The 56,050-nt window shown below is 39.3% G+C and overlaps 4 protein-coding genes across 4 annotated transcripts; all 4 read left to right on the forward strand.

Annotated features, from left to right (window-relative positions):
- Window positions 1-2,922: 2,922 nt before the first annotated feature.
- Window positions 2,923-17,470, forward strand: LOC306655677 (uncharacterized protein; the record flags this gene model as incomplete). Its single annotated transcript, XM_079130333.1, is given in 4 exon segments — window positions 2,923-3,380; window positions 9,940-10,228; window positions 10,231-10,232; window positions 16,731-17,470. Coding segments are annotated over 4 exon segments (1,200 nt in total). The 3' UTR covers window positions 17,182-17,470.
- Window positions 17,471-19,399: 1,929 nt separating this feature from the next.
- Window positions 19,400-20,271, forward strand: LOC306657150 (keratin-associated protein 9-3-like; the record flags this gene model as incomplete). Its single annotated transcript, XM_079132896.1, has 1 exon — window positions 19,400-20,271. The coding sequence occupies one exon, from the start codon at window positions 19,400-19,402 to the stop codon at window positions 19,769-19,771; it is 372 nt and encodes a 123-aa protein (XP_078989022.1). The 3' UTR covers window positions 19,772-20,271.
- Window positions 20,272-42,901: 22,630 nt separating this feature from the next.
- On the forward strand, window positions 42,902-43,324 carry KRTAP3-1 (keratin associated protein 3-1). The gene has a single exon (XM_079132900.1). It carries the CDS (start codon window positions 42,918-42,920, stop codon window positions 43,209-43,211), a length of 294 nt encoding a protein of 97 aa, XP_078989026.1. The 5' UTR covers window positions 42,902-42,917; the 3' UTR covers window positions 43,212-43,324.
- An 8,187-nt stretch (window positions 43,325-51,511) lies between these two features.
- LOC306657155 (keratin-associated protein 3-2) lies at window positions 51,512-52,059 on the forward strand (the record flags this gene model as incomplete). The annotated part of the gene is made up of 1 exon (XM_079132899.1): window positions 51,512-52,059. One exon carries the CDS (start codon window positions 51,512-51,514, stop codon window positions 51,806-51,808), a length of 297 nt encoding a protein of 98 aa, XP_078989025.1. The 3' UTR covers window positions 51,809-52,059.
- Between the last annotated feature and the right edge of the window lie 3,991 nt (window positions 52,060-56,050).

Raw genomic sequence — 56,050 nt, forward strand, 5'->3', positions numbered from 1 at the left:
GGAGGTAACACAGAGTTGTGCAGAGGAAAGTCGGGCTGGAAGCATTGCTATATAGAGAGTGATAGTGTAAGAAAAATTTGGAAAATTTGTATGCTTTGCACATTAGTCAAAAGAGTAGTAAGTAAGCACTAAGGGGCTTTTGAAAAGCTTTGGGGCAGGAAATGGCCTGACAGTACGATGGCAATAGAAGCTCCTTAAAAAGACACAGGCCAAGTTCACAGATTTTAAAACCATACAGAAACTAATCAGGAGGCCATTTCCCTGGTCCAAGTGACATAAGAGCTGAACTAAGATGAGATGGCCATAGATTAGGAACACATGATGAGTGTGATAGATGTAGAAGCCCAGAAAGCGTATTAAATAAGTTGGATATAGAAAGCATGAAACAACTAGGGAAGCAAATGTGATGTGTTGCATTTCCGAAACTCTTCTTGTCTGCAGACAAAGGAATTTTAACATATTACACGTATTCACTGTGAGTTTAAAATCACTGCTCCATAATATAATCCGCTCACCATCCCATATTTCTCTTCCTGAGCTATTCTAAAATATTTAAAATAAAAGCAGGAGACAAACAGTTTTCTTAACACTACTTAATCTTGGAAATTAGCATGACGTAAAATAAAAAGAAGTGATCTGAGAAAAAAAGGATAGGAATTTTATACCCAACTCTTCTGGCTATGTGGGACTGCAGAAAGTCACTTAACTTCTCCAAAATGTATTCATTCCCAGACTTAATATTGTTCTAACATAAACTTAATGCAAGGGTAAATTAGAAGTGGTCCATACCACAACGCCAGTGTTCCAATTTAGAACTTCGAGGTTGAATGGTTCTATTTTTGACACAGTTTCTTGATTAATGCTTCCTATTGATACCACACTGACTTGTGCACTAGAACAAGATATGAGACAAATAGGATCTTGTTTTATTTGCAACACTTTAGTGCTCTGTGCATAGTAAAATTAAATAAACATGCTATTTATATTGAGCACAATGTTAGTTTCTGTATCTACAATATTAAGGGATTGAAAAAGATAATTTAGTCATCTTTTACCTCCACTATTCAATGATTACATATAATCATTTTCAACTTAATACCTGCTATCATGGTTGCCATGACATGAACATGAACATCTTTATTAAAACTGGTATGAATCATATTCCACTATAATTCTATTACTCTACAAACTAATATCTTGTAAAAAGTTGTGTGCTTCTATTTATTATTGGAAGGAAACAATAAACATACCACAGGTAGCAATATGATTTTTTGGTCACCACTTCTTTGGCAAGAGGTACCAGGATTGAACTCAGGGGCACTCAGTCACTGAACCACATCTGCAGCCATTTTTTGTATTTTATTTAGGGGCAGGGTCTCACTGAGTTGCTTAGCGCCTCATTTTTGCTGAGGCTGGCTTTGAACTTTCAATTCTCCTGCCTCAGATTCCCAAGCCACGGGGATTATAGGTGTGCACCACCACACCTAGCTGGTCACCACGTCTTTGCGTGTAACTCTAAACACTCAGTGAAGAACTTTGTCTTTTCTTTAGGCAATTACCAGGAATTGTTTAAACTTTTGCTGAAATTTTTTTAACAGTTACCAATAATAAAGTATACCATAAGAAACTCTAAAACAGCTGAAATTTATTTTAATACTGTTGAATTTATACCTACTTAACTGCAATGGATCATTGATTTCCTAATCTGTCTTGTGCTGTGATTAAAAAAATAACTATTTTCTTTAAGTTTTTTTTAAATTTTATTTATTCTAATTAGTTGTACATGACTGTAGAATGCATTTATACATTTTGATAGATCACACATAAATAGTGTAATCTCTCATTTTACTGATTATACACATTGCAAGATCACATCAGTCTTGCAGTCATACATGCACATGAGATAATAATGTCTGTTTCACTCTACTGTCATTCCTTCCCCTGTACCGGTTCCCCTTCCTTCACTGCCCTCTACCTAATATAAAGTAACTCTATTTTATTTTCTAATTCTTGCTTTTTCTTTCGCTGGTTCCTTTTCATAAGTTCAATAGTCATGCTCTTTGATCCAATATCATTTTATAAAATACATGGTGTAGCAACACAAAGTGACCTAAACGGAAAGTAAATCTTGCCTTTGAGAAATCAATGCATCTAAATAAGCCGTATAGCAGTGATGTTTATCTCTCTTAAAGCTGTAAAAATTTTCACTTCAAATATTTCGTGTTTTTTTCCCATCACTGAATATGAATTTTATCCTACTTTTCATTAAATTGGAATGGAACAAATTTGTTCCATTTGCCTTCCTGTGTTATAGTTGTTTTCTCAAGTACGACTGCATGAAGTTGAGGAGAGATCACAGAAATTGAAAGGATGCAGTATCTGGAGGGATCTATGAACTTCTATGTATGTGGAGTTTATCAGAGTTTCTACCTAGCTTGTAGTAGAGGCTATAATCTTATCAATCTAAAAACATAAATATAGTCTTACATGAAGGACACTTCAAGATGAATAGCTCTTTTCTAGATTTTAGTTTTGGTGAATATGATCTCAAAATCACATCATCTTATGGGTCAGAGTCACCTTGTCAGGTGCCACAACCACAAGCACAAAACTGAGTCTGAGGCTTGAGTGGAAATTACAGCATTGTTTGGAATGAAACATCAACACTGCTACCCAGGATGAGCCCATTTAGTGAGCATTAGCTGAGCAATAAGGAAAAACCAGTTTGGAGATATGTTTAAAGTAACTCTGCATTTGAATAATCAGAGCGCCCTTAAAACACTGGTTTAAAGAGTAACAAGATAAAAATGCTGTCACAAACGGAGGAACTGGCCAAGGGTTATAAAAAGCCCCAGGTGGAATAAGAAGCCAGAACTCAGAAACATCTTTTGCAACACAACTCTCAACCTGACTCCTGACACCATGGCCTGCTGCTCCACCAGCTTCTGCGGATTCCCCAGCTGCTCCACCAGTGGAAACTGTGGCGCCAGCTGCTGCCGGCCCAACTGCTGCCAGACAGGCTGCTGCCAGCCCAGCTGTGGCCAGGATAGCTGCTGCCAGCCCAGCTGCTGCCAGTCCAGCTGCTGCCAACCCAGCTGCTGCCAACCCAGCTGCTGTGGAACCGGCTGTGGCTCTGGGAGTGGAATCGGGGGTGGCCAGGAGGGTGGCTGCGGAGCCGTGAGCTGCCGCATCAGGTGGTGCCGCCCTGACTGCCGCGTGGAGGGCACCTGTCTGCCCCCCTGCTGCGTGGTGAGCAGCACACCCCCGACCTGCTGCCAGCTGCACCATGCCCAGGCCTCCTGCTGCCGCCCATCCTACTGTGGACAGTCCTGCTGCCGCCCAGCCTGCTGCTGCTACTGCTGCCCACCCACCTGCTGTGAGCCCACCTGTTAAAACTTCCTCCTTATAAGAACACCAAGAAGATGGCACTTCAAACTAACCAATGTAGAGTTCCACCAAATTTCTGAACTCTAATACCCATAACCCAGCTTGCAACTTCTCGTCACACAGGTACATGATTTCCCTAGGAGGTAAAATCATTTTCAATGGAAGACCAAAACTCTTTCAGAGACCTGAGTGTCAACTGAAGCCTTACACTCCGAGAAGAGATGTGTGATATTCTACTATGAATGTCATGTGAATTGTTTCAATAGCTTGTTGGGACTGGGATTTAATAAAAGTCATCTTTTCAATGACGAAGTCATTGTTAGAACTTTATTTTCTTTGGAATTTGTTAATGATACTGGGATACTGGGGTTTTTCAAGCTCTCTATACATAACTCTATTTGTATTCTTTTAATAATGGTCTTTGAAAGGGGTTTTTGTTTGGTTTAGTTTTGCCAGGAAATGGCCTAATATTCTTCAGCCAAAGTATCCAGTTAAAAGAACGCAATAGTAGTCAGCAACTCTTTCCCAAGGTCCTCACATGTGCAAAGGGGGTGGGCTCAGTGTTGCAGAAGATCAGTTTTTGCAAAAAGGAAGTTTCTGTCATTCAGCTTCTTGAGGTGCTGCCAAACCCTTCCATGCATTCATGTATGAGTTTGTGTATAGCTCTTTCAATATCAAAGGTATACGAAAGCATAAAGCAAAATGGGAAAGACTATAAACACGAGTTTGTAAAACAACACCACAGGATGTAAAGGCATCCTGATTTCTAGTCCCAGCTTTGTAACTAACAATCCATGGTCTCCTTTTTATTGGCTGTTCATTTGTTTTGGTACTAGGGATTAGACCCAGGAACACTACCACTGAGTTACCACCCCATCCCCTTGTAAGCTTTATTTTGAGAAAGGGTCTTGCAAGAGTGCCAGGCTGGCCTGGACTCTTTACCATCCTGCCTCCTGAGTAACAGGATTACAGGTGTGTTGTCCCCGCAACCAGTTCAATTCATGACTTCTTGAAAAAGTCACTTCACTTACCAGGACAAGCACTTCTTTCTTTATTTTTTATCTTTTATGGGTGTATATTAATTATACACACTAATGTGGCATATTTGTACACTGTACATGCATATAGCATAATTCGATCAGTCATACTTCCCATTATGTCCATTTGTTCTCCCCTCCTCTCTCCCTCTTATCCCCTTTCTCTACCCCAGTGGTCTCCCTTCTGCTTCTGCTTCCATGTCATCTCTCTTCTTTCTTTCTTTCTTTTTTTTGCTTATAGAGTCCACATACAAGAGAAAATACATGACACTTGTTTTTCTTTTTCTTTCTTTTTAATTTTTTACAGACTGCATTTTGATTCATTATACACAAATGGGATACATCATTTTGTTTCCATGGTTATACACAATGTAGATTCATACCATTCATGTAATCATACATGTACTTAGGGTAATAATATCTGTCTCAACCACTTCATACCCCCCTCATTTCCTTCTACATAATCTAAAGTTCCCCCATTCTTCTCTCACTCCCCACACACCCACCTCCATAATATATCATTCTCCACTTATCAGAGAAAACATTTGGCCTTTGGTTTTTTGGGATTGGCTTGTTTCTCTTAGCAACATATCTGCACTTAGTTACTTCAAAGCATGGTCAACATCCTATTTCTCACATACACAGATCTCTATGCAAGATGCATAGGCAAACAGATAAGTTCCTAAACAGGTGGCACACTGATAAGCCTTTCAGATGTCCAAAGGGGAAAAACCGTTCAATGGTCAAATAATATTACATGCTTCATCACCACCTTGAAGGTTTATAAAACACATCAGATTATACATTATATATATTTAGTATATAAAAAGCACATTAGAATATACTATATAATATATACAATGTTATAATGCTTTCATACATATTTAATACATATATTCATATATATATATATATACACACACACACACACACACACACACACACACACACACACATATATGTAGCGCTTCAGAAAACCAAGTGTCACTAAAGGGGCTGAGGTGCCCTGCAATAAAGAAACCTCTGTAACCATCACTCTCAAACTGATTTAGCCAAGAAATCCTCTGTTCATATTTTACCTGTTAATATCCTGTAACAAGAATGCTTCTCGAAACACACTTTGGAAAATGATGAAAGGGAGTGCCAACTGATATTTTCACAATATGTATATAATCCTCTCATGTACTATGAAACAGAAAACAAATTGCTCATTACAAGGATTAAATGAGCATGATATTGGCCATGCACTGTCAATATTATTCTTATTATAATCTCCAGAAAGCATTCTGAAATAAAGCAAGGATGAAATGATGAAATAAAAGACACATAACAGGGTTTCCATTCCATGGGATACCACCTTTGCTCACAAAGTCAACATGGAAGCCACCACTGGGAGTCAAAAGACATGGAAGGCAATTACTTTAAAGGTTATGGGATATTCTTCTGGGGCGATGAAAACGTTTTAAAACTGGAGAGGTGGTGGTTGCAGATTAATGCCCTAAATGTCACTCAATTATAAACGTCAACATGATTAATTGATGTTATATGAATTTAACCTCAATTTATAATAACTGAAGGAATGAGACCTCCACTAGCACAATTTTACTAGAACTAGAAAAAGGTACCAGCTTGAGATGGACACATACCAGGGGCATGCAGCCTGTGGAGCCTACAGCATCTTGGTATGAAGAACAGTGTGCTCCTTCCTCAGAGTGGACAGAGCCCCACACCAGGACACAGCCTGCACATCTGCACTTAGTGACTTCAAAGCATGGTCAACATCCTATTTCTCACATACACAGATCTCTTGTTTCTCATCAGGATAAGAAGGTTTAACATTAACGCACTTTGACTTAGAAGGACTTCAGCTCAGAAGCACCAAGAAGAGCTAGGTTGGCATTCAGGTAAACTGGAAAGATCTTAATACTTGGTTTGGAATAGAAAGTTGTAGGTGAGAGGACATCCTTAAAGTTTATTGGCTGTCCATTCCAGGTTACCAGAACAAGAGCAAGAATCCCCTGGGCAGGAATGGTGTGTCCCTTTAGCTGATACATTAACCAGATCTTATTCCTCGGAAGTCTAAGTGAGGCAGATGAAACTGGATTAGAGAACTAGTAAAATGGAAATGGAGGAATTGGGAGAACCCTCAAAATTTGGAACTACAATACATTATCCTGACTTCTTTTGTTTGTTTTGTTCTGTTTTGTTTTGGTATCAGGGACTGAACCAGGGGCACTAACCACTGAACTACATCCCCAGCCTTTTTTTATTTCTTATTTTGAAACAAGTTCTCAGTAAGTTGCTAAGGGCTTCACTACATTGCTGAGACTGGCTTTGAACTGGCAGTCCTGCCTCCGACTCCCAATCTTATCCTGGCATCTTTAAGGAAAAACAACTCAAAACATCAGTATCTCTCCTAAATAGAGGTCAAATGGTCAAAAATAACAGACAAACATGTTCTTTGTTCTTATGGCACTGGAATGGCCTGTCTCCCTAACTTGGAAGAAGTAATGGAAACCAAAGGGAATAAACCCAGTAATTTTTGAAAACCTTTAGATATCAAGGTACTGGCATTTTCCCCAAAAGGACAATAGAGGTGCAACATCGTGAATGTTTGTGACTTGTTACACTATTTCCATGGACCAGATCAAGAAGAAATGAGTTCAAGTGGTAGAAGAAAAAATTCTTATTTTTTTGGTTGATTGAGAGGAAGTAAGGGAATGTTCAGATTAGTCTTCATTCTGTTGCAGAGGAATAGAATTCTCAATTTTTAAGTGTCATATTTTATTCTTAAGAATTCCCTTCACCAGGCACGGTGGCACACACCTGTTATCCCAGCAGCTCAGGAGGCTGAGGCAGGAGGATCATTCCAAGCCAGCCTCAGCAAGTCGGCAAGGCCCTAGGTAACTTAGCAAGAACATGTCCTTAAATAAAAAATTTTAAATGGTTGGTAGCTGGGTGGGGTGGCACACACCTGTAATCCCAGTGGCTCAGGAGGCTGAGGCAGGAGGATCGGTAGTTCAAAGCCAGCCTCAGCAAAAGCAAGGCACTAAGCAACTCAGTGAGACCCTGTCTCTAAATAAAACAAAATAGGGTTGGAATGTGGCTCAGTGGTCAAGTGCCCATGTGTTCAATCCCTGTACAAAAGAGAGAGAGAGAGAGAATTCCCTGAGGGCAAGTTGAGACCAGAACATGGAAATTGAGTTAAATTGAGGAAGATGTTGAAAACATCACCATGGTGGAAAAGCCCAGAAATGGAAATCCAAGATGTAACACTACTACCTCCAGAGCTGGTATCCATCAAGTATTTCAACTCCTCAAATATCTACACTTTTTGCAAGAGAAGATATTTCTTTTTCTTTTTTTATTGGTGTATTATAACTATACTTAATAGTGGGGTTCGTTTTGACATAATCATATACACATGGAATATAATTTGTTCCATTTCAGCCCCCAGTACCTTCTCCCTCCCTCCCCTCCCCTACCCTCCCCATTCCCCCTCCTCTACTCTCTTGACTCTCTTGGCCTTCCCCCTATAATTTATTGTCCTTATAAATTGGTACTTTCTAGGGATACATAAAGGTGGAATTTGCTGTGGTACATGCACACAGTATAATTTGGTCAACCTCATTCCACTGATCCTTCCCTTTCCTGTCCCCCTCCACTCCCCTTCAAGCCCCCTTCTCTATTCCTCTAGTTTCTCTTTCATTTTCATGGAGGTGATGAATCTTTTTTAGTCTCAAAGATTCTGCCAAGTATAGATATGAAGTCAATAGCTCCTACAATTGTAACAATGACAAATGCCCAGTTCAAGCATCCAAGGAAAAATTAGAAACTTAAGAAGCAGCCCAAAATGCACCAAGAACCTTATTCTCTTCTATTTCAAATAGGATGCGGGATTTTCAAACATGTCCTTTTAAATTTTTTTTATTTTTTTAATTTTTACAGACTGCATTTTGATTCATTGTACACAAATGGGGTACATCATTTCGTTTCTTTGGTTGTGCACAATGTAGATTCACACCATTCGTGTAATCACACATGTACATAGGGTAATGATGTCTGTCTCATTCCACCATCTTTCATACCCACCTCCCTCTCATTTCCATCTAATTCTATCTTGGGAATAGTTATGACCTCTACTCAAAACTTACATTTCTGGAAAAAAAGCACAGCTCTTGGTATTTTGTTCAAACCCAAGGGGTGACATATTAACTTCCATTTTTCTTCAATATAGCCCAAACTCCACAGAAACCAGGTCACCTTTCACTTTACCCAAACAAAAATCTTCATTTTCACCTTCATCTGTCAAAGTACAGAATCTTTCCAGTCAATTAGACTAGTCTCTGACATCTACAACAATGCGCATACTGTAAATCTAACAAACTACTGTCACATATTCCATCCGAAATATATTGAGTATAACTTTATGCAGTTGAGAACATTTAAATCTACAGAATATCCTGAGATTAGGCAAAGTCATAATTAAGTTGACTCTTTGGCTACATGATCTTGAAGCGCACTTACTATACTGTTAAAAAAAAAATTTAAAAATCTTCAGCAAAGTCTGTAATAAACATTGTTATTTACTCTAATCTCTACCTTTTCTTCTCAGAAAACGTCTGTAAGAAAGAAGGCAAATTTTCACATCTGGTTTTCCCCTGTTGATTTTCCTTAGGACTGTTTACATGAGAAAAAAAGAAAAAGAGAACTAGCTTTTGCAGTTCAAAGTTTAGTCTGGAATCAGACAGTGAAGGGTTAGAGTGCAGCTTCACACTAGTTGGTGTGACCTTGGACCAGTTACTTAAATCTGTTTGTGGTTCAGTCTCCTCACCTGAATTATGAAAGCAGCAAGGATACCCACCCCATAGGATTGCTGTGAAAATTAAATGAATCGATACATATAAGGTATTTGGAACTCTTTAGGTATATAACAAGTACTCCCAAAATGTTATGAATGACAGACGACCCATTCACATTCACATTCAGAGACAGCCCAGGATAAAGCAAGCATCCCTTTTCTGACCAGTGAAACCTAGTCTTGCTTCACAGATAAAGGGGACATGAGAAAGGTAGAAAAGGAGCAGTCAACCATATAGGGGGCCATATTGCTAGGAATTAAACTCCCATGGGAGAGCTGAGTACCCAATTATAAGGGTCAAATTTGGAGTTATATCAACACTCCTTAAAGATGAGCAGCATTAGTCAATTATTCTTTGGGCAATGAAAAAACTTCAGCAAATGTGAGGGATTAGGGGTTATGTTCCCAATGAACGCTAGTGACTACTGCACCATGATACAGAACCCTAATTGAAGGCCAAATAAAATCAAGTTTTAAAGGCTTTAAGAAGGTTGACCAAATAACTCAGGAACAGGCCAATTAGCATTCAGAGGCAAATTATTTAAACACAAACAAGGAAAAGGCTTTGGGAATAAGGAACATAGAAGCTGGCCAAGGATTATAAAAGGCCTGATCTGGCAGTCACTGCTAAAACCCAAAAACATCTCTAAGCAGCACAATCCTCGAACCAACTCCTGACACCATGGCCTGCTGCTCCACCAGCTTCTGCGGATTCCCCAGCTGCTCCACCAGTGGAAACTGTGGCGCCAGCTGCTGCCGGCCCAACTGCTGCCAGACAGGCTGCTGCCAGCCCAGCTGTGGCCAGGATAGCTGCTGCCAGCCCAGCTGCTGCCAGCCCAGCTGCTGCCAGCCCAGCTGCTGCCAGTCCAGCTGCTGCCAGCCCAGCTGCTGCCAACCCAGCTGCTGCCAGTCCAGCTGCTGCCAGCCCAGCTGCTGTGGAACCGGCTGTGGCTCTGGGAGTGGAATCGGGGGTGGCCAGGAGGGTGGCTGCGGAGCCGTGAGCTGCCGCATCAGGTGGTGCCGCCCTGACTGCCGCGTGGAGGGCACCTGTCTGCCCCCCTGCTGCGTGGTGAGCAGCACACCCCCGACCTGCTGCCAGCTGCACCATGCCCAGGCCTCCTGCTGCCGCCCATCCTACTGTGGACAGTCCTGCTGCCGCCCAGCCTGCTGCTGCTACTGCTGCCCACCCACCTGCTGTGAGCCCACCTGCTAAGAGCCAGGCTGCTGATTCTCAACCTGAAATTTCAAGTGTCATCTGAGGCCATGACCTAGTTATCTCTTCAACCACTCCTGGACCACTAACAAATTCTTGACCTTTAATTTGGCTTTTGTTGTGGAGGTTATCAAACAGTTGGGGCTCACAGAACTGTGTTTCCATTCAGCATTGGAAAGACTGATCTCTCCTCTGAGGATGCAAAAACAGAAATTTGACTGAAGAAATGAGAAAACCATTTGTGATCCTCCACAGTTCTTTGACCCCACTCTCCACGGTTCATTGAGGAGGAGGCCATGGAAGAAATGTCTCTCCTTCTCAAATACTTTCCCCTCTGCTACTTTACTATCTGGTAAATCACACCTCTTATGGAAGAAGAATAATATACCAAGATTTAATAAATTATGTCTATTGGTGTGGCAAAAGCTCTTTATTCTATTTGTTCTAATTGGTTATACATGACAGTAGAATGCATTTTGACACATTGCACACAAATGGAGCATAACTTCTCATTCCTCTGGCTGTACATGGTGCTGAGACACACCAGCAGCGTAGTCATACATGTATATGCAGTAATAATGTCTGTCATATTCTACTGTCCTTCCGATCCTCACCACCCCACCTCTTTCCTCACTCTAGTCTGAACAATCCAAAGTTCCTTTATTCTTCCTTATCTCCTCCCCCCACTATGGATCAGCATCTGCTTATCAGAGAAAACATTCAACCTTTGGTTTTTTGGGATTGGCTTATTTCACTTAGCATGATATTCTTTAGTTACATTCATTTATCTGCAAATGCCATAATTTCATTCTTCTGTAAGACTGAGTAATATTACATTCTGTATATCTACCACATTTTCTTTATCCATTCATCTGTTGAAGGCCATCTGGGTTGGTTCCATAGTTTAGTTATTGTGAATTGAGCTGTGCTAAATATTGATGTGATTGTGTCACTGTAGTATGCTGAAAATCTTCTTTATTGAGTGTGTTTGTGATAGATATTGCACACAAAGTCACATGAAAGATTTCAATCTATTTTTCATCCCACATGGTTCTTCTCATACCTTGTTAGGAAATGTGATGAGGTAGGGTGGATGTTAAGCCCCATAAAAATATACAGTAAAGTCAATTACCTAAGGTCTCAAAAATGTCCCAGGCTTGAAAACTGGAAATCCATATGCAGCAAAATGAAATTAAACCTATATCTCTCACCCTGCACAAAACTCAACTCAAAATGGATCAAGGATGTAGGAATTAGACCAGAGACCCTGCACCAAATAGAAGAAAAAGTAGGCTCAAATCTTCATCATGTCGGCTTAGGACCGACTTAGGACTGGCTTAGACTTCCTTAACAAGACTCCCAAAGCACAAGAAATAAAAGCAAGAATCAATAAATGGGATGGATTCAAACTAAAAAGCTTTTTCTCAGCAAAGGAAACAATCAATAATGTGAAGAAAGCACCTACAGAGTGGGAGAATATCTTTACCACACACACTTCAGATAGAGCACTAATCTCCAGAATGTATAAAGAACTCAAAAAACTTAACACCAAAAATACAAATAACCCAATCAATAAATGGGCTAAGGAACTGAGCAGACACTTCACAGAAGAAGATATACAATTGATCAACAAATATATGAAAAAATGTTCAACATCTTTAGCAATTAGAGAAATGCAAATCAAAACTACCCTAAGATTTCATCTCACTCCAATTGGAATGGCCATTATCAAGAATACAAGCAACAACAGGTGAGGATGTGGGGAAAAGGCACACTCATACATTGCTGATGGTTTGCAAATTGGTGTAGCCACTCTGGAAAGCAGTGTGGAGATTCCTCAGAAAACCTGGAATGGACCCACCTTTTGACCCAGTTATCCCACTCCTCAGTTTATATCCAAAGGACTTAAAAACAGCATAGTACAGTGTTGCAGTCACATCATTGATTATAGCAGCTCAATAACTAGATTTTGGAATCAACCTAGATGACCTTCAATAGAGGAATGAATAAAGAAACCGTGGTATATATATATTCAATGTAATATTACTCAGCCATAAAGGAGAATAAAATCATGTAGGTAAATGGATAGAGTTGGAGAATATCATGGTAAGTGAAATAAGTCAATCCCAAAAAACCAAAGGCTGAAAGTTTTCTCTGATAAGTGGATGCTGATACATACCGGGGGGAGGGAGTAAGGAAAGCAACATTGGATTGTGTAGAGGGAAATAAAGGGAGGGGAGAGGGAGGGGGAAAGAAAGTTGGTGGAATGAGACAGACATCATTATCCTAAGTACATGTAAGATTACGTGAATGGTGTCACTATTTCGTGTACAACCAGAGAAATTAAAAGTTGTACCCCATTTGTGTACAATGAATCAAAATGCATTCTACTGTCATGAATAACTAAATACAGCAAACAATAAAACAATAAATTTTTTTTAAAAAAATAGAAATGTCACAGGCTCTATCACCATAGCTTAACTTCTCACGGTACTTTTACAAATAAAACAGGTAGAGACTCTAGAGCCGAAGGGATGAGATTTCAGACCATCTTCAAACAGTGGTCATAAGTGTTAAAAAAGTGACATTTTTCCATTTGCATGGAATCTTACAAGCTAGAGCAAGAAAAATATAAGGAGGGGAAAACTGAAAAAAATACAGTCCCAACGAGATGGAGTTTTTTACTTCAAAATTTTTTTTCCCATTTCCTAAACAGGAAGTGAGAATAATAAGGATTTTGTTCAATATTTAGAATTAACATATGATCTTTGGTTTAAAATGTTCACTTAATATAAATATGCATGTATTAATTATGTCTAAACACATTTATATGTCATACACATATACAACAAATTTATACACTTTAATCATAAGTGTCAGGAAATGCTTCAGGATTTGGATGGTTTTTCAGACAAGGATCAGGATTAATTTACTGAAAGAATTTTTTAATGTAAAGAAGAGTAGTTTGGTTAAATTCACAACACTTCATTCATCCTGATGTTAATGAGGACTAGAAAATGAGAAAGCATAAATAAAGGTAACAGATAGTCAAAGAATCAATTTCCCTGCATATCATCTGGAGACCTGATCCAATCCAAAGAAAAACCTTTGGATGACAGAACAGAAATGGAGACACAGTCTATCTTCTTGCCCCCTTGATTCAAACTACGAACCACTTTCAGGTATTACAACCTAAATAGCTCCTGCTAAGGGAAAAAATAAAATTACAAGTGACTTTGGTAAAATGCAAATGCAGTTATTCATCATCACCACGCACTGCTAATCATTCCTTCAGTCTGTTGTTCCACAAGCATTTATTGAGCATCTACAAGCAAGATAGTATGGAGGTACCACGTAGGCAACCAAGTTGAATCTGACATGGCCTTAGGGACCATGCCCTTAAGGAATGGATGACCTGGTCGAACAATTACACATTTTTAGCCCTGGAAGGCGTCTGAGAGATCATCTTATTTAATTGGTGAGTAAATCATTGTTCAGAGAGATTAAGTGACTTTTCTGGGTTCACACAGTCACATAGTTGCAGAACCAGTTTGAAAAGTTCACTTAGTTTAATTAAATGATTTCTCAGTCCCCTAGATCATGTGACTATCTATTCCTAATCATGTAAAGCTGGGTCCATTTATTTGATTTTAAATAATAGAATAAAATTCTATTATTATTTTAAAATTCAAACTCACCAAGTAAAAAATGATTGAGGTCTTATCAATTGGGGAATGATTCAATAAATTCTGGAGTATTGTATAGTTCTTAAAATAAGTTATAAATATAGGATATTCCAAGAATTTGAATAACACAGGCAAGTTTTACCAATGGGTCCACATATCTATGGATGCATTCCTAGAAAAACACAACCTACCAAAACCAAATCATGAAAAAGGAGGAAATCTGAACAGACCTATAACTAACAAGAGATTGAGTCAGTAATCAAAACCTTCCCAAGAAAGAAAATCCAAGGAACAGATGAATTCACTGATCAATTCTACCAAAGAAAAATTAACACCAATCCCCAAAGTCTTCCAAAAAATTGAGGAAGAAAGAACATTTCCAAACTCATTAAGTCAGCCTTGCTATACCAGACACACTCAAAGAAAAAAAATTTCCTGATGAATATTCATGGAAAATCACCAAACTAATATTAACAAAAAACATTCAATGGCACATCAGAAGGATTAAAATATCATAACCAAAAAGGACTTTATCCTAGAATGCAAAAATAGTTCAACATACACAAATCAATCAATGTAACACACCACATTAACAGAATTAAGGAGAGAACACACAATCATCTCAACTGATCCAGAGGAAGTATTTGAAAAAATTCAAAACCCTTTCATAATTTAAAAAACAATCAATCAACTAAGAATTGAAGCAAACTGACTCAATGTAATAAATGCCATATATGAAAATAATACACTTCCCTTAAACTCAACAGTAAAAGACTAAAACCCTTTCTCCTGAGATTAGGACATCATAAGAATACCAACCTTTATACATTTGATTTATCAGAGTCCAGGGTGTCCCAGACAAAGAAACTGGAAAGGAAAAAGCAAATTATCTTGTTCAGAGACAATGTGATCCTTTATGTAGAAACCCCTAAAGATTTCTCTCTCTCTCTCTCTCTCTCTCTCTCTCTCTCTCTCTCTCTCTCTCTCTCTCTCTCTCTCTCTCTCTCCCCCTCACACACCACCTTACAACCAATAAGTTAATTTAGCAATGTTACAAATACAAAATCAACACACAAAAATCATTTGAATTTCTATATATTAGCAATGAACAATCTGAAAAGGAATTTAAGAAAGCAATTCCAGTTACAATAGCATCAAAAAGAATAAGACATTTAGGAATAAATTTAACCCAAGGGAAATAATTGTACACCAGAAACTGCAAAATTTACTGAAACAAATTTTAAAAGGACAATATTGTTAAGATAAAACCACCAACAGAATCTACAGACTTAATGAAACCTCTATCAAAATCTCAATGGTGATTTGCACAAATAGAACACTCCCTCCAAAAACTCATATGTCATCGTGAGGAATCTCAAATATCAAAAAGTCTTGAAAAAGAAGAACAAGGTTAGTCTCATACTTCTTGATTTCAAAATTTATTATAAAGCTGCAGTAATCAAAACAGTGTGGTACTACATAAAGAAATACATGTGGACCAGTTCAATAGAGTACTCAGAAATAGACTCTCATGTATATGGTCAAAAGATTTTCACTATGGGTATTATACCACCATTTTTTAAAATTTTCTAATTTCAATGTATATTAGATCCAAACTTCACTGAAGCACAAGATGTATGTGTGCATATGCTTGTTTAGAATTGTATAAGTAGAAGTAAAGGTGTTAAAGAATATACACCAAGTGCTTATATTGATTATACTAGGAGTATGCATTTTGGAAAAGGTACGGTGTGTGTTAGGGGTAGGGGAGAGAATATTAATTTGTCTTCACTCTGTACGGTTTGACTTGTTACAAAATGTAGCCATCATTAGCATATAGTTTCAATTTAATAGCCAATAAATAATTCTCAGTCAAAAGTCATTAAAGGATTCAGCTGGTAATATGTGCATCGGTGACTGAAGGCAAGAATACCAAAGAAGTTCTAAGATCCTATCACTTGCAGCTGATCACAGAAAGGCAAACTTGGTTTGGAGGTGGATGAATCAAGTGCTAGCTCGTGTTTTGAAGGCACCAACATCATTAGTCTTTGCAAACCTGAACAAATTGTTGATGAAGTCATAATCGTGATTGAATGTCAACTTAGGAAGAAAATTTCAGTTCAGACAAATTGCCCAAAGGTTACTGCAGGACAGGTATGACAAAGTGGGCCGGGGCAGTGTTTGCCCCAAGTCTAGTCTGTCATGTGACTTATATAAAGAGGCGCTGCTGTGATTGGCTTCCATGAAGCACCTTCTCTTACTTAGTTCAGAGAGCAAAGAAGACACATAATGAGACTTAATTGAACATTGCCCAAAGCAGACAATTGAAATGCTATTTATAATTTTCTAAACAACTCAAGGATGAGCCAATCAAACACTGACTATTCAATTGGCATCAAGGAAAAATGCTAAATGTTAGGTAAACATGCAGCTCAAGGGACTATATAAAAGGCCAGGTTTAGAAGGTACAACCAAAACTCAGAAAAATCTCTTAGCAGCTTAGTTCTCAGACAGACTCCTGACACCATGGCCTGCTGCTCCACCAGCTTCTGCGGATTCCCCAGCTGCTCCACCAGTGGAAACTGTGGCGCCAGCTGCTGCCGGCCCAACTGCTGCCAGACAGGCTGCTGCCAGCCCAGCTGTGGCCAGGATAGCTGCTGCCAGCCCAGCTGCTGCCAACCCAGCTGCTGCCAGTCCAGCTGCTGCCAGCCCAGCTGCTGTGGAACCGGCTGTGGCTCTGGGAGTGGAATCGGGGGTGGCCAGGAGGGTGGCTGCGGAGCCGTGAGCTGCCGCATCAGGTGGTGCCGCCCTGACTGCCGCGTGGAGGGCACCTGTCTGCCCCCCTGCTGCGTGGTGAGCAGCACACCCCCGACCTGCTGCCAGCTGCACCATGCCCAGGCCTCCTGCTGCCGCCCATCCTACTGTGGACAGTCCTGCTGCCGCCCAGCCTGCTGCTGCTACTGCTGCCCACCTACCTGCTGTGAGCCCACCTGCTAAGAGTCAGTTGCTGATTAATTAAGAATGAAAGGGAAAATTGTGTTCTTCTCTGAAGAAGTATACCATTCGATGGATGCTAAGTATCAAGATGTTGCTAAAGTACTCATAAATAATGGAACTCTCAGTCAGAATCCCTAAGGATGTGCTGATTTAACTCACTGAAAACAAGTTTTGACCATCGTTCTTTGGAGACCCCGCCTGGCTTGAATAGGTCTCCAGGATGGAGAAGTTCTTCATCCAATGACAACTCAGCACCCCTCCCTCTCTCTTTATCCCCACACTTCTTCAGATTTGCTTTCTACTTCAATATCCCACTGACTTCAAATAAAATGTTGTAATGTGCAAAGCAAACAGGGTTATGTCCTTCTTCTACCTTTAAGCATGTCCACCTACAACTGGAATTCAAGGAGAGTGGATCTGCATATCGTAATAATCCTCAGGGATAAACATAAATAGAAATATTAAGTACAAATTAAGTTATGCTTTAATCCACCTGCTAATAAAATTTTCCATGCATTAATCTTCATAGTTATTCAAATATTTTCATGCTGTACTCTACTAAGATTAGATCTAGACCAAGAGAGCCACTTTAGCTAAAATTTGCAGGTTGATCAAAGCTTTTGAGTTCCTACCTAGAGGTCTTTCTCCAATATCTCCTATATAACACACCAGGTGTTTTCCTTCATTCATGCCCAACATAAAGAAATGGTATTTCCTGCTAAATAGGTTTGAAAATACCTATCAGATACTATTCATTTTCCAAGAGCATTTGGGTTTAATTCCTAAGCCTGAGCCTATCTCATTCATTCCTCAGACCCTGAAATTGCTCTCCAAATGTCAGTTCTCAAAGTTCACCTTCATTTGCTGTAAGTATAGGAGGTATCTCTGGTCTAAATGAAAGAAGAAGCAGCAGCTTAGCAGCATAACTAGTGAGTTCTACTATCACCATGTCAGACAGATGCATGAGAAATCTGAAACAATTATCATGATAAGCAATCCATAACCCAATCAAAAAACGCTCTCTTAAGAAGTTTACACAAATCTAGAACAAAAAGAAACAACTTTTACCATTTAGTTTTTGAATTATTCTTTAAGTATCTGAGTGCCACAGTCAAAATACAATAAGACACAAATACAGGAAAATCTAAAAAAATATATCTTTTCAAAGTTATTTTATGAGCTTCAAGCACTTACCTCTATCATTTAATTGGTGACAGTGACAGATCATACCCGAGATGCATTGCAGAAAATACACAGTGGATGACAGGACATTCTTCCAAGTGTCCTAACTCCTAGACATTTTTTTCCTGAATGTTGGTTCAACTATGGAATTCAGATAAAAATAGTCAACATTTCCTAGTCTCTTCTCACAGCAAACAACAAGTCCCCTTCATAGGTACTGTGACCTGAAATTTCTATTTAATAATTTATGAGTTATACAGGCATTCATGAATCACGCCTTTTACTCCACCCCCTCAATAAACATTTATTGAATCAATAATAAATGCAAAAAACATTCATTAAGCTCCTACCAGAAGCTTAGCATTGCAGCTGGATACCTTCTTTACACTAAGTTGTTTGGTTCACACACACAAAAAAAGGTGTTCTATGCTGGAACACAAATAGTATTTATTCATTTCAAATTTGTTGAAATCAAAGGAACTATAATAGTCATTTGATATGATGTTGGAGTATATGAGGTGGAAGTTTTAACTATCCATGACCAAAGTACTTCTTCATTTCAGCAAATATCCTGGTGTTCTACATTCAATGGAATTCACTCTCTATATCCAGGAGTGAAAAAAATAATACTTAAAAAATAGTATAACCACCCAAAGTTTTAGAAGTCTGGACGGACTGTCACGAGGAATGACCACTGTCAAAGCGAGGGCGTTGACTGGGTCTCAAGTGGGAGGACTCTTTGAACATGGGAAACCACAAACATATTCTAAAGAGCCAAAGACTGATATGACGAGTCTTCAAAACCTTATAAAACAGAGTAATTTCCACACTGCTGCTCATAATATGTCATAAGTATTTCAATGCAAGCCAATCAGAGGACCACTAAGGAATGAATTTAAACAAAAACAAGAAAAATATGTTAAGAATTTTATAAACAGCTGCTGGGTCGAACATATAAAAGGCCCGAGGTGGAAGTCACCTCCCAAACTCAGAAACTCCTCCAACCAACCCAGCTCTCAACCCAACTCCAGACACCATGGCCTGCTGCTCCACCAGCTTCTGCGGATTCCCCAGCTGCTCCACCAGTGGAAACTGTGGCTCCAGCTGCTGCCAGCCCAGCTGCTACGGGTCCAGCTGTGGCATTGGGGGTGGCTTTGGGGGTGGCTGTGGCCAGGAGGGTGGCTGTGGAGCTGTGAGCTGCCGCATCAGGTGGTGCCGCCCTGACTGCCGCGTGGAGGGCACCTGTCTGCCCCCCTGCTGCGTGGTGAGCTGCACACCCCCAACCTGCTGCCAGCTGCACCATGCCCAGGCCTCCTGCTGCCGCCCATCCTACTGTGGACAGTCCTGCTGCCGCCCAGCCTGCTGCTGCTACTGCTGCCCACCCACCTGCTGTGAGCCCATCTGCTAAGAACCAGGCTGCTGATACTCAATTGCCCAGGATGCAGCATCTCTGAACCATTCATCCTCTTAACCATCCCTGAACCACTAAGAAGTTCTTAGACCTCTATTTCATTTTCTCTAACGTGGGCTTCCAAGCATCTGAGAATCACCATTCTGATTCCATTTTTTAATGAATACACTGATCTCCACTGTGGACACAAAAGTGCTGTGAACCCACCTTCGGGTCACCAAATTGGACGATGATATTTGAATACAACATTTCTGATCCTCTTGCAAGATTGAAAACTACCACCATATTCTGGAATTTTTCCTTGAAAATTGTCTACAATGTTTATTTTCCTACCTTGCTTTATGATCTATATTTATCTTGTTTGCCTACGATATTTTCCAATGTCAAGGCACCAGAGTATAGCCAAGAGACATTCCTAAGATGTCATCAGAGAGAAAGGAAGGTCTTCGTCCAACATCCAGCTTCTAAGAAGTAAGCTGAACCTTTCCACAGTTCAAGATTAGACCTATCCCTTGTTTTTGGATCATAATGATCTTTGCCTGTTGGCTATTTCAATTATATCTGTGGCACTATGTCTTCTGATGTTTCTTAATAAAGGTTATATACTGGGCAAAGAAACCATGGTCTGTGTTTCTACTTGTACATCTAGTGCTTTCACTGCTTTTCATTCAAGAATATCTACTTGAAAGAATTGAGTTGTTTCTTTTTTCACTTTTTGCTTTCTTCCGAGGAGCTGGGGATTCGAACCCAGGCACGTGCACATGCTCGGCAAGCGCTCTACAGGCTAAGCTATTCGCTCACTTGAGTTGTTTCTTATTATCCAGAAAGGAAAAAAAAAAATGTGTAAAAATAGCTACATAAAATATAAATAGATAAATTGTATTCTCTTAGCAGTTCATAGAAGAATCTCTCTTAGGTGACTAGATACCTTTCAGCAAATCTGTCTTGATAGGACAACATACAGGGTGTATCCCTGAAAGGCAAGGAGCTCCAAAAGCCTAAGAGAAGGATGTGAAACAATACACAAGGTAGAGAGGAATATTTTTAATCTAGAAAGGGAATAAGGAGAAAAACGGAGGGGACTGATCTAGTCAGGAGAGTCAGGAATTTTGCTATCTGATCCCCTCCCCTCCCCCATTAAGTTAAAAACTCACATACTCCTTGGAATGGATCAACTTTCCTGTGAAAACCAGTGAAAGAGGTGAGTCTTTCATCCTGGGTCAATTTATGGGACGATCACAGCCCAGGACCCATGTAGACCAAGGGGACCATGAGAAAGTAATGCCTCAGGAATTTGCAGAAATTGTCAAGAGGCTTCAGAGTGCCAATGCAGTAGCAATTAATGCCTTGGGTCTGTGTACTGCAAAGAATATGGAAGGGCCTTAAATAAGATCTGGAAAAGAAGAGATCACTTCACTTTGGGGCTGGGCAATGGGGCTTGCAAGATTCAATCAAAATGACGTGTAGCTGCATGATGTGGGGAAGCATCAGAATGTGGCTCAGAGAGGCAGCAGCCACGTGAGACCCAGAAATATGGGTTTTTAGAGTTTTTAGAAGAGAACGAGAATGAATTAAAGAAATGGACTGCTAAAGTGTCAGGTGTGCAGTGGCCCAGAGCTGGGGAAAGCTCCCCTGCAACCAGCTGAAAGAAAGTCTCCCAGCAAGTCTAAGAAAGCAGGCTCTGCCGTCCAGCAAAACCACAGGAGAGCAGAAAAACAGGCTCAGACACTTTGAAGTCAGTCAGTGTGGGAGTGTGTCCTGGCACTTCCCAGCAGATTCAGTGAAAAGAGGGAATCAGTGCCAGCTGAAAAAGTCTCAGTGTACAAACTTTCTGGGTGGGAGTTAGAAATCCCCAAAGTTTTCCTTCCTCTCTTTATCTTTGTTCCTCTTTTTTTTTTTTTTTTTTTTTTTTTTTTTTGGTCTTGTTCTTGGTTTGCTTTCTTTTTTGTGTATCTGAGGCCCAACGGTTATCTTTGCTTGACTTCTCATTGGACTGGAGGGCACCCAAGCCATGAGTCATTCTGGACTCAGGAGTGAGACCATGACATGGACTTGGGGGAAGCTCTGGGCAGCAATAGGAGCCACAGCTGCCAGTCTGTAGTCTGCAGAGCAGAGAAAAGTGAAGGGCACCTTCATAGGAAATTGGCAATGTGGACTCTGTGGTGAGGGATTTAAGTGAGTTGGGTCTGAGTGGGATAAAAAGCTGCCATCTGTACATCCCACCGTGGCCTGGTCATGTCCCCCACACTGGGAAGTGTCTGGTGGATCAACTGATGAGATCTGGGCACTACCCACTTACCTCTCCCCAGCACATGGACTGAGGCTCTCCAAACAAGGGGTGTGGTACAATCCAGACCATAACACAGGCTACCCAGGTGACAGGGCTGGCCTCCCAGAGCTACACCCGTGTCTAAATATCAAATCAGTGATATTGAAGGTGACTTCTTCTTTGAAACAGACATCTCTCCCCAACACTTGCTGGCAGGCAAGGAGGGGCACAGCTCAGCATTCAGACTCTACTAACAAGTTTGGCCAGTTTGGGTCCTAGTTGAAAAAAAATTTACATAAACAGTATGATAATTGTGTCCAAACAAACCTCCTCATGGCTGGGGGACTCTAAAATCAAAGGCCTGGAAAAAATGAGTCTCCATGTTAAATACCGGAGCAAAGAGAAAACCATCTTTCTGATTGCTGCTTCACGTGCTATTCCACGTAAAGGGTTCTATTGTGCCTTCCCTTGTTACCTGTTTTTTCATAGTTCTAATTTTATGTATTTTTTATTTAATTGGATTTTTTCTCTATTCCTCTCTTCTTCTCTCCAATCCCGATTCCCTTCCTTTTTCTTTCATCCTTCTTTTCTCCTTTTATCTTCTGTCTCCCTTTCCTCCCTTTTCTTCCTTTCTTGTATTTCCCCCTTCTTCCAATATAATTTAATATTAATATACCATTATTAAGCCTTAACTTTTTGGCCTATTCTATATCATTTCTTACCCACTTTTCTCATTGGTTAGCTACTTAGTAATAAGTTTTGTAAATATATGTTGGTATATGGTTTGTTCTTAAGTTACCACAGTTACCAGTGGTTACTCTCTCCTCTCAAAGGAGTGGTGGTCATTGGACTTAGCACTTTGATTATTCTGATTGGATGTTTTGATGCTAAGTTAAACTCTCAATTCATGGCATATTGGGAAGAGATAATTTCTCATTAAAAGACTGCTTACATAATAGAGGAAGAGGTATCCATCGCAACAAATGTGTAAACAACATAAAACCCCTAAAAACATAGGGATATAATGTAAGCCAACAAGACTCCTCAAAAAGTTTATAAATCCCCAATAACTGAATCCACAGATATCTAAGTAGATGAAATGACAGACAAATAACTCAAAAGTTGATTGTTAAAATTATCAATGAATTAAAAGAAGATTTAATGAATGGACTAAGAGGGGAAACACTGGATAAGAAAGACCATTTCAACAAAGGGATAGGGATTCTGAAAGAAACTAAACAGAAGTCTTACACATGAAAGCCATGATAAATTAAATAAAAATTTAGTCTTTCCAACATATTAGATCAAGTAGAAGACATAACCTCAAGCTCAAAGACAAGATGGAAGGGCTTGAACATTCAGACAATACCAAAGAAAAATACACGAAACTATGATCAGAATATCCGAGAATCTGGGACAACATTAAGGCATTTAAAGGCTCACAACTATTGTGTAAGAAGGAGCAGAGACATAGGCTAATGCCACTAATAACCTACTCAGTGAAATAATGACAGAAATCTTCCAAACTTTGGGAATGAAATGGACAATCAGACACCAGAGGCATTTAGAAGTCCAAATAGACAAGACCAGAAAAGAACCTCTCCATGACACATTATAATTAAAATGCCAAAAATCCAGAACAAAGAAATTTTTGAGAAATGCAAGGTCATATTTAAAGGAAAGTCAATTAGAATAATACCAAATTTCTAATCAGAAACTTAAATTCCAGGAGGGCTTGTAATGATGTATTTTAAGCCTTGAAATAAAATAAATACCAACCAAGATTTCTATATACAGCAAAGCTATCCTTCAAAATTGAAAAAGAAATAAAAACCCTCCATGATAAGCATATAAACTAAAGGAATTCGTGACTTCTAAGCCAGGATTGCAGAATATGCTTAAAGGAATTTTGTTTACATAAGAAGAAGATAAAAACAACCAAAAGAACTCAGAAAAGAATTAATCTCAGGAAAGATTAATCTCATTATAGGAGTACATAAGCAAATGAGGATTAGGATCAAAGCAAACATTAGAAATAAGTCAAAATGACAAGAAAAAATAACACTGAATATAAATGGCCTCAAGGATGCAAGGGATGATTCAACATATACAAGTCAATAAACATAATAGACCACATAAAAAGAATCAAGGACAGAAGTTATGTGATCATCTCAATAGATGCAGAAAAAGCTTTTGAAAAAATTCAACGCTCATTTATGATAAAAACCCTAAAAAACCAGGGATAGAAGGAACTTGCCTCAACTTTATAAAGGGTATATATGACAAACCCAAAAGCCAACATCATACTTAAAAGGGAAAAACTGAGTGGGGAAAAGTATTTCCTCTAAAATTAGGAACAAAACAAGGATGTCTACTCTCTGCACTCCTACTCAATATAGTGCTTTAAATGTCAACCAGAACAATTAGGAAAGAGAAGGAAACTAAAATGATACAAGTAGGAAAGAAAGAAATCAAATTGTCTTATTTGTGGATGATATAATCCTATATACAAAAGATCCTAAAAGCTCCAGCAGAAGACTTCTAGAGCTGATAAATTCAGCAAAGCAGCAGAATACAAAATCAACATACAAAAACCAAGAGCTTTTCTATACACCAATAATAAATTTTCTGAGAAAGACATCAGGATATACAAGAGCTTCAAAAAATAAAACATTTAGAAATAAGTTAAACCAAAGAGGTAAAAAAAAAAAAACCTATACAAGAAAAATTACAGAACACTGAAAACAGAAGTAAAGGAAGACACCAGAAGATGGAAAGACCTCCCATGTTCATGGATAGGCAGAATTAATATTGTGAAAAATGGCCACACTACCAAGAGTGATCAACAGTTCAATGCAATCTTCATCAAAATACCAATGATATTCTTCTCAGATCTAGAAAAAAAAATCTAAAATTCATATGGAAGAACAAAAGACCTAGAAGAGCCAAATGAAAACTGAACAAAAAGAGTAAAGTTATAGGCCTTATAATACCCAAGCTCAAATTATACTGCTGAATCATAGTAACAAAATACAGTTTGGTACTGGCATAAAAACAGACACATAGACCATGAACTAGAATGCACACAGATAAGCCCACAGTCATCTGAAGTTTGCCAAAAGCTTATTTTGGAGATAAGATAAGTGGTGCCAGGAAAACTGTATATCCATATATAAAAGTTGGAAACTAGATTCCTATCTCTCAATCTGCACAAAAGTCAACTCAAAATGGATCAAAGACCTAAAACAAAACCAGAAACTTTGCAACTGCTGGAAGAGAACACAGGGGAAACACTCCTATGTTTAGGCATAGGCAGTGACTTATAAGGACTCTTACAGCTCAGAAAATAATACCAAGAATCTATAAGTGGGGTGACATCAACTTAAAAGCTTCTGCATGGCAAAGGAAACAGTAGCATGAAGAGAAAACCTAGAGAATGGGAGAAAATGTTTATCAGAAAATTAATATTGAGAATACATAAACAACTCTAAAAACTCCATACCAATAACTAAATAAATAACTCAACCAAAAGAATTGGAAAATGATCCAAACAGATATTTCTAAAAAGAGAAAGTACAAATGGCCAACAATCATATAGGGAAAAAAAACTACACATAGATTCCATCTCACTCTCATTAAAATGACAATATCAAGATTACAAATAGCAATAAATACATAAATGCTGGTGAGAAAGCAGGGACAAGGGAACCTTCACTCAATGTGGGTAAAAATATAAATTAATACAGCCACTATGGAACTCAGTATGAAGTTTCCTTAAAAACTAACAATGGAACAATTGTCTTTACTTGGTATCTATCCAAAAGAATTAAAGACAGCGTACTTTAGATATATATGCATTTCCATGTTTATAGCAGCAAACTCCCATTGTATCAATCAACAGATGAATGGTTAAAGAAAATGGAATATATATGGAGTTTTATTCAACAATAAAGAAGAATGAAATCATGTCTTTTGCAGAAAAATGGATTGAACTGGAGAGCATTATGTTAAGGAGAATAAGCAGACTCGGAAAGTCAAAGGGCATATATTTGTTTGGTTTTCTCATATGTAGAAATTAGAAAGAAAAAAAAAGGATCTCATGAAAACAGAAGGGAGTCTCTTAGTATGAAGGAAGAGAATCAGGGGGACAGGGAAGTGGAGGGCAAGGAAACTTACTATGGAATTAAATTGATAAAACTATGTTATATGCATGTACAAACATGCCACAACGAAACTTACTCTTCTGTTTAATTAATATGCACCAATAAATCTTTTCATAAAAGAAACTACATACAAACTCAAATTGAGGGATATTCTGAAAATTAACTAGCCTGAATCCAAAGAGAAATTTGCACATCAACATTCATAGCAGTATTATTTATGATAGCAAAGAGAGTGAAGAAGACCACGTATCCATTGAGAGATTAGTGGAAAAAATATGGAGTGTACAGACAATGGAATATTATTCAGTCTCAAACAGCATGGCAAGTCTGACACATGCTATACCATGAACTTCCAGTGTATTATGTTAAATTAAATGAGCCTTCACAAAATAAGACAAACACTGTATGACTCCATGTATGTGACATTCTTAGATTCATAGAGACAGAAGTAGAATGGTGGTTGCCAGAGTCAAGAAGAGGGGGAAGTTAGCAATTATTGAATGGAAATAGACTTTCAGTTTTGCAAGAAGAAAAGGTTCTGGGGTTGGGGTTATAGTCAGTATTAGGAAAAAAAAAGAAAAAACTAAATGTACTTTTATCATACAATCCAGCAATCATGCTCCTGAGTGTTGACCCAAATAAGATGAAAACTTAATGTCCCCATAAAACCTGCATGTCAATGTTGGTAGCAACTTTTAGGTAATTGCCCAAAATTGGAAGAAACCAAGATAGCCTTCAATAGGTGAACAGATAAACAAACTGTGGGGCATCTATGCTATGGAATACTATTCAGTGATAAAACTAAATGAACTATTCAATAAAATTCTGGCAAATTGCATACAAAAAATATCAAAAAGATATTGCAATATGATCAAGTGGGGTTCATCCCAAGGATGCAAGGTGGTTCAACATATGGAAATCAATAAACGTAATACATCACATCAGCAGACTTAAAGACAAGAGTCATATAATTATCTCAACAATGCAGAAAAAGCATTTGACAAAATACAGCACCTCTTCATGTTCAAAACAGTAGAAAAACTAGGGATAGCAGGAACATATTTCAACATTGTAATAGCTATCTATGCTAAGCCCAAGGTCAACATTATTCTAAATAGAGAAAAAGTGAAAGCATTCCCTCTAAAAACTGAAGCAAGACAAGGATGCCCTCTTTTACCAACTCTATTCACCATAGTCCTTGAAACTCTAGCAAGAGCAATCAGACAGATGAAAGAAATTAAAGGGATATGAATAGGAAAAGAAGAACTCAAACTATCACTATTTGCCAATGACATGATTCTATATTTAGAAGATCCAAAAACCCACCAGAAAACTTCTAGAATTCATAAATGAATTCAGTAATGTAGCAGGATATAAAATCAATGCCCATAAATCAAATGCATTTCTATACATAAGTGACAAATCACAGCAAGAGAAATTAGGAAAACTACTCCATCTACAGTAGCCTCAAAAAATAAAATAAAATAACATAAAATACTTAAGAAGCAATCTTACAAAAGAGGTTAAAGACCTCTACAATGAAAACTACAGAACACTAAAGAAAGAAATTGAAGATCTTAGAAGATGGAAAGATCTCCCATGTTCGTGGATAGGCAGAATTAATATTGTCAAAATAGCCATACTACTGAAAGCATTATACAGATTCAGTGCAATTACTATTAAAATCCCAATGACATTTTTCATGGAACTAGAAAAAGCCATCATGAAATTCATTTGGAAAAATAAGAGACCCAGAATAGCCAAAGCAATCCTGAGCAAGAAGAGTGAAGCAGGAGGCATCACAATACCAGACCTTAAACTATACTACAGAGCAATGGTAACAAAAATGGCATGGAATTGGCACCAAAAATATACATTAGAGAAAAGATAGCCCATTCAACAAATGGTGCTGGGATATCTAGAAATTCATATGTAACAAAATGAAACTAAACCTCTATCTCTCACCCTGCACAAAAATCAAATCAAAATGGATCAAAGACATAGGTACTAAAACAGAGACCCTGTGCCTAACAGAAGAAAAAGTAGACCCAAATCTTTATCATGTTGGCTTAGCACCCGACTTCCTTAACAAGACCCCCAAAGCACAAGAAGTGAAATTAAGAATCAATAAATGGGATGGATTCAAACTAAAAAGCTTTTTCTCAGCAAAGGAAACTATCAACAATGTGAAGAGAGAGCCTACAGAGTGGGAGAAAATCTTTGCCACACATACTTCATTTAGAACACTAATATCCAGAATCTATGAAGAACTCAAAAAACTTTACACCAAGAATACAAATAACCCAATCAATAAATGGGCTAAGGAACTGAGCAGACACTTCACAGAAGAAAATATACAATCAATCAACAAATATATGAAAAAATGTTCAACATCTCTAGCAATTAGAGAAATGCAGATCAAAACTACACTGAGATTTCACCTCACTCCAATCAGAATGGCAACCCATACAAGCAACAATAAATGTTGGTGAGGATGTGGGGAAAAAGGTACACTCATACATTGCTGGTGGAGTTGCAAATTGGTGCAACCACTCTGAAAAGCAGTGTGGAGTTTCCTCAGAAAACGTGGAATAGAACCACTATTTGATCCAGCTAACCCTTTGGTTATTTTATACCCAAAGACTTAAAATCAGCACACTATAGTTAATAATCTTTATATTAACTTCTTTCTGGAATTTTGCTCTCAGAAGGGAAATGACAAACTCAAGATCTTAACATCTGAGGTAAAGTAATCATCAGAAATACATAAAAGAGTTAATGAGCCAGGCGCAGTGGCACATGCCTGTAATCCCAGCAGCTCGGGAGGCTGAGGCAGGAAGATCTCAAGTTCCAAACCAGTCTCTGCAAAAGTATGGCACTAAGCAATTCAGTGAGACCGTCTCTAAATAAAATACAAAACAGGGCTGGGAATGTGACCCAGCGGTCCAGTGTCCCTGAATTCAATCCCTGGTACTGCCCCGCCCATCCTCCAAAAAAAGAGTTAATGAAAGTTCTAAAAGAATCACTTATTTTCTGTAGCCACTGATTTATATTGTCCCAAATTGAACATTAAATGTAATTACATGGGTTGCACAGTTTAAAAGTCAGTTAAATGATTCTCATCTGGGGATCAGGTCTTCTTCCACGTTCATGGTTCGTTGGTAGGATTCATTTCCTTCTCATATCTTCCCCAAGCCCTCTCCGTCTTCAAACCAGCAATGGCAGGTCATGTCATCTTTACACATTGAATCTCTCCAGCTTCTCCCTCTGCAACATCTCTCTAACTTCTTTTCTGCTCTGCTTTTCTAGGATTCATGTGATTGTATTGGGCCCACCTTGATAATCTAGGATACTCTCCCTATTTTGAGGTCAAATGGCTAGCAATTACATCTGAAGTGTCCCTTTTGTCATGTAACATAATATACTCATGGGTATGATACCAGGGCTTGAGACCACGGGGGCTAAAATTTCTCCAATCACGGGATTTATAAAAACACTTGAGTTGACAGTAATTTCTAGTGACACAAAATGCCATTGGTTTACCAATGAAAGTGGTAGCTTATGGTGGCTCGGGAAGATTGGAATCTCAGTCCACATTTGAATCACAGTGGACGCAGTAGGTCTGCAGGCTGGTTACCTAATGTGTAAATATCTAATTAGAACAACCGTATTTGACAACTGACAGAATTCCTGCACTGCACCGTGGCCTGAGGAATGAGGTTCCTGTGGGAAGAAAGGCCAAGAAGAAGCCCCCAGAAGTGCTCCTCAATACAAGGAGTGAAAAGTCAAAATTATACTATGACTTTGGAGGCTTACAGGAAACCTGAAAAAAGTCCAGATAGTGATACTCACCATCTTCCCATTTAGGTCACTTGTTTGTCCTGTGGAGAAAGCACACAGACCTTGGTGCATAATACAATAATTGCATATCATTATCCTAAACTAATTCAAGCGGTGACCCCAATTGGAGGTGATGTTCCACATGTAGCTCTTGTTTGTTTGTTTGTGCTTCTGCATCAGTCTCCTCCAGTAGCTGGGATTACAGGTGTATGCGACCAAGCCCAGTCAGGTGTAGTATCTTTAATGAAGCAAATAAATACAGCTCCTGGTACCTAGTATGCAGTCAGTAACATGAAAAAAAACCTTTTCCTCCATATCAGGAAAATCACAATAGTTTGCTTTGACCTGGTGTGACCAATAGCATCCTTCCAAGTATTGTCTCAGAACTATGTCAACTCCCAAGCTCTGTCATAATATCGGTAGAAGAGATCTTAATTGTCTTAACGTTTCACACCACATCATACTCAGTCTGCTACATGGATGACATCGTGCTGATTAAATCTCATAAACAGGAAGTAGCAAGTACATTAGATGTTTTAGTAAAACATATGTGAACTCCAGGATGAGAGAAAAAAATAAACTATAAAATTAAGCTCACCACCTCAGTGAAGTTTCTTAAAACCCAGCAGTCCAGAACATGTTGTGATCCATTTTCAAAGATGAAAGAAAATATGCTATCCCTTGAAAATATTTTAACTTAAAATGCTCAATTCTTGATGGTCTTTGGGTATTCTGGAATCAGTGTATACTATAATCGAGTGAGCTGTTTCAACCTATTTAAGGATAATTCAAAATGCTGCTGATTTTTAGGGGGAACAAGAGTTCAGAGAAGACACTGAAGAAAAATCCCAAGTACAATGCAAACTACTACTTCGTCCTAACCTTCTAAACCAGCAGACCCAGTAATGCTTGAAGTGTCTATGAAAAATACAGTTGCCATATGTAGCTTCTGGTAAGCACCAAGAGAAGAATTACAGAGCAGACCTATGGGGCTTTCAAGAAAATCCTCTTCTGAAAAGAACTACTCTCCCTTTTGGATAAACTACTTCTGGCTTGCCAGTGATCCAGAATTTCTGGAACAGACTGAATAACCACACAACCTGAGCTGCTCATGATGAACTGGGTGTCACCTGGCCCACCAAGCCACAAGGCTGGGTATGCACAGGAGTAATGCATCAGAGTGGAAATGTTATATGAGAGATGAGGCTTGAGCATGTCCAAATGGTAAAGTCAGCTGAATGAGCAGTGGCCCAAGCTCTTTGGCCACCAGCCCTTACCACATTGTCTCTCCTTCCTTGATTCACATAGTTGGTTTGACATGTAATTCCTTATGAGCAGTTTGTTGAGAAGAAAAAATATATGGTTTGCAGATAGTTCTAAATGATACACTGGAAATGGATAACTTCATCATTACTAACCCACTCAAGAGTGACCCTGGGGCTGCGGTCGTCACTCAGTGGTGGAAAGCTTGCCTCACACATGTGGGGCACTGGGCTAGATCCTCAGCACCACATAAAAATAAAGGTATTGAGTCCAACTAAATAAAAATTTTTAAAAAGAGTGTCCCTGAAGAACAGTGGGGGAGGGAAATCCTCTCAGTGGGCAGGACTTCAAGTGGTATTTTGGTTTTCCAAATTGTCTGGATTAAAAGATTCGCAGAAATACAGATTCACGGCAATTCTTAAGTCATTGCTAGTGGTTCTGCTGGACCACCAGAGACTTGGAAACAGGACTACAATATTGGTGTCAAGGAGGTCTGGGGAAGATATCTGAAAATGGACGGCTCTCATAATGGACACAGGGTCTGAAGACATACTTGTTCCTGGTGAATGTTCACTACCACAGAAGAGGCTCTCGATTAACCAGGTAGACAAAATGGCGTATTCCACACATGTCAGTCAGTCCCTCTTCCCATGTCCATGCTTGTTCAGTGGACCGTGTGCCAAGTGGCTATGTTGGCAGTGATAAAGGTTATGCTCAGGCTTCTCAACATAGACTCCCCCTCCCCACTGTTGACCTGGATTCTCCACTTAGTGAGTACCTGCCAAAAGCACTCTTTAACAATGACCTCCTGACTGGGCACATTCCCTGGGTGGACCAACAACACAGTTGCTGGTAAGTTGATTACATTCAACCTCCACCATTATAGAAGAGACAGAGACTTGACTTCACTGGAAGAGTCATTCTGGATATATGTGCTGACTGGACCACCCCTCCTAGACTTAAGACATGTGTTATTTTCCATGAAGCTATTCCATATAGCATTGATTCTGATCAAATAATCCATGTCATAGCTAAAGAAATGCAGCAATAGGCACATACCTGTGGAATGAACTCATCTTAATGCATCCATCATTATCCCAAACCAGCTATCCTAATGAAAAGGCCAATGGCCTCCCAAAGACACACGGAAAGGATATGGTTCTTTACAGGTTGTAGAATAGTCTCTGAATCAAAAGCAGCATATAAGACTGTGACTGCCACAGCCAGAATCCAACAGTGAAAGGGAGAGTAACTGCTCTCACTATTACACCTAGTAATCCAATAGTAGATTTTTTTTTCTTGTTTTTTGCCCCACAACTTTGTGTTCTGCTGATTTTGAGGTCTTGATTCCTAAGGGGAAAATATGCTTCCACCAGGAGGAAATAACAACAAATTAGAAGTTAAAACCTCCACCTAGCTATTTTGGGGTTCCTCATGTCACTAAAGAAGAAAGATTACTCTACCGGCTTTTGATCCTGACTCGCAAAAGAAAGTTTGGGTTGCTGCTACGCAATGGAAGAAAAAGGGCTGTATCTGTACCCAGGATATTAACTTGTTACTTGGGAAAGGTTAATGGAAACCTAATTGGGGGGGGGGGGGGGGGCGGGCAGGGTCTTTTCAGGAACAAAGGTTTGCATCACCTTTCAAGGTTAAGAACCCCAACCACAGAAGGTCCTGACTAAAGGTAAAAAATGTGTCAAATGGGTGTTAGAAGAGTTATAAATATCAACAACAGCTTCACAATCAGTAACAGAAACAAAGATAGTAGACACTCTGAATATTTTCTTCCATATGCATTTGTCTTCTCTGTGCCCCTCCGTTTTGGTATGAAATGCTGGACCACTCACTAAATTAACTTCCCATGAACCTAATGTTAGTACTTACATCAATCCTGTGAATCAGATTTTATTATCTTGGTTTGGTAGTTGAGTATATCAAACCGAAAAGAGGTTAAATAGTCTGCTTCCAGTCACACAACTCATAAGGAAAAATTGAAACAGGATTCAACACTGATCCCAAGACTCAGGTAGACAATGAAATTATGAACCTGGAAGTAAAGACTGGTGTGGGGAGATTCAGATCTAACGAAGGCTGTTTGCGAAGCCCTGGGGTTGACAATAAATTACTCTTTGTGCCCTCTGGTACTGCCAGCGGCTCTGCTCGGCTTTGCCGCTAGGGGGCGAGAGAGGCAAACGGGCGGGCTGGAAGAGGACAGAGGGACTTTTCCCTTCTTTTTTGCTTGGTTCTGCTTAACACTAAACTCTACGCTAGAGAGCCAGGATTATCATCCCGGGACCACTGTTTCACTCCAGCAAGTGCAGACTCGTGCCACAGCGACATCTGGATTCAGCTTGCAGTTTTCTCAACACTCGTAGAACAGCTTCGTTGCGCGGCCTCCCTCACCAGCACCAGCCAGCCTGTGCGCTCCTTGAAAGTCTGTGCCCTCTGCACAGGGCAACCCCTAACTAACCTTTTGACCTAAGTTAAGTCTTACTGACTTTTCCCTTCCCTTTATAGCCCAGGCTTTAAAGCTTCCCTTTCAAACAAAGCAGTTCCTACATTTGTGATACCTTAAGGTCCTCTTTTAACCCTTTCTATTACCTAGCTAACAACTTAGGCACTCTTCGTGTAAAATTCATTCAGCCCAAATAATGGGTGTGGTTCTTGTCTCCTGCCTGGTCCCTGTTATACTCTTATTGCCTTTAAAAATTCAGATTATTCAGTGAACCATTTGTTCAGACTTTTTGCTTAGGGACTCTCTTTGTAATTATGGTAGCTAAGTATGGATAGAAAAAAATGAGTCACTGGGCTTTGAAGGTGAAAACCAGAGAAGCAAACAATTTGGGTCAGATGGAATCTGGTTGAGAAACTAGGTGGGCTCAGCACCTTGAGTTCTGTAATGACAAAAGTTCCACCAGTTCAATCAAAATCCTCTGGTAGGAAGTAGGCTGTACCAGGGAGACTTGATTACTAACATCCCTCAAATCATAATTCTAATATAATAAATCTGTTTTCCATTATGATTATTCAAGTAAACACCAATCGGCAAAACTAATTTTAAAAGTCCAAGGACACAAAGGGACTTTGAGAAATTTTGAAGAGAGAAAGTGTAACTCATCACATCATCTATAGCATGAAAGCATTGGGTAAACTGGAGATTTAAGAGGTAAGTAAAATCATTTTGGTGAAATTAAGAGAGACTAATCCGAAGCAATAAGTTTTAGTACATATAGGGTGTATTCATTTCTAATTGCATTCTTTTTTGTTTTGACCAGTACTTTATAGTTATACATAATAGTAGGGTTCATTCTGACAAATTCATAAATGCATATAACATAGTTCATTCTTTTTTAACTCTGTTCCTGAGACTTACAGACATAGAAATGGGATTGATACACTACATGACCCTAGAAGTCAAAGTTCCTGGCTTTTCATGGGCTAATAGATAAAGTACAAAATTTCAAGACTTTAGCTTTCTTGAACTTCTAATATAGTATTTATTTTTGTTAGAGGAGACAATCTTTTCTCAAAAGAATGAGAGGAACCTTGGTCTGAATGAGGCAGACTAAAGAACTATAATTACAATTTCCGAAATTAGTATTCTCTTGTTCAAAAGATGTACACCTGGAAAAAATCCTAGTGGGGTAATAATATTGTGGGATGAAGAAGTGAAGTAACTCAGGATCTTCAGAGCAGCTGAGATCAGGAAGCATTAGGAAGTTTGAGAAGAGTTAGAAACGACAGGGTTGGAGGTCAAAAGCCCCAAGGAGCTTAAAGCAGAAAGAATTCAAGGTTCTCCACTGGAAGTGGGGACAAAGTAGTAGAATTCTAAAAATAGCATTCAGAAAACTCAGAGGTTGAGTTTTTCAAACTTTACTCCAACACTTGTTGTTTTAGTGATCAGAAGAAACCAAAGTGCAAGAGAACTGCACAGAGATTCAGAACAGAAATTAGATGCACCAGGAGCTGAAAATGGAAGTAATACTAAACTCTCATTTCATGCATTAACATTTATTAAGCAAAACAAATAAATCTGATGTCGTAGAGTATAGCTTGTACACTCTGATCACCCTAAAGATGCTTTATACTGAGTGAGGGATAGAGGGCAGGATCTAAAAAGTAATCAAAAGACCCAAATTTAAAATCCCAGATCCACTCACTGATGGACTGTGACCTTAGACAAGTCTTGTATCTCCTCCAAAGTGTTTGATTGTTTATCAGATAGGGGTCCCAGTATCTCACAGTAATGATATAAGAAATGAGATCATTAATAATCACTTGCCTGGCAGGTTACTAGCTGCCTGGTAGGTGATCAATTAAGCATGTCTTCCTTTGGTTTTTTGATATTGGCTTATCTCGCTTAGCATGATTTCATTTAAATACATGCTTTTTGTAGCAGAAAACGCTTTGGGCTATTGAGAGGATAGCAATAGCCAGATAATATGTGTGGAAAATAGCTGAGGAAACAGGAAGGAGATTGATCACAGGGATCTTTTACTCCATTTGAGTGATTGATCTCTCTTTATGCAACACAGCTACACTCCTAAAAACCAAAACATTCAATATTTGTGGGACTTTTTCCTCATGTCCTACCCCTTCTTTTCTGCTCTCTTCTTTGTGTGCTTCTTTCCAACTGACAAAGAAGTCAAATTTCCTCCCAGGAACATTGACCAACTACAATGACATGCTGTCCCATTAAATCCTGTTGTCCAGCTCAAATTTTCAACTGCATTTAAAATAAATTTCATGTCTGCATAAATCACAGATATTAGTGAGAACTATTAATTAATAGTTAATTAATATTTAATTAACTATTAATTAATAGTTAATAGGGGGTAAATTCCATACTCAAGACAATAGAGAATTGCCTCAGGCCCCTCTGGGCAATAAATCCTGCAAGGCATTTGTGATGGCTACCTCTGCAAACAGGCAACATGGCAGAAAGTACTTGAGAAGGGCAGAGTATCATGAAGACTGTCCAGGCAGAAGACTCTCCAGATATGAGAGAATGGAAAGCTAAACTCCCAAATTTAACCCTAGGCCATCTCATTGTTGGAGAAAAACAATATCTATAAATGACAGAAGAGCTTCAGCTTCTGTTGGCTTATTTAAAATAACTACCACACCTACTAGAACCTTTTACTGAGCACATACCATGTTCCAGACACTGCTTTAAACGTATTAATGCATTATTTAATGTATCCCTTAAGTACCCTGTCCATGTGATAGTCATATTAGCCATATTCACAGCTGAGGGGATTAATGAGGGAGTTTCCTTCCTTTAGAAAAACGTATTCCTTGACTTCCAATGGTTTGGAGTCCTTATCAAGGGAACTGAGCCTCTATGTCTACCTTTACTCTCTCACGTGATTGTTCTCCAGACACTATCCACTGCTTCCTGAAGACAGTTTTTTCCTTCCCACTGTGTGTACTTATTGCGGCTGTTCCCTGCCACTGGAATGCCTTTCTGACTCCTCTGGGTTGTTTTTGAGACCTGTGTACCCTGTGAATGCCAACAGATGCCAAGATATGTGCGAGTGTGCCTGTGAGCTGCTTGTCCTAGCATGCCCTTAATCTCCTCCCAGTATAAGGCAAATGGAAGGAGCTCAGTGAAGACTGGCTAACTGAACCAATATTCTCTCCTGAAAAATAATCAACAATGAGATTATAGATGAACAGATAGTGATTCAGAACACAGACTCTGAGGCCAAATGGCTTGGGTTCAAGACCAGTGTCACCATTTCCTGGCTATTGACCTTGAGTGACTTAATCACTTTATGCCTCAGTTTCCCTTATCTATAAAATAGACGATAACTTTTATACCAGCCTTGTAAGGTGATTATAAGGTTTAAATGACATAATACATGAAAACCCCTGAGAACCATATTTCTTACATAAAAATTTTATATGAATTTGTTGTTACTATATAGCCAATTATATGTTTAGTAAACTAAACTCAAAATGTAGTAAAGTTATAATGTCAGTTAATGTTTAAAAATATAACATTTAAGTCTTTTAAGTATACTGCAGAATAACTTTATATATCTTTTTATTAGATTTCACAGAGTAAATAGATAAAAATCTATTTTCCCAGTGTTGGGCATTTATTAGGCACTTAAATTTTAATGAATGTCCATTGTCCCAACCAGGTCAACCTTACATATTTGGGGGTGGGGAACGGGTACCAGGGATTGAACTCAGGGGCACTCAACGACTGAGCCATGTCCCAAGCCCTATTTTGTATTTTATTTAGAGACAAGAGTCTCACTGAATTGCTTAGCAACTCACTTTTGCTGAGGCTAACTTTGAACTTGCAATCCTGCCTCAGCCTCCCAAGCCACTGGGATTATAGACATGTGCCAACATGCCTGGCATGTATTTTTTAACTGTATTCTCTGTTACAATCTATATGCTCTGTAACATACAATAATATATAAGAAATAAAATGAAAACCTGGGGCTCCCAAGAAAAGTAAGTAATTCTTCCAGCCAGCAGAAGCTGCTAAGGAACAACTTGCAAGAATATTCCATGTGTCATGTGACCAAACGCTTATGAGATGGGTTCTGGCATGTTGTGAAGAGTTCATATAAGTCTACATGAGACAGGATGAAAAGAGTCATACAGCTACAGCTGTAGTGAATATAAGCTGTCCTCAAGTAGAAAACACCACTACTTGCATTTTAAAGGAATCCAACTTGAGGATAATTTTCAGTGCAAGATAATAAGGTTGCAAGAGTTTTATCAGACTTGACTCTAACTGCAAACTGGAAAAAAAAAGTCTTCTGATGCAAGTAGAGGGGGAAAAAAATCGAAATCTACCCTTTAACCCAACCCAAATCCTTTGCCTGAATGCTTGGCAAAGAGCAAAGTGGTCATTCTGCAGCAGATAGATTGATGTCAATGACAGCCCTGACACCAACCATTCTTTCTTTCCATCTATTTTATACAGGAATTCACTCACCAGCAATTTAAAAGATTTTGCAATTCAGGAAATAAAGACCAAATGTTTTTACTCAAAGGCACTTTTATTAGGGTGACAAACTGGAAAGGTTTCTATATCCGGCTTGTGTGAAGGGATGAAGCATTGCAACAGGCTTCAAAAACCTGGAGTGGCCCTGGAGCCGGAAGCCTCCTAACCTCCCCGCTGACTCAGGAGATGCTGCTGTGGGAGGGTTTACCCAGCAGCAACCCAGAAATCCACTGAGTCGTTGGGACATGGATGTCAGTAAGGCACAACAAGAAGCATGACTAAGGCACATAAAAGTGATCACCTCTTCCTCAGCCCAGGAACTGCGTGGTAAGCAAAATCTCTATCTCCCTGATGGAACCTCCTAAGCCTGCTCCCCCCTGCGGACCCCAGGTTGCCCACCTTCTACAGGTCCCAAGGGGAACTCACTCCCATCCCCAATGACAGTTTTGTTTTTGTTTTTGTTTTTTCCTCATGTTCCCCTCACCTGTGACCAAATTGGACCTGAACATGATCTGTGGGCTCTGTTCCCACACATCGCTTCCATCAGCATGACCTGTCACCTCTAGGTCCTATAAAGTCTCCCCAAGCTCTGCCACCTCTGATCAGTTCATGGATCACTGACATTGCTGCCCATTCTGTCACCTGGGCTCCTCCTAGCTCAGCCTGTTTCCACACGGGCTCTGCTACACTTCATTTTCCTTAGAATGTGAATTACATCACTCTAAGTCAGGCAGGGTGGGAGGAATCACTTCTAAGGTTCTGTAGCACAATAGGATAACTATACTTGACAACTATTCATTGGAGATGTCCAGATAACTAGGAGGGATGATTTAAAATATTCCCAGCATGAATGATGTACAGACCAAGGTGATAGATATGCCAGTTACCCACATCTGATCACTACACATTGAAGACAGATTGAAATGACACAATGTAAACCAGGCACCGTGGTGCACACCTGGAATCCCAGCAGCTCAGGAGGCTGAAGCTGGAGGATCACAAGTTCAAAGCCAGCCTCAGCAATTTAGCAAGGCCTTTTTGCAACTTAGTGAGACCCTGTCTCAAAATAATATTAAAAAGGGCTGTCAATGTGGCTTAGTGGTTACCCACCCTTGGGTTCAGTCTGTGGTTCCCCAAAAAGAAATGACACACTGTACCCCCTAAATATATAACATTATTGCATCAATTAAAAATAAAAATATATTTAAAATAAATTTTAAAATCATCCAGTGGATTCTTGCCTTTAGAATAAAATCCAAACTATGTACAGCAACTAACCTCCTGTCTGCCAGGCTCTTTGACCTTATCTCCTTCTCTTTGCTACTCTCCAGTCACCCTGGCAAAGACCATCCCCAGTCAGCCTGACCAAAGTAGCCCCTCCCTGCTCCACCTCCCTGTCACTTTGACACATTACCCTGTTTTATTTTCTTCTGGAACTTTTAAAGTTCCTATGTAGTCCTTTGTGTACTTTATTACTGTCTGTTTCCCCCTCGCCCTGGCAATAAGGACCTTCTCGGAATAGTTGACTGCTCTGTGCACAGCGCTTGGCATGCTACTGGGCTTTTTGTTGAATGAAATGACAAATGAAAGAAAAATAAAAACAGAATGAACATAATCTACAATTATATTAAATGGAGTTCCAGTAAAATACTGGTTTTATTTGTAGCTTGGGCCCCTGCTGTTTGAAGAGCCATCATTCACTAGCTGGGTGACTTTTAGAATCAATTACTCAGCATCTTTACTCTCAGTTTCATCACCTGGGAAATGAGCAGAGTAAGAGCCCAAATCTTACAGAGTTGTGAGGCATGAGGAAGGAGCAGTACCTAAAATACTTAGCACTAAGTCTCGCACATGTTACATATTCAATAAATACGAATTGTTAGTGGAGAATTGGTGTTCCAGTAATCTTAAAAACAAGAATATTAGTTTTATTGTGGAAATTGACGTACCACCCAAGTAGTGGTTCCCCAAAACTGAATGATGGAATGAAAAATCCCAGCTAAGTTTTTCTTCTCATCTCACCAAACCACACTACCTTCTAAGACAGGCATCAGACCTGCCTCTTCATTCCCGTAGAACACCCCAAAATCTGTCTCTATCTTCATTTGTCTCCATAGGGTTTTGATAAAGAAAATGAGTCCTAAAATCAACTTTCTTTATGGTCCCAAGACCTTCAATAACCTGGCCCCAACTTGCCTACCAACCTTGTACTCAACTAATAATTAAGACTTCTCTCTATTCAGAAAAAAAACCCCAAAGCACAGGGGAGTAGGGTTATGCCTGACTGGTTAGTAAGTGTTACTGTGCCTCAGGTTCCTAGTCTGCAAAATGGCAAAAAAAAAAAAAAAAAAAAAAAAAAAAAAACAGTATTTTACTGGAACTCCATTTAATGTAATTGTAGATTATGTTCATTCTGTTTTTTTTTTTTTCTTTCATTTGTCATTTCATTCAACAAAAAGCCCAGTAGCATGCCAGGCACTGTGCACACATGCCATTGCACGCATCATGGGCTTTCATGGGCTGAGCCCATGAAAGGAGTCAGCATGGTAGCTAAACTCAGGAAGCGACAATGACGACGGCAGTGAGCCTCTTCTCAAAACCTACAGTATCTTTGCAAAGTGCAAGTCCACTCTCTCCATATCTGCTTAAATAGCTTTAATGAATGCACGTTGCCCAGTACAAATTATTCATGCCGGCACTCACCTGCTTTTCCAACTTCATTTCACGTTTTTTCCTTCCAAAGTCTCCCAGCCGTCAGATCCAGAATCTGTGCTTCAGCCAATCAACATGTTTTACTGTTGCATGAACAAACACACACCCTATGGCCTTTTATTTCTCCAACTATTTCCACTTACAAAATCCCCTTCCTAGTCCTTTCTACCTGCTGATCAAGACTCCCCACCCAAAATATGTTCCCTTCTTGTTCCCTAAAATTTCCAGGTAGTCAGTGGCTCCTACCTCTATTTTCACATCATAACCTAGATATCTTGGTATACAGTCCTTGGTTGTCATTTGCTGGCTTGCCTCTCTGTCTTTTCTTAATGAGGACAGGTTCCTAGTTCCTTCTTTTTGCATAATGCCTGACTCGCAAGAGGTATTCCATCAATGAGCATTTGACTGAACTAAGAGATAGCAAATTCCAGCAGAGGTTACCAAAACTGCAAAAATCATTCTGGTAGGCAGAAGCCTAAATGAAAGCAGTTTCACGATAACCATTTTGTGAACCATCATCTTGTCAATTTAAACCTCTTTTGACCTCTGGCTCCTCTGTGTTGTATAATTTTCCGCCCTTATTTCGAGTTTGAGCCTTTTTATCCAAAGATGGGTCAAGAAAACAGGTACATACTTCTAAACTTTTCAAAGTAAACAGTTCTAAAGGTTTTACTGGTTTCATATTTTTCCTAGTCTAAAGGGATTCAAATATATCATACTGCATTTTATGACTTTATTTTTTTGATAATTCATCAGTAAGGTTTTAGTAGATTGGATATATTTTGGAGATGTCTCTTTTCTCCTGGACAGGAGAGCATGTAAGATATCACCAAATCTCCCCAGGGATGCTCCAGAGAACACTGAATTATGAAGCTAATCTATGAAAATAACAAGTGAAAAGGAGTCCGTGGCCAAGTAAGTTTAGGGGAATATACATGTTCTGTCTAGTTATTGAAAAGTCACCAAGCATGTTAGCATAGTAAAGGCTTTGAGAGGCCCACCAATGAAGAATTCAGTATTTCTCAAGCATTTAAGAGAACCCTGTCAAGTGCCTCGGAACACTCTGGGCAATGCTGCACCATTTCACCTCTAAATAGCCCAATGCAATTAGTCTTCTGGCCATCAATAATCTTAATTCATACGTGATTGAATGGAGGTTTGAAGGGCACTGGGCACAGTCACCCATTCTGGTCTTCAGTTCTATCCATGTGTCCCTGCCAAGTTATCATTTAAAGCATGTATGAAGGGGGTAGAGAGGAAATGACTTGTTGCAGCTGGCAGAGGGTGCTTCTTTATGCAGAACCAAAATCTATTTCTCTATAGATTCCATCCACTCATCTTAATTCAACTTCCTGGAGTTGCAAAGAAAAAAGCTGAAAAAAAGTATCAGTTCTTTTAGCCAGAAGGCCTAAACTATCACATAGAATCTTTGGTGGGTGGTAGAATAGCAATCAAAAAGCCTACTTCCTTCTCCATCAGAAAAGTAGAGCTTCTCCTTCCCCACCAAAAAAAAAGAAAAGGAAAAAAAAAAAAAAAACTCACAGTGAAGATTTGCAGATACCTGTCATACCAAGCCATTATTAACTATGTGCAATGATTAGAAGATAATGACCCAGAGCCTTTGAAGACTGAAATGAAGCTCTCCACTGCAGTGACGTCTGTCCAATGACGAGAGTCCTAATTTGACAACAAAACAACCTAAATCCCTTTTATGGGGTTAGGAGTTTGTCTTAGGTAATAAACACTTAAGTAATTAGGTGGATTTTATGGAGACAGCTATAAACTGAAACATGGGGAAAAATGTTTTGGTAATAGGCCGACGCCCAGGGAGAGGGGTATATAAGAGCCAGGGCAGAAGAGAGGAGCATCGAGACACCAAGACACTTCTCTCAACCCAACAAAAAAAAAACCCCAACTCCCAACACAATGGCTTGCTGTATTGCCCGCTGCTGCAGCGTCCCCACCGGCCCTGCCACCACCATCTGCTCCTCAGACAAGTCCTGCCGCTGTGGAGTCTGCCTGCCCAGCACCTGCCCACATGAGCTCAACCTCCTGCAGCCCATCTGCTGTGACCCCTGCCCACCACCCTGCTGTCAGCCTGAGACCTATGTGCCAACTTGCTGGCTGCTCAACTCCTGCCACCCAACTCCTGGGCTGAGCGGTATCAACCTGATGACCTACGTTCAGTGTGGCTGCGAAAGCCCCTGTGAGCCCTGCTAAGCAGTCAAGTCTTCCACAGATGCAGTGACATCGCTGCTTGGTGGCCTCCACGGCAGCCGGCCTTCCACCCTTGCTACTGCCTACATCAGAGCTAAATCAATCCCAGCGCCCAGGGCCACCTCTGCATGGATTTGCCCAACTTCTTACCACCTTGCTTCTTGGGTCCAGTTGGAGACCTCCGTGTCTTCTAGGCTATTTCACTGCTCTTTTAGAAACTACCATTTTGACCCTTCACTAATAAACTTCATTCTGGCTTAGCAAATATGGCCTTGTGAGTGTATATTTCTTTGTTTTCTCTTAGGGAAAGTGGAAAGCCTATCTCTACTTGAACAGCAGGTTTTCCTACTACCCAAGATTTACCCAAGAAGAATGAAAGCTTTCATGGTGGGATTTATGGACAAATCAGCTACTGGTTCTTTTTGATGGGATTAAAAGTGAAAAATCTGGTAGGTCCTGTTGTAAGATCTTTTCATTTACTAGATGTTTTGGAAGACACCTGCTGTGCCAAGCACGATGCTAGAATCTAGAGATTAATACAATGCTTTTAAAATAATTTAAGTGTAGCTCCCACTGATTGTTGCATTGATTTTTTCCTTCTTCCTTAATTGACTAAACACATTAATCATCGTGCTGGCAATGTTAAAAAATTTTTCACTCCCTTCGTCAGAGTCCTCATGAAATTCCAACCTAAAATACAAAGCGACTTGAAGACGTATACATATCCTTTTCTTCATCTCTGCCGTCTTCCAGAAAACTCAGTTCTGAATGAACATTAAGAGATTTGGGGAGGACAGGATTAAAACCACATGTCACAGTCCTGTGAGTAACATGGCTGGCTAGACCTGGTGGGGCTCTGCTGTCCTGGGCTTCCCCTGTGCCTTTCATGAAGTCCACGTTGACCTGCATTACTCATAACTGTGCTTACAAGTTTATTAGTCCAACTGACATATACCAATCATGTCACTGATACATATTTAAAAGATCAGACTACAGTGTGGTTTTCTCTATACACCAGAAATAGCCTCCCAATTCTGAGAGCAAAACCATACTATTCCCCTTAGGGGGGAAAAAAAAAAAACTTATATAATAAGTTGTCCTGAAAAAAATCCAAGTGCAGTGAGGTCTTCTCAGGAAGTGCCCACAGTACAATCTAGTTGTACATTTTCTTGAACTTGCCCTGGGACTTTGGGGCAGCTGTCTTCCCCTGAGTTTTAATGTCCTCGTTATTACAGTAGTTTACTATCTGTTCCTGGTTTCCCAGAGCCTCCGTTTTCCTGTTATTATTCTCTGTCCTGCTTATGTCTCAGGATTATTGTGCAGCTCAACTGACCAGACTGTAGAAACCACCATGTCTACAGCATTGACCAGAGGCTAATGGTATGAGTGCATGTGAAACTCGCCGAGGTTACAGCCACACCGTGGTTCACGGCTTTGTCTCCAAAAGGCATCTTTTTTAGTTCATGAAATCTGTATTTTCCCAAATGTACTTCTTAAATAAAAAGATATTAATTCCTTCATTTTGTTCATAAATACATTTATATGTATCAGTGAGAAATTTAGGATCAGTGTAAGATGGTCACTGTTACCATGTCAAGTTGGTAAGGAATAACTCCTCGAGGTGCCCTATTACTACTATGTCTATAAACATTTTGCATGCAAGAGCCCTTAGCTGGTTAGAAAAGAAAAAAGAAACCTGAACCCAAGAAATGTGTGACTTAGTTCTAATTCTGCCATGGGCTGCCTCTATGACCCTGAACAAATCACTAACGTTCTCTGGGTCTCAGGTCTTAAATCAGTAAAATGGGCTGGTTGATCAGATCATCTCAGAAATCATTTTTAGTTTTAACATGCTGGGTTTTAGGTCACCCAGAAGTACTATAAATAACAAGTAACCCACAACCCTGACCAACCCATCCCACCTTGCTACTTTTACTGCTTTCAGTAGCAAGAGCTGACACTTAGTGGCTCTCCCCTGGATACTCTAGTAGTGCCTAGCATGCAGATTCTTATCTATCCTTAACAAAATCACGTAACTACACTTTTTTCCCCATTTTATAAGTGAAGAAACCGAGGTTGAGAAAGACTGTTCCTGTGGCTCAGTGGTACAGTGCTGGCCTAGCATGTGTGAGACACTGGGTTCAATTCTCAGCACCACATATAAATAAAATAAAGGTCCATCAACAACTAAAAAAAATAAATAAATAAAGACTATTCCTTCCTCCCCAAAGTTGCCCACATTCTAAAGGAAAGAGAAAGAATACTAAACTTGGAATTTCCTGAACCTAAAATCCCTTCTCTGTTCATTACACCAAACACTTACCTCCTCTGCAGACATCGTTGCCCTATGTACATGTATGATTACACAAACAGTGGGACTCTACATCATGTATAACCAGAGAAACGCAAAGTTGTGCCCCATTTGTATTCAATGAATGAAAAATAAATACAATTTTAAAAAGAAAATTTTAAAAAGAGAGAAATTTGATCACATGTGACTCTTTCTTTATTCAGGAGAATCCATGGCTCTCTTTATTCTTAACACCACTTGGCCATACATTCTCTGCTCTTCCTCTACATTGTGCATCTGGTTGTACACAGTAACTTGGCTTGCTCTGAGTGATTATAGTGTAAGAGAAGATGAGTGTAGACAATAGGCGTAAGAAAAGCCATTTGTGTTTCCAAAGTGAGAATAAATCGGTATTTTAAAGCTGGAGTTTAAACACTGACTAATAAGGTCACCCAGGAGCACTGCCTGACTCATTGATCTTGAATGAAATGCAGGACGTTTGGCCACACAAACGCATTTTCAGTTTTCTTGACGAGCTTCAATAACCTAGACCAAGGTAGGACAAACTACCCTTAAAGTTAATAATTGTTTATTCTTGACAATAGAACGAAAAACCAAGGCATTTCATTTTTTCCTTCAAATTGTTCTCAGCATCCAGGACTCTCTTTCTTTTCTAGACTCATCTAGACCCAATCACAGCTAGTCTCCCTGTGACCGTAAGTCAAATATTCTATGCCCTTCCCTCCACCCAAATTATACCTTTTTCTGACCAAGCTTCTGGCCTGATAAATATTGGTTAAATCGAATTGCTCAAAACATGATAACTATCCAAGATTTTTGTTTTTACTGAATCAAGGCTCAGCCCTTCAGGGTGGCTGTTAAGACCCTGAATAACCTGGGATAGTCCCTGTCACCCAATCTCACTTGTTACCGATCCTGAAGAAACACATAGCTTATAACTCTAATCATCATAATGCTTCCTATACAATGGTCAAGAGCCTGTTCTCTGAAAGACTGTCTTGCTTTAAATCGTACCTCTATCATTTATGTGGCCGACTGTTAAGATGAAAGACACGTTGTACCTCATAATGCTGTAGGGCAGGTTAAAGTAGTTAAAACATGTGCAGCCCTTAGAACAATGTGTGCTGATAATCAAACTCTCTAAGTCTACCTATTTATATCCTTCCTTGTGATGTTGGGGTGAGGACCCCTTTGCCCAATTTCCTACAAGTTTCTACCAATAGAGGGAGCTAGAAGGAACTTGCAAGTCCCAAAGAAGGAAGAAGAGTCTTGTTGCCCGAACAACCATAGTCTGACAGCAACAGTAGGTTCTAGTCTCTAGCTTCTTTTGGAACTCTGAAAAACAGTGTCATTGCACCTCAGAGAAACACTAACATCCACAAAACAGTGATATTTCCCTGCAGAGGTCCGAAGTCCAGCCCCACAGGGCCTTTCTCTGAGCTTCAGAGGCAAAAGCAACACCAGGAAGTACTCAGAGGCCAGAGCCCAACTCTGCAGGCCCATTTCCAAGCTTCTTGGTTCAAGTAACCCCACCTCCTTCTCTTCATGGTCCATCCCTCTAACTGGTAGCTGTTTTTCATATTACCTCAGTTTTCCTTTCTTACTATTTCAGATTTCCGATACCTGGTTAACGAATTGCCTATATTAAAATTCTCTCTGTTGAAATACTTTGTGTGAGTTTATCTTGCTTGCATATTTTCCTGAGTAAACTTGATAAAATCATGTGATAAATGCTGGCTATAATTATTTGCCTGCCTTCCTTAAATATTAGTTCAATGTATTCTATTTTCCAGATTCCACCCCATAATCCAGGCACAATGCTAGTACTAGAGATAACAAGACAAATAAGATAATGTCCCTGTTTTAGAGGGGATTGCAACCTAGCAAAGAGAACTAACGTGTGTACAAAAATATTCAGCAAAGTCTATGGGTAGAGATGGGTTCACCAGAGTCACAAAGGTAGGAGTGGACAATTATCCCTGGGGCAGGGGCTGAGAGTAGGGACGGGATAGCACCATAAAAGAAGTCATTGCTTTTCTGGCCTATAATGCACTTACTTACCTGTTTTCTAAGTATATTTATGATCAAAAATAACTTAATCAAAATCTTGCATCGAAGTTTCTTTGATGACCTCAATCCTCTTTCATAGTATCTTCTATTATGGGAATTCTCATAGTAGCCACAGGAGAACCTGCCATATATTGAATCCCTTGTTCATTCCACACAGAATGATTTACATAAGTAATTCTCATTTGATATTTATTTAACCCTGGCAATAAGACTATGATTGGTGATTATTATTTTTCCCAAATTAGCATTTGAGAAAACTCAAGCCCATAGACATTAAAGAACTTGAGCCCGATCTTACAACTCATAAGTTATAATCAGGATTCAAACATAGCTCTAAAATTCCCTCCATTCCCTTACCAGGTACTTAATTAAATATTGTTTGGATCATATGTTGAGTATCTTCAATATTCACTTATTCCCTCAAATCTGTGTAAACATACCAACATGAACCTGGTAGTAAAAAGTCCCACAGGTTGTGACTTCCTATGGCTACCAAGGGTACACAATCTGAGTAGGATCATTTCTTAGTTCTCAGGGATATCACTCTTGATTCCTCACACTCGACAATGATCACTTGTATGCAGAAATTCTGCTTGACAGAAAAGAGGAAAGCCAGAGCAGATATGGATGGGTAAACGTGTCACTGAGTTCATGGAGAACCATACTGACACCATTTTGAAATGGCATCAGGAAGCAAGTTTGAATGCAGCAATACAACCAAATAAATCTGAAGGAGAGCTCGTCCCGTGGCAGATACGTAAGTTAACAAGTTATTTGTGTAGGCTTATGCAAACAACAACAAGGAAACATTTGGATGGATAGAAGCCATGTCCCTGAAATAGGTGGATATAAAAGACCCACCAGATAAACTCCTTAGAAGAAAATCTTCCTTCCTTGGCAACGAAATATCAACCTAATCCACTGTCACTATGTCTTGCGCCAATTCCTGTCTCCAAGGATGCTGCAGTGTCCCCACTGGCCCGGCCACCACCATCTGTTCCTCTGACATCTGCTGTCCATGTGGGGTCTGCCTGCCCAGCACCTGCCCACACAAGATCAGCCTCCTTCAGCCCACCTGCTGCAATACCTGCCCCGCACCCTGCTGCATGCCTGACGCCTATGTACCATCAAGTTGGCTGCTCAACAAGTGCCACCCTACCCCAAACTTGAATGGGATCTCTGTCATCACCTGTGTCCAGTCTTGTGAGTGTGAACCTTGCTGCTAGCCAAAAATGTTTCAAAGGGCTTGCCCAGCTGGGCACCATGGTGCACACCTGTAATCTCAAAGACTGGGGAGGCTGAGGCAGGAGTTTCACAAGTTGGAATCCAACCTCAGCCATTTAGTGAGGCCCTCAGCAAGTCATTGAGACCCTGTCTCTAAATAAAAAATAAAAAAGGACTGAGGATGTAGCTCAGTGGTGAAGCATCCCTGGGTTCAATCCCCAGTATAGAAAGAAAGGAAGAGAAAGCAGAAAGAAAGAAAGAAAGAAAGAAAGAAAGAAAGAAAGAAAGAAAGAAAGAAAGAAAGAAAGAAAGAAAGAAAGAAAGAAAGAAAGAAAGGAAGAAAGGAAGGAAGAAAGAGGAAACTTCAATAGTCATAAGGACTGTTTATGACTCTGCGCCTTTGGTTCTGAAGAAGTATTGTATTCCAATTTTGAACAATGATTTCAAAAAAATGGAAAAATATGCTATCATGATTCTCCTTACTTTAAAACTAAATAAACATCACTACTTGCCAAAGCATGCACTGTCTTAATGTTCAATGCTATAATTACCCAACGACTCTTGACACATGCATCATGAAGCTATAAATATACCCAGCAGAATTACACTTTCTGATGACATCAACATAAATCTCATAGCCAAAAGGAAGTCACACAGGGATATGTTGATACTTGAGGAAAACCACGTGGATAATAGGATATGTTCACTCTAAGAAGTGTTTTAAATTCCAAGGTCATCGCCTACTTTTAATTTTTATTTTTCTCCTGCCTATCTAAATAAACTCACAGGTGTCCCTAAAGGGGCAGAGAAGTTCATCAACATAGACATCAACATACTCGCATTCTAATCTGTAATTTAATCTGTTCAATACATACTTACCAAATGCCTACTGTGATCCAGGAATGGGCTCAGGTACTTGAAAGAGAGAAGCAAGATCAAGATACAATTCCCACATTCAAGGATCTTGCATCGGAGTAAGAAAGACAAATGTAAGTGAAATTGTGGTTCAGAGCAGAATGAAACAAGGTCTAAGTGAATGGATGGGCCGCACATTTTGTGAGAGCAGAGGAAAGAACGAAACCATCTGGAAGAATTGCTTAGTTTTTCATGAAAGCGATACGTGAGCTGAAGCTTGATGAGTGGGTCAGGATTTGAGAAGCAGGATCAGGGAAGGACATGTTAAGCCAAAGAAACAGGCTGAGGGAGGTCGCAGAGGTAGGTACAAAGTACCTCGGAGACTCACCTTCATTTCTATATGATGTAATTTAGCATAAACCATTTTTAAGTACAAAACCTAAACCAATTTAATTAATGGGAACAGACTCTTCTTACAAATAATGTCTGACACTTACTTACCAATGACATTTAGTATTTTCCACTGATTCTTTTCAGTCCTCTTTCTTCTCTTTTAAAAACAGATCATATTGGTTTTGATAAGATTCTCTCAGAAACAACTCATCAAAGAATCTCTGCTTTGTGATTATTTGATAATTGTTGGCCATCCAAAAAAATCATGTCATTTAGATTCTACTAACTGAATAGATTTATGCTGATCACAAGGAGGGGCAGGGGGATGTTAGAGTCAAAGAACTGGAGATAATCCAGTCCAACTTCCTCACCTGCCAACCTCCAGGAAGGCAAATCAAGGCAATTGAGCTGAAGAATGTTGTATAAGGAATTCCTTAAAGGAATTTACAATCTAGTTGAGATCCAAGAAATAAACAGACTGAATGGGAAGTAAGTCCAGGACAAAATGATTTCTTGGAATACCATAGTTCTCAACTGCATTGGGTCAGACCCCCTTCTAAACCCACTGTTATTCTGTGAATTGTGTGACTTCTCCATTCCTTTCCTGTGTGTACCTCACTAATGTGAAAATCAGCATGTTTTTCATTTAATGGTACATTTCTCAAAGGACAGCAACTGACTGAATCATTCCTTCCAACCATTTTATACTCTGACTCACTTCAGGACTGTTATAACTCTGAAAACAGAGACACTATTAAAAAAAAAAAACCCATAACACAATCTTTGGAAACTCAGCATAGATGTATTCAAAATATGAAAGTGAATTTAACCCTATGTCATTCTGTCCTCATGCTTTCTCACTAGAACCTGGATTATATCATCAGTAAATAGGCAACTATGTTTGAGATGCATATAGTCAGATGAAACATTCACTCATAAGTAGCCATAGTCTTACTGACTTTATTGAGTTTAAAATGGTCCAATTAACCATTTGAGTTGCTTCTTTCAGAATGAGTAATTAGAAAGCACATTACATTATGCATACTGTTTGAATCTAAGGCAGAAAAAAAAAAAACAAGAAGACTGTAACCTCTAAAACTGTAGCCGAAATGTTAGGTGGACTGATTACCCACCGCACATGCAAGGTTGAGCATGCCAGAACCCTGTGAAGATAAAATGTGACAATCTTGTGACAAAAATGACAAGTCAATGAGTCGAAAACATGATGAATTTAATAAGGGCAAGAGCCCTTAATAGACAAGAAAATACCAAAGTGATTACAGAATCTAAGTGGAAAAGAATGTCACAAACAAAAATAAGGATATGAAGCCTTCGGATTGGACCCACACCCTCTGGGGAGGTATATAAGAGCCTCAAAGTGAGAGGAGACATTTGAACCTCAGAAAACTCATCTTCCTAAGAGACCAAAGCATACCTGACTCCCTACACCATGGCTTGCTGTATCGCCCGCTGCTGCAGCGTCCCCACCGGCCCTGCCACCACCATCTGCTCCTCTGACAAGTCCTGCCGCTGTGGAGTCTGCCTGCCCAGCACCTGCCCACACACCGTCTGGCAACTGGAGCCAACCTGCTGTGACAACTGCCCCCCACCCTGCCACATCCCTCAGCCCTGTGTGCCCACCTGCTTCCTGCTCAACTCCTGCTACCCCACCGCAGACCTGGAGACCATCAACCTCACCACCTACACTCAGCCCTGCTGTGACCCCTGTGTCCCAAGCTGCTGCTGACCAGTACCTGATACTGAAGGAAGACCCCAGAAGCTGCCCATTCAGTTTTCATTTGCCTTGGTAGTTTAGCAGATGTTAAGGTAGACCAGATGGCCCAGATATGGAAACCTTACTTTGATACCAATAGAAAGAAAGCTGAGACAAAAAAATTTATGGTTGTTTGGCCAAATAACCATTTGGTTCACTTGAGCATGTGAATATCTTCTGTTATCAAAATGCTATTGAATTCTTTAAGACTTAAAACTACGTTTTCTTGGTCATGTTGCTTTCTGGATCTTAATTCCTGTATTGAGTATTCGCATAGAGGCAAAAGAAACTACTGGTGGGTTTCCTAATAAATTTTATTTCCCTTGCCACATGTGTTCTTTATTTACGTCAGAGGCTTTGGTACATTTCTTCCACTAAAAAAAAATAATAATAAGATGATTATTTTAATTTTTAAAAAGTTACAATTAAAGGAATATTTGGAACTCATTTTCTTATGTGGTTTGCTAACTTTTAATGGGTTATACTTCATGTTTGCCTTCTCTTACTCAGATAAAAATAATTTTAGGGTGAGCCAATCTTTATTTACCTAATTTTTGCTAGATGAATCACATGCATTGATTCATTTAATCCAAAAAAACTACATTAATAGATGAGAAAAAGGAAGCTTTAAGAGTTATTCATCATTCTTATGAAGTTAGTTACTAGGAAACACAGACTTTAACCCCTGGTTTGCCTGACTCCAAAGCAGGATTCCTTCTACCATATCATAAAGACTCCCATACTAGTAGAGGAGAAGTTTAATGAACAAAATTATGACATCAATTTAAAATATGCAAGAGAAGTTAAAAGTGTAAAATTCCTTAACAAAATTTCATCCCATTATAATAGAAAAAATCTATATTGACTCATAAATTAAAATGGGCAGCTTGAGAGGCTGAGACAGAAAGATCCCAATTTCAAAGCCAGCCTCAGCCATTTGACAAGGCCCTAAGCAACTCAGCAAGACCCTTTCTCAAAATAAAATACAAAAAAAAGGGCTGGGGATGTGGCTTAGTGCTTAAGAAAGCCTGGGTTCAATCCCTGGTACCAAAAAAGTGGGGAGACAAGTACTCAGTTCTATGATCTGGGTGATTAAGTGAGCATATCTATTTCAGTTTCATTCTCCCTTAGAGAGAACTTAAAGGGATCAACTCTAGTTTTAGTGCACTAGAAACACACCTCTATTTGCTATCACATTAGCACAGAGGTTCTGTCCCAGTAATCACCAGAAGGCCAGTGCTTGTGAGATGGACAGCTAAAGCTAAAACGTTGGTGTAATGCATTAACTGATTTTATCAACCTACTTTAAATTTTTTTTCTCATGCACATTATCCTTCTCTGAAATTAGAAAGAAAAAAAAAAATATATATATATATGCATGTGTGTATGTAAAATGTTTTATATGGAATACATATGTAACATATACAAAATAATAGATGTAGCGCATATATAATCCATGATACACACACACATATGCATACATGACAAGTGTATAAAGACACAAGCCAAAATCCGAAAGAGCATTGAGGAAAAAAATCAAAATAATGTTTTTGGGGAGAAACAAAGATAAGGCAAGGAAGAGGAGACGCAAGCACTTTTAAATAAACACATTTTTAAAATGTCCCTGAAGTGCTTGTCCATCTTTCCAGAGGGTTACTCTGAAGATCCCACAAGTTTTCAATAGCTCAACTTTGAATGAATGGAACTTAGAAGCCATGGCGTAGAGAAGACACAACCTAAGAGACTGCCCACAACAGATTCAGTCCGTTTGCTCAAACATTTGGCCGATATTTCTTGAATGCTTTCTTTCTGCGAGTACTGCATTCATGCTAGGAGTATAAACGTGAAAGAAACGCTATTACCTAAAGTGCCTTCAAGTTTCTCTCGAATCTGGTGGAGATTGATAAGCTATTATAAGCACCACACACGTGTACTACATGGGTCATATGAGTGCAATTCCAATGCTCTGTGGTTCCTGCTGTGTCAAGGAAGCAGGGTACCGTGAGGGCACATAGGAAGAGTAACCAAAACCCAGATTAGGTGATTCAGTGTCGGGGGTAGCAGCAGGCAGGGAGAGCCTCTGAGCTCTGAAAATGAAATATGATCATGAAAAGGTGAATAGGCAGTGGGGGTGGAAAGGGGGCGCCTCAGATCCCAACAGAAGAGCAGCTCAATGGGTCACAGAGGCACTGAGAGCTTTCAGTCTTACAGCTATAGGAGCGAACTGGGAATGAGGGGAGTGAAGGATTCAATGAAGGGGAGAAGACAGTGAGGCAAAAAGGAGAGACAAAGACCTCCAAAGCAAAGGGAATTGACCTGAAACCTCAAAATGATGAAAGTTGTAAAGCAAGAGATTACCGGTCTTATTTTCATTTCTGTTTCTTTTCATAATCCATCTTTGTCTTCACTGTCACAGACACCCCTACTGACTATAGAAAAGCATAAATGAAACTGGACAAGTTTAAGAGAGAGAGAGGGAATGCAGATTTTCAAAATGCTAAAAATCTACCATTTGCTCAAGAATCGCTGTGTTTTTCTTATGTTGGCTTGAAGGAAAAAGGGGAACTTTTGATTTTTAGAAATAAAATATGCTTTGTATCTCTGACACATAGTTCAAACTTCCATTATTAACCACATAAAAAGCAGCTCAGTCCCAACAGATCCTATATTTAGCTTATGACCGGTGAATCAGAAGGCCATCTAACGTCAATTTCCTCACCTCTCTGAAAACCCCTATCTTCATTTATAAGCAAACAGGAATTCCCAGTTCTCTTAGGCCACTGTAGAGAAAACGAATCATAACACTGAAAGTCTTTTCAATAAAAGATATGAAGATATTTATCAGCATACACTTGTTAACGTTATAACTGTTTTTATCCTATAACTTTAAGTCTTATTTATAATAAGAGAAGCTTGATGTTTTACATAAACAGTAACAATTCTTTTAACCTTTGATGGTGAGCCTGATGTAAATGTTGCATTCTGAATGAGAGATGGATACCTTCCTCCCATGAAATGCTAATTGTGTCTGCAAGTCACTTTTCCTTTGCAATGTTTCCTTAAAATATCAAAATAAATTCCTTCTTTTTGTCTTTTGCTCTTACAGGCCTAATATTTTTCATTTTTTAATGTATAATGGCAGCAATTTATAATAATACATTTATGTGTGATAAATCTTTCCATCAGATTATAAATTCCATGAGGGCAGGGATAATGTTTATTTTGTTCACAGTTGAATATCCAACATTTATCACAGTGCCTGGTACGTGGGAATCACCCGATAAATGATTATTGAATTAATTTTCAAAGAATGAGTGAAATATTTATCAGCCCTAAGTAATAGGGTATGCAAATTGGCAGATATCCATGCAAAAATAAATTGGGGAAATCTTGGACCACCAGGAGAAGTCACAAACCTTCTCTTTCAAGCAGAGCCATAGAGTGGTTTTCCAATTTTCTCAATTCATTAATTTATGTGCCAACCATTTTTCTTTTCTTGTAGGTATGAATTGATTCATTTTACTGGTGTGAACCTTTTAGATTAATGTTTCTTATTTCCTATTAGGCTGTTCTCTTTGGGTTTTTTTTTTTTTTTTGGTATTTTTTTGGGGGGGCGGGTTTGTGTGTGTGTGGAACTGGGACTTAAACCTAGAACCACTCTTCAGCTCTTTTTTTCTCTTCTTCTTCTGACTGTTCCTTTTACCTTTACTTTGCCTTGAATTTGATCTGCAACTTAACTTCAGTGATGATAATAATTTATTTTTGCATAATGCTTTACAGTCATCCATGAACCTTAACCCTTTTTTATCTCATGTGAACCTCACGATAATCTTCTAAGTAGAGGAAATAGATATTATTACCATTACTTTGCAGAGAAAAAAAGAAAAAAAAAAAAGATGAGACTTTAAAAAGTGAAATGCTTGCCATAACAAGGTGGTAGGGCGGCAGGGGGACAGTAATACTAGGACCCAAGAAGAGGTCTCTGGCTCCTAAAGCAATCCTCTTGAGTCTGTAGCTCCAACTGCAAAACATACAGACATGTTCACCATCTTATAGTCACAGGTAGATTTAAAGGAGGAGGAAGGAGGAACGGAGAAGAACCATGGTGGAAAAGACAAGTGAGTCCAAGCTGAGTAGAAAAGGTTTGAGATGTCAGGAATACCTACTATCCAGGGGCACACCTAGTGCTCACTCTTAAACGCTGAACTATGACTA

This window comes from Sciurus vulgaris (assembly GCF_902686455.1).
Source record: "Sciurus vulgaris genome assembly, chromosome: 3".
Lineage (NCBI taxonomy): Eukaryota > Metazoa > Chordata > Mammalia > Rodentia > Sciuridae > Sciurus > Sciurus vulgaris.

Excerpts from the sequence above, each read along its gene's own strand:
- KRTAP3-1 (XM_079132900.1), top strand. The coding sequence starts at position 42,918 with ATGGCTTGCTGTATTGCCCGCTGCTGCAGCGTCCCCACCGGCCCTGCC.